Consider the following 68,635-nt stretch of genomic DNA (forward strand, 5'->3'; position numbering starts at 1 on the left):
GCCTTAGCTGCTTGAGCCACAGGCGCTGAGCCCCGGGCTGGATTTGAACCCGCCACCTGAGGTGTATGTGGCTGGCGCCTTAGCCACTTGAGCCACAGGCACCGAGCCTCTGCTTCCTTTTTTGGTAAAATTCCTCAAAGGCTTGTTTATGTATGTTGCCTCAATTCTTCTCCCATCTTTTGATTTCACTACAAATGGACTTTCATTCACCCTTACTAAAAGTGTTTTTGAAGGTCATCAGTGATCTGCATATTTTCCTCTTTTTTTTCCTGCAGTACCTAAAGCCCAACTTGCGTATTTTCAGAAGTGGACAGGCAATACTTGGTCATCACCTTGAACTGACAGCACCCTTTGACATAACTAAGGGATCCTTGTTGGGTGGACTACTCTCCTCCTTTGGTTCCTTGGACACCACTTTCTCTTCCTCCTCCTCTTCTGTCCTCTACTTATTAGCCAGCTAGTCCTTCTCCAGCTTCCTCATTTGATCTGAATTGTCCCAACCTCTACAAGTTGAAGTACCTAAGATTTAACCCTCCTCATCTTTTTTTTCAAACATATTCTCAGATTTCATCCAACTTCATGGTTTTCAGTTTCATCAAAAGGCTAACCAGATCTAATTTTCTATCTCCAGTTCTGACCTTTTCCCTGATTCTAGATTTTCTATTTGGATGTCAAATAGGCATTCCAAACAGAATGTCCAAAACTGAACTCTTGATTTCCCTCCTACTGAACACTTGCATCTATGGTAACCTTCCTCATCTTGGTAAATGGCCTCTCAGCAGTTTTACATCTTAGAATCATCTTTTCTTTTCTTTTTCTTTCTTTCTTTCTTTTTTTTTTTTTTTGAGAAAGAGTTTCATTATTTCACCCCCAGTAGAGTGCCATGGCATCATAGCTCACAGCAACCTCAAACTGTTGGGCTCAAGTGATCCTCCTGCCTCATCCTTCTGAGTAGCTGGGACTACAGGTGCCTGCTATAACACCTGGTTATTTTTAGAGATGGGGTCTCACTCTTGCTTAGGCTGGTCTCGAACACCTGAGCTCAAGCAATCCACCCACCTTGATCTCCCAGAGTGCTAGGATTGCAGGTATAAGCCATGGTGCCCGGCCCCTTAGGATCATCTTTGACTCCTCTCTTTTTATCCAATCCATTAGCAAATTTTTCTACTCTGCATTCAAACATATTTGGTTTTTTACTATATCCACAGCTCTTTCACTGCTACCACTTTGGTCTAAGCCACCATCATCTTTTGCCTGAATTGTTTCAACCCCCAACATGGTCTTTTAAGAACCTAACTCCTGGCTCGGCGCCTATAGCTCAACTGGCTAAGGCGCCAGCCACGTACACCTAAGGTGGCGGGTTCGAATCCCCAGCCCGGACCCGCCAAACAACAATGACGGCTGCAACCAAAAAATGGCCGGGCGTTGTGGCGGGCGCCTGTGGTCCCAGCTACTTGGGAGGCGGAGGCAGGAGACTCGCTTGAGCCCAGGAGTTGGAGGTTGCTGTGAGCTGTAATGCCACGGCACTCTGCCCAGGGGGACAGCTTGAGGCTCTGTCTCAAAAAAAAAAAGAACCTAACTCCTCCTCCAGCATAAAAAGAAAGAAAGAAAGAAAGAAAGAAAAAACAGCCTAATCCTGATTATCTAACTTCTCTGTTCAAAACCTTGCAATAACTTCTCACCTCTCACCTCCTCCAGAATATAACCCAAGTCTCTATCAGGGCTACAAAGCACCATGTCACCTGCCCACCACTGTCCCTCTGCACTCATCTACCACACTCACTCTTAGTCAGCTGTGGTATCCCTAGCCTTCTTGCTCCTCTTCAAGGACACCAAGCACACTTCTGCTTCAGGATCTGTATACTTAATGTTCCTTCACCTGGACTGTTTCTCCTCGATATAGCCGCAGGCTCGCTCTCATCCTTCGGGCTTCTTTTCCTATTCCACCTATCACACAACATCTCTAAGTATTTTATATAAGTAAGCAACCTTTTCCCCATTATTCTCTAACATTTGCCTTGAGTTGCTTTTCTTCACAGGACCTATAACCACCTAGAAAAGTATATACTTGTTAATGTTTTTGACCATCGTCATCTTTAATATAAGCTTTTTTTTTTTTAACTGCACTTAACCAAGTGAATTATAAGCTTCTGTGGAGAATGTTATTTATGTTCTTTATTGCTATATTCCCAGGACCTAGAACCGTGGTTTGCATTTAATTTTCATTGAATGGATGAATAACTAATTGTCTCCTTTTTGACAGCAGCTCCTGTGGCCATGGACAAGGTGTTTCCACATTGCTACCCACTTCCTTCCTTCCTATGTCCTAGCTCACTTCTGCTGGGAGCCTAGATTCTTCCTATTTGTCCCTTGTTCTGTTGATATTTGATCACAACTTTAGTACCCGGGCTTCTAGGAAACTTTAAATTACAACTGCATTTCTCAACTGGTAGGAGCCAAGGGGCTATCCCCCCACAATTTAGCAGCCTACTTTGCCAAGTATTCTCTGCTTTGTGGGCCTCTTTTCCCCAACAATATCATAAATGTCATGATGGCAGAGATCGTATCATACTCCCAAATCCTCAAAAACATGTAGGATACAAGGTCACACACATCATCATCAATAAACTATTCGGCTCATACAGAATAGTACCTCTACTTGCTTACAAGACTTTGTAAGGTTTAAGCACTTATACATATTCCTTTGCCATTCTCCTCTCTATCCTGATCACCAGAAAGTGCCTAGTTTTTCAAGCCCAATGTCTAGGATTCATCTTTTTAATTAAACGTAAATTTTGAGATAGTATAGTCACATGGAGTTGTATGAAATAATACAGGAAGATCCCTTATGCTCTCTAGCCAGTTTCTTCCAGTGGTAACATCTTGCAAAACTATAGTACTATCTGGCACTTCCCAAGTAATGAAACGTAGAGTTGCCATCTAACCCCACAACTCCGCTCCTACATACACGTGTATACTCGAGAAAACTGAAATAATATGTCCACACAAAAACTTGCACACCAAAGTGTTTATAGGAGCATTATTCATAATAGCCAACAGGTGGAATCTACACAAATGTCCATTCACAGATGAATGCATAACGATGTGGTGTATTGATACAATGGAATGTTATTTGGCCATAAATGATAATGAAGTAGTGATAAACACTACAATTTGGATGACCTCCAAAATCATTATGGCAAGTGAAAATAAACACAAAAAACCAATATTATATAATTCTATGCTAATGAACATCCTGAATGGGGAACTCTGACAGCTAGTGGTTACTTGGCATTGGAGTGAGGAGAATGGCAAGATAGGGGAGTGAAAACTCAAGGGTACAAAATTTCTTTTTGAAATAATGAAAATATTCTAAAATTGTGGTGATGGTTCACATATCTGTGAATATACTTAAAAAGAAAACCCACTGAACTATGCCCTTTAAATGAGTGGATTGTACGGTATGTGAACAAAGCTGTTGAAAACAAAACATGAAACTGTAGTATAACAGGACAGCCAGGATAATGACATAGTCAACTGGAACATTCCATTACCACAAGGATCCCTACTGGGCCTTTTATAGTCACTCTCCCATCCCCACACCTCCTTAGCCCTTGGCAACCAGTAATCCATTCTCTGTTTCTATAATTTTGTCATTTTAAGAGTGATATATGTGTGTGTGTGTATATATATATATAGCATATATATAATCATTTAGTACATAACCTTTGGGAATTAACTTTTTTTCACTGGGCATAATTCCCAAGAAATTCATCTAGGTTGTGTATATAGCCAGTTTCTACTTTTTTATTGCTGAGTAGTATTTCTAGGAATTATTTTGATGTCCTCCTCCCCCAAACAGGGGAAAGCATGAAAGCAGTCCCCCACTACCACAAATTATACAGTCGAGTTTCCCACAATTTGGGGAAATTGCAGGAATCAGCACATCCAGGCAATGGATAAGCCTCACCCTGGGAAAACCACCTTCATGATGATGGTATCTCCCCTGCCAGGTATGTATGAAATTATTTTGATGTTTATTCTTTCTTTCCCTTTTCCATTCCGTCCTGGTTGGTCTTTTGTTTGTTTTTTGAGACAGTCTCATTGTGTCACCCTGGGTAGAATGCCGTAGTATCATAACTCTCAGCAACCTCGCACTCTTGGACTCAAGCAATCCTCTAGCCTTGACTTCCCAAGTAGCTACGACTACAGGCACTTGCCACAACACCTGGCTATTTTTGCTATTTTTAGTAGAGACAGAGGTCTCAATATTGCTTAGGCTGGTCTCAAACTCCTGAGTTCAAACAATCTGCTCACCTCGGCCCACCCTAATTTTTATTCTTCTTTTCCATCATTTCCAATCCAAGCACAAGTCTTGTCAGATCTACCACCAGAGTGTATCCTGAGTCTTTTCTCTCCATATTAATATGCTTGTCCAAACTACCACAGGCCCCACCCAATCCGCAGGACCATCAAACTGATCCAGCTGCTTTCGCTTCTGCTACTTCACAATCCATTACCACACAATAGCCAAAACAAGCTAAATTACTAGAAAGTCTTTGTTTCATATCATGCTGCAAAGTAAAAGCCTACCTTCCTTCTTTCATTCATATACTTATTCAAAAATATTAATTCAGTGCCAACTATATGCTAGACGTTGTTTATTTCAGACTCTAGGGAAGCAATTATAACCAAATAGGCAAAACGCCTTGAACAATATAATAGTCAGAGGAGACTTACAACAAACAAGTAAATAAAACATTGTGAACAAATAAAGCAGGAAAGGGAGATGAGAAATCTTAGCCAGGTGAGTTACATTTTTAAATAGACTGGTCAGGCAGGGAAGGTCCCATTTTGCAGATGACATTTGAGGAAGGAGGGAGGGAAAGAGCCATGCAGATAACTGGGTTAAGAACATTCTGGGTAGAAGCAACAGCAAATAAAAGAGAGCAAGATAGGAGCAGAGTGGGGAATCTGAGGAACAGAAAGGAAATCTGTGTGGCTGGGTTCAAGTGAGCAAGAGGGGGAGACTTAGATGAGGCTCGAGGGGTAAATGCATCCAGATGATCTAGGGCTTTTTTGGTATTATAATACCTGTGTCTTTTACTCTGAATGAGACAGCAAGGCTTGGGGGCAGGGATGTCCAACCTGCAGTCTGCAGGCCATGCAGATTATTCACGGACTGTTTTGCTTATCTGTGATGTTGGGTATCTGGAAAGTATACAGGGACCTTATTTTTTCTTTTTTGTTCATCAGCTTTTGTGTTTGTGCATTTGACGTGTGACCCAAGACAACTCTTATTCTTCCAATGTGCAGCTTTCTGCAGGTTAGGCATCCCTGGGAATTTTAAGCATAATTTGACTTTTAAAAGTCACTCTGGATGGGGCATGTTAGCTCACACTTGTAATCCTAACAGTTAGGAGGCCAAAGTGGAGGACTACCTCAGGCTAGGAGCAAATAATGAGGCCCCATCTACAAAAAAAGTTGAAAAATAAACCAGGTGTGGTTGTGCATGCCTGTAGTCCAGCTACTAGAGAGGCAGAGACAGAAGGATCCTTTGAGCTCAGGCTGCTGTGAGCTGATTAGCCACAGTGCTCTGGCTGACAGTGAGACCTAGACTTAGGAAAATCAAAGTCACTTTGGCTGTATGAAGAAAAAAAAAACCACACAGGAGGAAAGGAGGGGAAGCAGGTCATTAGTAAAGAGGCCACTCCCAAAAGCTAAACAAGAGCTAATGGTGGTTTAGACCAGGGATGTAACTTTGGAGGTGGTGTGAACTGATTGGATCTGAATGCATCTTAAAGGTTAGAAACAAAGAGTTTTGTTGGTGGATCTGACAGAGTGTGAAAGAAAAAAAGTCAAGCACAATTCTAAGGTTTGGGGTCTGGAGTTGCCATTCACTGAGGTGAAGAATGTGGATGGAACAGGTTCTGGTAAGCTACATCAGTGTGCGTTTAGCTTGGGACAAGCTTATGCTTAATGTTGTGTGCACGAGTCTGGGACTGACAGTATTGAGGCTGTAATTCGAGAGCTGTCAATATGCACACTGCAGGCTTCATGCAGTTAGACATTAGGATCATTTAGGGCACCTGTCTAGATGGAAAAGAGGAGGAAGACCCCTGGGAAACGCCAAAATGAAAAGGCCAAAAGAGAAGTTAACTAACAGAGAAGCCTTCAAAGAACTTAGAAAAAAATCCACATTTCTTACTAGAATCGTGACTTGGCCCTTTAAAACCTCTTTAATCTCATTTGCCAGTCACACAGGACTTTAAGTTTTTAAAGCACACCAAGCATTTTCCTTCCTCATGGCCCTTGGCTTTCTGTGCCTATCAACAGGTTATGTTTTTTATCCTGGCTCCGATTTTAGTCACCTCATTTTCTTACTACAACCCTCCGCTGAATTGTTACCCTATCACAGTTTTCTCTAACCACTTTAATTCCCATCTGAACTTTTTATAATCACCCTAATTCCCATCTGAGTTTTCGCTAGCCACCCTAATTAAATAAGGCCAACACAATAGCCTACTCCCACCAAATTACGGCTGTTACCAGTATTTGAAATTTTTACACTTGTTTTCTAGTCTAGAAACCCATCCTCATCTTAACTGAAACGCTTAAGAAACCATTACTGTATGCCAGTATGCCAAAGGAAAGCTAAGCTATTCCTCCCCGCCAGCCCGTACATGACTTCCGGGAGAGCAGGGCCTCATCGCCCTGTCCTTCGGTGCATCGCAATGCAGTGACACTGGGTCAGCAATCAATTCTCAGCTTTCAATACTTATTCACGGAATGGGTTGCAGGCCACTACTGATGGTAGATTGTGCGCCAGCAGTAGAAAAAGGACACCGACAACCTACAAACGGAAGAAACTGCGGTCGTAACTCCCGCCCCAAAACAGACTCGCCCAGAACGCCGCGCCACCCGCGCGCATGCGCATTGTTTTCAGCGCGCTCCGGGCTGAACCCCGCCCCTTTCCCTAGGGCTGGGAAACCTACAGTGTTGCACATGCGCAGTTCGGATCTGTCCGTTTGCCGGCGTTATCAATAAAGTTTTAGTGCGCACAGACTTTCTTTTTCTTTGGCAAGATGGCGGAGTACGACTTGACTACTCGCATCGCACATTTTTTGGATCGGCATCTGGTCTTTCCGCTCCTCGAGTTTCTCTCTGTAAAGGAGGTGAGAAGGGTCTTTGAGTGCGAGGAAGGCGTGGGCGCGGGGGAGGTACTGGGCAAGACCGAAAAGGCCGCGGTTGTAGCGCTAGGCGTGGTACACGTGCGAGGGGTTCGGAGTATGGTTCTTGACCGGACAGTAGTTTAGCTAAGTCGCAGTTTCTAACCTCGCAGAATTCAGCAGTGGAGGTAGGAGTAGTGGGAAATGACAATATGAAATCTGCGGAGAAAGAGCGGCCTGTTTCACGTATTGAGATGCCATTACCTTAGGGGCTTTTGCGTCAGTTCCTTTCGGAAGTTGATTCCCTGGCTGCTCTGGAGCAGGTAGAACTTCACTTCAGGCCGGTTTCTTAAAAAGCAGCTTTGAGTGTTGTCGGAGTTTTTGATTTGTCTTTGGAGAACTGCGAGAAGGGTGGGCTTGTTTTGGGGCTTTTTGCATGCTCTGGTTCGTTGGGACTGATTTTCTTACAATTAAAAGAAACATATACCACTTTACCTTCCTTGCTGATGTGAGTTCTTTGCGTTGCGTTTTCTTGGCTTTCCTAAGTAGCCACTTCCTAAAATAGGAGCATTAGTAAGTCAGACCGGTAGGAGACCCTCCAAAATCCCCTAGTCTTTAACTTAGATCTTGTTTTCTAATGTTAGATGTACAGATTTGTAATTTGAATTGGTCTTAATGTTTGTTTATTGAAGATAACCGTGAATAAGTCTGTAGTTCTGGAACTTCATTTAAAGATACCTCAACTCTAAAAGTTTATTGGTCTTAAATGAAAGATTGGGCTGAAAGAACTATTCACTTGAGCTTACTTAAACCTTGAGTATTTTGGAACTTGATGTATTTTAATAATTACATAAAATTAATATTGCTGTGATGAAGGAAGTAGAATTTTGGCCAAAAAATGAATGAGTTCTGTTTCTGGTCGTACACTAAAAATCTACTTAGAGAGTTCTAGTTTGGGGGAGTTGATTTTACATGTCTCAACAGCAATAAAACAAAGTCCTACAAATACACATTAAATTGTTTTGGTATTGTTCAAAGCTGTGAGATAGTTTTGATTCATTATAGATATAATGTTCATAAACTTTTTCTAAAGAAATGTAGACGACTCTAAACTTGTTGATGTTAGGGAACAGCAGATTTCATTTTCACTAAATGTCCAAGAATGTCTTGCCATATAAACTTTTATTTTCAAAAGATATTTTTGCCTTGATTTTTTTTAACACTGTGTTTTAGAACTTGAATAAAACTGTTTCAGTCTACCTTGTATCCCTTTCTAAGTGTAGATAATTCACCAAAGACCAAGGAAAAAGAAAAATGCTGTATCTTGAAATCCTTTATTAACTCCTTGTAGCAGTGCTTCTGAAGTTAATATTTTTGCATTCTGTACATTTTGATTTTTCATAGCAGATAGAAGAAAGGGAAAATACTTTTTCATAGGGCAAGACTAAAACTATGAACTGCCATTTAGAATCAGTCAAATATGACGGCCTAATACCTGTCTCTTTGGAGGGAATATTGGTAAGATGACTGTCATACACCAAGAGAAAGACAGGTGCTGGAGTATTTATTTAGCAATTACTCAGTACAGTTTGACCCTCAATAAAGGAACCATCCCCCCACAGTCAAAAATCCGGGTATAACTTTTGACTCCCTCTAAATTTTACTAATTGTCTGCTGTTGACTGGAAGCCTTACCAGTGACAGAGAGTTAACATATATTTTGTATGTTTTATGTATTATATATACCGTATTCTTAAAGTAAGCACGGGAAAAGAAAGTTATTAAGAGAATTGTTAAGGAAGAAAAATATACTTACTATTCAATAAGTGCAAGTAAATTATAATAAAGGTCTTTATCCCGGTCATCTTCACATCTTTACATTGAATAGGCTAAGAAGGAGGAAGAGAAGGGTTGATCTGCTGTCTCCAGGTTAACAGAGGTGGAAAGGGAAGCAGGCACACTCAGTATAACTTTTACTAAGAATCTGTGTATTAGTGGACATGAGCAGTTCCAACTCACGTTGTTCGAGGGTCACCTTAAGGGCCATGGTGAGAAATCCAAAATAAAACTCACACATCCCAAATCTTACCTATTATTTAGAGTTGAATGTTTATAGTAATGGGCAAAAAGGAATAAATTGCAGAGAGATAATGAGTATTATCAAAATTGAGATTATTCTTAGCCAGGTGTTGTGGTGGGCATCTGTAGTTCCAGCTACTTGGGAGGCTGAGGCAAGAGAATTGCTTAAGCCCAAGCATTTGAGGTTGCTGTGAGGTAGTGAGACTGTCTCAAAAAAAAAATTATGATTCTTCTATCTTCACTGAGTAAAAAGGAGTTTGAGAAGGAAAGGACTGAAAGGTAAGGCTAGAGTCAGTGATTATGATACATAAGGATGTAGCAGTCCCTTCTCACTCAGGTTTTGATTTCTGAAGTTTAGTTATCTATGGTCAGTTGAGGCTCAAAAACACTAACTGGAAAATTCTAGAAATAAGCAATTCATAAATTTTAAATTGTGCACTGTTGTCAGTAGTAGATGAAATCTCTTGCCTTCCCGCTCCGTCAATCTTGAATCATCCCTTTGTCCAGAGTTTCTGCTCTGTGTTTGCTTCCCGTTGTGGATACTCTCTGCCCTCAGTAGATAGACTATACAGTCTCTTAGTGTCTAGGTTAGCAGATCTACTGTCTTGTTCCAAAGTTTTTTGTTTCACTTAATTTTTCTATTTTTGTTGTTAACTTCTTACTGTGCCAGTTTATAAGTTAAAATTTATATAGTTATGTACGTATAGGAAAAAATAGTATATGTAGAGTTTAGCCCTATCTGGGGTTTTAGTTTGTTTGTTTGTTTGTTTGTTTGTTTTTGAGACAGAGCCTCAAGCTCTTCCCCTGGGTAGAGTGCTGTGGCATCATAGCTCACAGCAACCTCCAACTCCTGGGCTCAAGCTAGGACCACAGGCTCCTGCCACAAAGCCTGGCTGTTTTTTTGGTTGCAGCCATTGTTGTTTGGCGGGCCAGGGCTGGATTCGAACCTGCCACCTTAGGTGTATGTGGCTGGTGCCTTAGCCACTTGAGCCACAGGCACCAAGCCTGGGGTTTTAATTATCACCTGGGATCTTGGACTGTTTTGCCTATTGATGGAGGGGAAGTAGTGTACTGCATTAAAAGAATAACAATTTTATATATTTGTATTTGTATTAGAGAACATAAACTCCATGAGAATTTGTTTTGTTCTCTTCTGTGTTCTCAGCACATAAAATAAAATCTGGCGTAAATGCTTTTTATGATTGTTTAATAAATGATAGAATGAATACATACTTGTGTATCACTGTTGTTTATTCTCATGTAAAGTTGAAAGCCAGATAATACAGCATTCAGGACCCTGGGCCCTGAACTTGAACCTGGGCTTCTGGCTCTGTCGTCTGATACCTCTGTAAACTTGAGAACAGATTCCTTTAACCTCTTAACTAAAACGTTTCTAATGAATAAATGTTGACACTGCCACCAGTCTCATGGGGTTGTTAGAAAAATTTCATGAAATAATGCATATAAAGCACTTAGTTCTTCTGGGACAGAGTGTGTACTTATGCTTTCTGTAGGACACTAGGCCATCCTGTATTGGGAGGAAGAGTCAGGGGTTTGGGGAGTGAGGTAAAAACTGGAAGTGGTGACCAAGAAAACTGATCAAAGACAAGTACAAGGTTCAGTAAAAGTGGAGGGCCCAAATGAGATTGGAAATCATATGTATATCATAGAACTAACAATGGTTGTTATCCTCAGAGTGAGGGGAGCAATAAAAGGTAGTAGTATAGAGTAGTATAGAAATGTTCCGGGGGTGGGCTCGTAGATAAAATGCCATTTAGAGATTAATGAAAAGGACTGGTGATCAGAGAAAAGCAGAAATGTGATCAAATAACATTGCCTAGTTTTGAGACATCTTCTAGTTTTCATCCAGAACCTAGAAAATAGATTTTTCTCCAGAGGTAGAGACTGACATTGAATTGGAGAAAATAGACCAAAGGAATCAATGACAGAGCAAAAGAGAAAATCTTCAACATAGCTAATATCCAAACTAAGGTAGAAAGTGACATCAGAAAGGTTTTAAAAATTGGAAAGGGCAGAAGATCGCTGTGAGTAACAAAGCATTTTTAATGGTAATAATGGTGGAAGGGGTGATACATTTAAGTTGAAATTCTTAGAGTTAAGATACTAGATGAAAGCTATTATAATTTGTGCAATAAAGGAATTTTAAGGCATGAGCTTTTAAAGAATCACCAATACAGTATATTTGTGAAGGACAACAGCAGAGGAAGAGATGGCAAGACAAGATTCTTAATCTGTTAAAAAAGACTTGGGGGGCGGGGAGGATCAGAACCAAAACAGGCTATTTTGTGAGCTCTAAAAGTAGTTTTTAACAGATGAACATTTGCAATTATAGAACATAATTTCACTACAATTAAGTGAAATAGTTCTTCCAAAACCAGAATTGTATTGTCATTAGTAGACCTGTATTATAAAAAATTTTACTGTTATTTTATTTCAACATTTTAAAAAATCGTAGAAATTGATTTTTGTCTTGTCATGTAAGTACTTAGATGGAATCCTCAATTTTTGCTTCGCAAAGTCTAAATTATTTGTTTTCTACCCTTTTTGCCTATGAGGCAGAATTGAGAGATTGACTTGAGAGGCAGGTGTAGATTTAAGAACAGGCCCGTGAGGTCTGATGGCAGAGGAGCAATGCTCTGGGATCTGCTCTGGGTACAGACATGCATGTAAGAAGCTATTAGTGGGGCAGAGAGGGTGGCATGCTAGAAAAAAGGTTTTCATTTAGGGTTGGGTTTCTTTAGGACAAACTGATAGGAAATTAAGATTTTTCAAGTATAGGATTTTATTAGATGCATAATTCATGAAAGTACATCAATGTACTTGTCAGTGACCTTTTTTCCAAAGTGAACAGTGAACACATACTTTGTAACCACAGAAGGCAGTGAGGGGGTTTGGGAAATGAGGTAAAGACTGGATCAATAAGTAAAACATTACTACATCCTAAATCTTCCTTTCTGATCCGTCTCAGTCATTCATTGCTCACACCTCCCAAAGGTAAGCTCTCTAGTTTCGAGGATTCATTTTTCCTGTTTTTGGTTTTCATGGAAATGGAATGAAGCATTCATCACCATGTACTGCTTTGTATGACTTCTTTCCCTTAGCACTGTTTTGATAGTCATGTAAGTTTTTAGCAGTTTTTAGTAATGTATGTCAATACGTGGTATGGGTATACTGCAGTGTTTGCTCCTTCTAACATTGATAGACTGTCAATCACAAATAGTGTTGCTGTGGACATTTTTGGAAATGTACTTAGAATATATGCACTCATTTCTTATGGGTACCTAGTAGCAGAATTGATAAGTCAAAAGTGTTTGGCTTTAGGAGATAAAATCTGTTCCCTAGAGTGGTTGTACTCCTGCCAACAGAGTGTGAGTCTTCTTGGAAGTTACTCTACACCCAGACCAACACTGGTATGTCAGTCTTTTTAGTTTTTCTTGTGGTTTTAATAAGCATTGTCTGTATGATTAATGAAGTTGGGGACCATTTTATGTATTTATCAGCCATTCAATTATTTTCTTTTGTAATGGGCCTATTAAAAAATTTTTTAGCTGTGTCAACTGGATTGTGTGTCTGTCCTCACTGTTTTGTAGGAGTTTCGTATGTAGTTTGGAAGGTTTCATTTTATTCTTGTGGCTGTACCATTTGACCACTTAACATTCATTTTCTCATGATCAGTAAAATTTTGTGGCATCTTCCTAGGTTTGTCTTTCTTTGCAAAATTAAGTTTAGTATAGAAATTTTGTCTCTTGCTAAGCATCTCTGAATATTTCCGTGTAGAATTCTTTTTTTTTTTTTTTTTTTTTGAGACAGCGTCTCACTTTGTCGCCCTTGGTAGAGTGCTGTGGCATCTCAGCTCACAGCAACCTCAAACGCTTGGACTTAAACAATTCTCTTGCCTCAGCCTCCCAAGTAGCTGGGACTACAGGCACCTACCACAACACCTGACTAGTTTTTGTTGCCAGGGCTGGCCAGGGCTAAATAATAATGACAGGTGGTTTGAATCTGCCACTGGTGGTGTATGTGGCTGGCACCGCAACCACTGTGCTAATAGCGCCGATGCTTGCACTTGCCTGGATATGGAGATGAGACAGTTATATGAACTACTGTGATACAGCGTTTTCTAAGCACTGTTATAATAGATTGCTTTTTTTTGCAGTTTTTGGCTGGGGCTGGGTTCAAACCCACCACTTCCGGCATATGGGGCCAGCGCCCTACTCCCTTGAGCCACAGGCACCGCCCTAGAATAGATTTTTTTTTTTAAAAAAACCTTAACGTGTTGCTCAATATACTTCATGTTTATGTGAGTTTGGGTGTGTATCTATTTGGTCTCTGTACGGTAGGTTATGTTTCTTGAACTCTACGATGCCAAAACCTGTTATGACATGGTTGACTTTAAAAATGGGTACTGGTTTTGTTTCAAGGATGTGGATCAGGAAGCATTACAAAGGATTGCAACTATTTAATGAGAGAAAAACGTGGGGGGGTAAAGGAGAGGCCACATCAAGGAGAGGTGGGTAGGCATATGGACATGAGAAATAGTAAAAGGATGAATTCCGCTTTAGTCCCAATTACCTGGATGTGGAGAGGAGATAGAATAGAGATGGTTTGATATTTTGTTGTAGTTTATGCACAGGCTTGTCTAGAAAAGGTAAGAGATGGTTTGTAGAGACACATAAAAAATAAGATAATGTAAACCAGAAGTAGGTGGGAAAAGAGTATTCTTAAGTAGGTTTCCAGATAAACTAGTATTAGTTTCACTCAGTTTATTTGGAGAACTGAAACATCTCATTAGAAAGTATTTTGTCTTGCAGATTTATAATGAAAAAGAATTATTACAAGGGAAATTGGATCTTCTGAGTGATACCAACATGGTAGACTTTGCTATGGATGTATACAAAAACCTTTACTCTGATGATATTCCTCATGGTAAGTTTTGTCATTAGAACTGAAGTTTGCCTTCAGAACTGAGGATAGTGTATTAAAGTTTTGTGATTTTCTTAAAGAGTTTTAGCCAAAAAGCTTAATCGAGTGATTTTAAAGTTCTTTGAGTAAAAGGTAGTATAAAATTTTGAATGCATCTTTTGGGGAAATTCCAAATTTGGTCGGTTCTCAGCCTCTGAATATATTGGGGGTAAATAAATATACGTGTAGTTTAAATAAATTGAAAAATTTCTAGACATTCTTACAATGAGCAGCACAGTTTAACATTCCTTAACATTGTATACAACGTATTTCTACGTTTTGAATTAGCTTTGAGAGAAAAAAGAACCACAGTTGTTGCGCAACTGAAACAGCTTCAGGCAGAAACAGAACCAATTGTGAAGATGTTTGAAGATCCAGAAACTACCAGGCAAATGCAGTCAACCAGGTAACTTCTTAATCTTGAATTCTAAAAATTAGCTTTTCTGGATTAATAAAAATGTTAGTTCAAACTTTATCTAGTATGCCACAGTAGAAATTCATAGTTTAAACAATAGCTTTGTCTGTTTATTTTCATTTGACCTCACTTTGTAGGGGCCAATAATAATAAATGTGAATGCTCAGTTTTTTACAAAAACAGTTGTCTTTTCCTGATTTTGCTGTGGCATTTTTACTTTCATTCTTTGCCAGGGGAGGTTTGACAATGTCTGGAGACATTTTGGTTGTTAAAATTGGAGGGGTGCTGTTGGTACCTGGGGGGGGCAGCCAGGAATGCTCTTAAACTTCTCACAGTGCATGGACCGTACCCCTCCCCCAACCCAAAGGTCAGTGAAGAAACCCTGCCCTGAGCACAGGGGACTCTTACTGCAAGAGAAACCTGAGCTCACTTTATCAGTTGCTAATAAGCATGTAGATTATATTCTTCCTACCTCTGCTGCCAAGCCCAGGGGGATAGTGTGGAGCTGATAAGATTATTTCTAACTTCCCTTTAGCTAGAAATAGACTTACAGTTTGGTGTTCTTTTTTTAAGTCAAATACACATAGGTCATGAATACATTTATGCATATGTGGGGTATAAAATGTTGATTTTTTTTATAGAGTCTGACGTGGTTACATCAAACCAATCAACATAGCTTTCGCCTCACATACTTGATTGTTGTTTTAAGGCATTTATGTTCTACTCTTGACAGATTTGACTTGTACCCTTGCAATATGCTCCATAGGTGTGGTCCTGCCTTTTACCCTCCCTCTGTCCCTCCCGCCCTCCCTCCCTTCCCACTCCATTTCTCTCCTTCATCCAGTGCTATAGTTGTGTTCTATCTTTCATAACAAAGTGTGAGTAAATATAAGTAGTTTTCATAGAAGTAACTGAGTACATTGGATCCTTTTCCCTCCATTCTTGAGATACTTTACTCAGGAGAATATGTTCCAAAAGACCAAAAATCACTTTGTAAAAAAGATAATTTGCACCAGATTATTCATTGCAGCTCAGTTCATAATAGCCAAGTGATGGAAGAAGCCCAAGTGCCCATCAATCTATGAATGGATTAATAAATTGTTGTATACGTGTGCCATGGAATACTATGCAGCCTTAAAAAAGATGGAGCCTTTACTTTTATGTTTACAGTTTGGTTCTCAAAGAAAGCCTGTTACCTTCATCTGACTTAATATGTGTCACTAATTGAATCCCTTTAAGTTATTAAAAATGTTTAAGATCTGCTAAAATTGAATATTACCATTGTGATAAATCTTGGCTACCAATATATTTACTTGAGGAATTGCTGAGGATTTTGCCATTTCGCACCTTTAGTTTCTGTAAAGTGTGTTCAAATCAGATTTTTAGAGGTTAGCTCCTAGTTTTTCTTTGCGATTTGAGAAAGCGTTACCAAATGTTCTTAGACAAGCAACAGTACTATACAGTTACAATGCTGTGCCATAATATACCATCCTATACTATGCTGTATCATACTACATATATATGCAGGTGTACGCATATATATGTGGACCCTCCTTATCCATGGGTTCTTTGTCTATGGATTCAACCGACCACAAATTGGTAAGACTTGGTGGAATAAAAACAGTATGCCCCCCCAAAAAATAAATAATAAAAAAGAACATTATATAACAAACTTTTATATAGTTAGGTATGAGTTATCTAGAGATGATTTAAAATACATAGGAGGGTGTGTGCAGGTTATGTGAAAATATTGTACCATTTTGTATAAGGGACTGTAAGAAGTCTGTGGATTTTGTTATCCATATCTGTGTGGGATCCTGAAGCCAATCTTCTGTGGATACAAAGGGATGACTGTATATACACATACTTCATATTCATACAGAGCTATATACCTATTAGTATATAACAAATACAGCTATATAGCTCTAAGTGTGTCTGTGTTATACTCAAGTACTTGGATGCTTTTAGAATATGAGAAGTAATTAATTATAGACCTTCAGAGTTAGATATAAGTGGTCACAAAAGGACAGTTGAAATAATCCAGACATAAGAGTACAACAAGAAATTAAGGATGCTTAAATTTAGTCAAACACTGGAAAGAAATAGGATTAGGCTATGAATAAGATAAAGGTAGATACGTTCAATAAATGATAGAAAGAGGATTCCTTGTATCTTGATTAGTGCCAAATTAGAGTTAAATCACTTGTAATCTAATCTACAAACCACCTATTTTCAAAGTAATAACCTTTCCCTGACAATCTCCCTTTTTAAATTTCATTGAATGTGTAGTATTGTACTTGAACAGAAAAATTCAATCAGCTAGTGAATATAATGATTGTATAACTGAGTGGTGTGAGGAGTGTAGCACAGAGTTACTCATCATGATACACAGCACGTGTTAAGTTCTTTTAAAAATTCCTTTATGTTAAAATTTCAAGCATGTTTCATATTCAATATTGTACCCAAATTAATTTTAATGGAGGCATATTCCCTCCCCATTAATCTTTTTAAGTAAAATTATGTTCCTAAAAACATGCTGCAGCCTATTCCTTTTTGTGAAAAGGATAAAAAAATGTTTTGATTTTAAAAAATGGTCATAAGGTGGGCACTCTGCCCGTCTGTCCCTTATCCCGTGGTGTCTTTGTCAGAAGTTTGTCTTTACCAGTCCACCAACATCTCAAGTTAAGGTAAAGGTAATTCAAGAAAAACTAAATGGAGTTATTTGGCAGTTGATATAGACACTAATTATATACGGCATACAGCATAGATACGGTAAGTTAGACATGGTTTATTAATCTTGCACATTTGCCAAATCATTGTCTGTGTGAGAAATATTAACAGATTGGGGAAGGGAACAAAATTTATATGTAGGATTAGTTTCTACTAGTTTGTACAGTACAATTTTATGAGTCTCTTCTTCTATACTAAGAATATATTATGTATTGGAAATATAATCTCATAGAACGAATACTATTCTCAGGGGAGTAACACCTAACTGTTGACCTTACTGTAAAAATAGTTATAATGCTTTGGTTTTTATTACCTGAAAAACTTCTCAAGGCCTTACTTAGAGAGTGGTAAAACACCACACAATTTTCAGTTTGAGCCCAAGAAATCAAATGAATTTTATTTCCCCTATTTACTATTACTTACATTCAAAACATGTTTTCTTCCAGAAGTCTTATATTTAAGTATTAAGATATTTAAACTGCCTTTGTGTAGGTAATAACTTAGAAGTTGGATATGCTTATTTTGTTTTCTGAGGCCTATAAAATGTAATAATTTTTGTTTTTTGTTATTAAGGGATGGTAGGATGCTGTTTGACTACCTGGCAGACAAGCATGGTGTAAGTGTTATTTTTTAAAATGTTTTACAGCTGTCCTGTTTTAATAAGGCTGATTAAAGACTAGACTGTACAGACAGATTTATGGCTTGGCCTAAGAATATAGTTTCCACATTAGTTTATTAAATGTAATATCTGATATGTTTTTCAAAACTTTGGTTTAGAAATGGTACTAATAAGAGAATACATGTTTATACTTGCCCTTAGGTCATAGAAATTCTCAAAGCTTTTATTTATTTCAGAATTACAATAGTTTGCATTTTACATTAGTCTCAACAGCAAACTAGTTATAGAATATAGGTTATCTTGTGGTATAACAAGTAGTAAATAAAGATAAAACTAATTTGAATTAGAAATGCTTTGCAAAGTAGAATTAAGTGATATTAGTACTTTACCTGCTTTTAGAATACAAAGCAGCCTTTGAAATTATCAAGGTCTTCATAAACCCCTAAATTCACAAATACAAAAATGTTTTAAGCTTTCGTAGCTATCTCCCAATCTGATTTCCCTTGTGTTAACTCAAAGTGTGAGGCTTTGCACAGTTCTTTAACTTGCATTTGAGTTTTCTCTCTTTATTAATCAATCACTGTGACAGGAGACTTTGACCACTGTGCAGGTTACTCTTCCTGATGTTCACAGCATGTTTGGCGGGTTTGTTCATGTTCTAGTTTGGAGCCCTTCTTTTAGGGTTCTTTTATTTTTCACTGTGCTTACATCGTTAACACTAAAAGTTGGTGTTATTTGGGGGCCACAGAGCAGAAGTTTACTATACATGTTACTTGTACAGAACCACAGGAATATATACATTGGGTAATTAGCTAAAGTGTCACCAGGTAAGGGACTCATGCTAAACCTTTAGCTATAATTCAAATTTGTATCGTAACAAATTATTATTAAAATTCACAATTGACTAATTCTTAATGTATGTTATCTTTCACCATGGTATGGTATTTATTTTTGGCGGCAGCTTTTGAGAAACTTTGAAAGAACTGACTTCTGGGGTCATTTAAAGAAGTGGATTGTAATTTTAAAACTCAATAACAAATGCAACTTTTTTTTTTCCTCTTTAGTTTAGGCAGGAATATTTGGATACACTCTATAGATATGCAAAGTTCCAGTATGAATGTGGGAATTACTCAGGAGCAGCAGAATATCTTTATTTTTTTAGAGTGTTGGTAAGTAACGTTTTTAATTTTCTTCTCTCTTACTTAGTTTCCCTTGGTTTCTCATAACATGTCTATAGATTTGGGTCTGTATATTAAGAATAAAGAAACTGACCAGACACGGTGGCTCACGCCTGTAATTTTAGCACTCTGGGAGGCTGAGGTGGGTGGATTGCCTGAGCTCATCAGTTCAAGACCAGCCTGAGCCAGAGCGAGATCTCATCTCTAAAAATAAGCCAGGAGTTGTGGCAAGCGCCTATAGTCCGGCTGCTTGGGAGGCTGAGGCAAGAGAATCATTTGAGTTCAGGAGAGAAGTTGCTGTAAGCTGTGATGCCACGGCACTCTACCAAGGGCAACATAATGAAATTCTGTCTTAAAAAGAACAGGAATAAAGAACTTGTTTGCAAGAGAAAAATGGATAGAAACAGGAAACCTTGGGTCAGGATCTCAAATTTGAAGAAGATTTAACTTACTCTTGTTGTATGTATGATTTTTAGCATTAGCAGACTTCTAACACATGATGGATTTGTTATTAGAACATTACAGCACAGTGTAGGTTCTTAATCAGGTTTACTGAATAGGTATGTTATTCCTTCCTTTACTGTAGTCTTTTATGCTATATACATTCCTTGAACTTGTTCTAAACAACTGAAATCCTAATGGCATTTAAAATATTTTATGCTTCAATAGTAACTTTTTTCTGTTTACCTTTGCCCTTGACTTACCTTAAAAGTCAATGGCTTTTTGATTAGTGAGATGTAGATGAGTTCAAATGGCACTATTAAGTACCCTGTTACTGTCATTTGTGTGTTTGACAAGTTTGTAGATTCAGGGCTTTTGTTAGGAAAGGAGAGTCCTATGAAGCCAAATTAAAAGACTCCAAATTGACATACTTCTTTCTCATTCTGTCTTCTGCTTAGGTAACTAATAAGCGCCTTCTTAGTTATCAAGATATTCTTGTTTTAATTAGCTTCTCGTTTGAGAAATTAAAATTTGTTTTTTTAACTTGGATTAGGAAGCAAGTACCTAATGTAAGTCTCTGATTTTCTAGTTAATTCTCAAAAGAGCCCTTTTGTCTTCTAACCTTGGAAGAGTCCCTTTCTTTTGTCTTTAATTTCTGGTACTTCTTTTCTTAATTTTCAGCTCTACATGCTATAAAAAAGACAAATTTTGCTGTCTTTGATTGTTTTCTAGATAATTAAATTTTCCCATTGGTGGGAGGGAGAGTTCAGTGCTAGTTCTGGTAATTCCTATACTGAAATTGCATAGACAACTTCATTTTTAAAAACTACCCACCTTCCTTCAAAGAAATTAAGATTTTATGTTTATTTCCAACTTTGAGTTGAAAAATTATTTTTCTCTTGCTGCCATTTGTAAATTAATTCTTACAGATTAGCTGTGGTTAGCTTGCAAGTGCATTGAAGGTAATCAGTGATGCTAAACTTGCAGTGACTTATCAGAAAATTCCATCAGTTTTACTTTGAATATTATGAGAGATTTAGGAGAGCAAAAGTTGATTACTTTGGAAATGTAAACAGCTTAAACCAGAATTGTAAAATCAGAAGCCTGGTATATGATTACAGGTACTTGAAAAGAGTTGGTTATTCATATCATTTGTTAATGCTGAGAGTGAATTTTGAGAATGAAGATTTAGTGTCATGTTAGAGTTGCAGCACAGTAAATTTATTGTTGCTGGTCAGTGAGTGACTGTGCCATTTTGCTAAGACATGGAAACTGAAGGTAACTGCTGGAAATCCAGATATTGAAATGCTTCTAGCATATCCACCTGAAAGCAGGTTGGTATGAAGAGCCAACTGTTGTGACATGGAGTTTAGCCAGAGTGGTATACATGAACCTTTTGAGGATTAAGAAACTTGCTGCACCGTGACAAAAAGCTTTTATACTAACACGTACAACGCGTTCTAGTTTTAATAGCATCATTATGTTTATTATGGAGTATGGTCTCATAGTATGAAAAGTTCTGCAAGTGACAGATACTATACTTCAAGATTTGGGGAATTTTTATGTTTACTTTTTCAAAATATGAAGCTCTAAATCAGTTTCCTGTCTTACAAAAATTCTGAGTTAGTTTTAACCTCTTGAATTGCCCTCAGAATCTTGTGCTGGAACTTAAGTGACATTTAGATGGAGCGATTGAATACTATGATAATGAACACAAAGTTAATATGCTTTACATTAAGAGCAGTCAATATATAGTTACTGAAAGTTTTTTAAATGTTATTTGCAATTCATATTTAAATTTTTTGCTCCATCTTATATGCAGAACATTTGAGTTAGGTGAGGAGTTGGTTACTTTTAATTGGCATAACAGCAGGCTGACAAAGCTAATTAAAAGAGTAGATTATATATTGTTTTTTTCTTTTGGTTTAGATACTAACATAAAATGTATGTATTTGAATTTTATTAATAGCAAATCTAAAAATTTTGTTTTAGAGTTGCAGTGGAAAAAAGTCTGTGTTTTGCTTTAGGTACTTAATTTTATTTTTTGCACTGGCTTTTTTGACTTTTGAATTCTTTTCTGGTAGTTGGTTATTCTTTTAAATCTATGGTTAGGGAAACATAAGCTATGAAAGAGCCATTGTAACTATGATCGGAGATTAGAATTTGACTCTCCGAATGACCTATTGTAGGTCAGTGTTGTATAAATTAAAGCTGTGTGACCCTAGAATCTGCCTTTATTTTTAAAAGACTTGGTGCATTTTTAGAGAGGAATTTTAAGGAATGTGTAGGTATACTCTGCTTGTGAAACCTCTTTAATTTATACCCTGAGCAATGTGTTAATTGAAATGCAGGGGTGGAACAGGTTGGGTGGGAATTTTTTAAACACTAGTTTTAAAAGATACTAACACTGGCCAGGGACAGTGATTCACCTCTAGTCCCACCACTTTGAGAGGCCAGGGTAGGAAGATTGCTTGAGGCCAGGACTTTGAGACCAGCCTGGGTAACATAGTGAGATCCCTATTTATACAAAAAATACAATATTTAGCCAGGAGTGGTAGTTCTGCCTGTAGTCCTAGCTACTTAGGAGGTTGAGGCAGGAAGATTTTGAGCCCAGGAGTCTGAGGTTGCTGAGTTATGATGATGACACTGTATTCTAGCCCAGTTGACATAGACTCTGTCTCAAAAAAAAAGTTCACACTGTTAATTTTTTTTTTATCTTCCCTTGCTATGCCTTTGATGTAGCTCCAAAATATAACCCATTTCCCTATTCAGCAGCTATTTGAATATCATAGTTTTGTAGCGGTCACTTTTTCCTACTTTAGATATGAAATAGTATTTACTGTTTGCTACATACTATTTTTATTTAAAAGCACATTTCCTAGAGTTTCAAGACAGCTTGAGTAATGAGTTTTGGAAGCTTTAGGATCTTAACTGAAGTTTGGACTGTGACATACCTTGATGTAATGTCGTTGTAAGAGATGTCTAGTTAATATAGTTTTTTAGGCATGGTTTTTCATATTTTAACATATGAACATATCTTGACTAGGTTATTTTTGGGTTTGGAATAGACTAATCGTGTATCTTAAAACTGAAAGCATCTTAGATACGATACATTTTAATACGACGTCCTTTGTAAGGATTAAATATTTTATCCTTTATAATCAAAGCAGTGATTTTATGGATTTGTATAATTGGTATTTTTTAATGTCGGTGAATATTGACAAATGCATATACTTGTGTGGCTGCCACTGAATCAAGGTAAAGAATATTCTTGTCACCCCAGAAAGACCCTCTGTGTCCCATATGTAATCATACTCCACTTCTGGCACTGGGTATTCATTGATCTCCTTCTGTCCTTATAGAATAGTTTTACCTATTCTAGAATTTTGTACAGGTAGAATGATACAGTATATATGTCTGTAACTGGCTGATTTTTAACAGCAAGTTTTTGAGATTCATTCTTAATATTGTGTGTACCAGGAGTTTGATTTTTTTATTACTCAGTAGTAGTTTATTTTATGACTATGTCATAATCTGTATTCATCTGTTGATGAACATTTGGATTACTTTCAGTTTTTGTCTATTACAAATAAAGTTGTCATGAATATGTGTTTACAGTTACATTTTGGGTGTACTGTGTGACAATAATCGGGGTTTCATGGTTACTTTTCAAAATATAATTTACCAGTTACATTGTTATTTGCCTGTTTTTAGAGTTTATTAGATGTTATTTAGTGTATTAAAATTAGTCAACTGCCCTGGAAGGAAGAATCTCAGGCTGAGTCCCTATTATGGTCCCCAAAGTTTAGGGTTATCTATTCATCCTTATTTTTATTTATTTATTTCTATCCATATTAGATAAATATATAGATGTATCTCTATATATCTATACCTGTCTCGGACATCATTTGTATTATGCATTATCTTAGATTTAGCAAGTTCTTACTGTAATCTCTACACATATTATGTCGTTTAAACAACACTACTGAAGTGGATTCTATTACTGTACCCAAACTACAGATGAGGAAGCTAAGGCACACACAAGGGGTAGAGCCAGAACACTGGTGATTAGATTTCTAATCCTGCACGCACAATTTTATTTAACTTGTAATTATGATTATATGCTTGACATTTAACTTAAGTGCTTCAGTGAAAGATTAAATCTGAAATTCCATTTGGGGGTGTTACCTGCACTGGCCTTAGTTGCTGCTGCTGCTTTATCATGTACAATCAGTTCGGAGTCATTTGGCCTCCATTCTCTTGCCCTGTTCTAGAGAGCCGTACTTTGTTTTTAGCCTGGTTTGTTTTTTGTTGTTAGCCTGGTCCTTAGAAGTATTTCTGGTTTGTGAACCTTGTTCACAAGTGGAGAAGTGGAGAGAAAAGTAGGGATGGCTTTCAGTCCTCCTTTCTGCCAGGCTAATACCGTGACATAAAATTTGTATATATATTTTGTGATTAGAAAGAAATGTAATTTTGGGCAGTGTACATTCTCTATGCATTACTTCCCTATTGAAAATGGGGCTTAAAAATAATCATCTACCTTATAAAGTTTTTCTTAAGATTATATGAGAAAATTTTTTTTTTTATTTGAGACGGAGCCTCAAGCTATCCCCCTGGGTAGAGTGCCATGGCATCACGCTCACAGCAACCTCCAACTCCTGGGCTCAAGCGAGTCTCCTGCCTCAGCCTCCCAAGTAGCTGGGACTACAGGCGCCCGCCACAACGCCCGGCCATTTCTTGGTTGCAGCCATCATTGTCTGGCAGGCCCGGGCTGGGAATTCGAACCCGCCACCTTAGGTGTATGTGGCTAGCGCCTTAACCACTTGAGCCACAGGCGCTGAGCCTATATGAGAAAATTAACTTTTACTCAGTACATAATCCTTTGATAAATATTATTAATAATTGTATCAGATGATGAGTCTGGTCCCCCCCCCAATTTCCACAACTCCTTCCATTTGTGTCATAATTTGGAATTTCTTTTTTGTTGTATGCATCATTTCTCCACAAGTCTCAGTGTTCTTTATTTTCATTCTAGTGATTTTAGTGAGAAATTTTCTGTGACTCTGACTTGGTTTCTCAAGTTTTATCTGCCTTAAATTTGATAAGTTGTGTATAAATTATCTGAAATGGCTTATGCTAAAATGGTGCTGATGTTTCCTAGTTTTAAAAGTTACTTTTTAGTTTCTGATGTAGACTGAATATTAAAGACCTGAGTTATTTTTAGTGTAAATTTTTTTTTTCTTTTTTTTTTGCAGTTTTTGGCCGGGGCTGGGTTTGAACCCCACCAACTCCGGCATATGGGGCTGGCGCCCTAATCCTTGGAGCCATAGGCGCCGCCCTTTAGTGTAAATTTTTTGAAACAGTTAAACCAGTGTGATCCAGTAAGGAGTGGCATTTGGGGAAGAAAGCTATAGGTCTTTTAGTAGGCTAGACAGATATATGAGGCATAAAATATACATTTTTTCCCTTACAGAACATTCAACAAGATAATTAATTATAATTGCTTAAACAGGTTCCAGCAACAGATAGAAATGCTTTAAGTTCACTCTGGGGAAAACTTGCATCTGAAATATTAATGCAAAATTGGGATGCTGCCATGGAAGACCTGACACGGTTAAAAGAGACCATAGATAATAATGTGAGTGACACTATTCTGAGTTATTCTCTGAAATTTCTATATATCCTTCATGTTTTCTGATGAAGAATATTTCTGTCTACTTTGAGGAGGCCTAAAATTTTCAGGTTAACTTTTATTTGTTGACCTTTTTGTTGACAAAAAAAATCATTGTCAGTAGGTTGAGTAGTTTTTCTGAAATTCGAAGAAAACAATCAAATTTCTTTTGGCTCTTAAGAGAACGTAAGTCTTTCTGTTATAGCTATTATGCCCCTTTTTTTAATGCCAGTGAAAATGACACTGTCCTATTAGTCCCACTTATTTTTTAAAGTCCTATGCAGAAGACAGTTATCATCCATAGTTAATGTCTAATAAAACTACTTTATTGTGGATGTTTAGTTCAATTCCTGCCTGTAAATGCCTTTCTGAAATAATTATAATTTGAAACTGCCATAAAGTGTGGTGGGCATTATTGAATCTATATCTAAGAATAGTGTAATAATACGGAACGTTTAGGATCATGTAGAGAGAAGGTACTGGGGGTCAGACTTTGATCATAATGACGCCAGTGCATGCCTTAGGAGGGTCTAGTTTTTAATTACAGTTTTGAAGTCAGAGATGTTTATTCTCTTCCTCTTTCTTGTATGTTAATATTTCCTGTGTATCCATTTTTTTAAATCCTTTAGTCTGTGAGTTCTCCACTGCAGTCTCTTCAGCAGCGAACATGGCTCATTCATTGGTCTTTGTTTGTTTTCTTCAACCACCCCAAAGGTCGTGATAATATTATTGATCTCTTCCTTTACCAACCACAGTAAGTTATTTCATTGTGTAATTTTAACTTTACCTGTATGAAATTATATTGATTTTTTTTTTTTTTTTTTTTTTTGAGACAGATTCTCAAGCTGTCACCCTTGGTAGAGTGCTATGGCATCACAGCTCATAGCAACCTCCAACTCTTGGGCTTAAGCAATTTTCCTGCCTCAGCCTCCCAAGTAGCTGGGACTACAGGCACTCACCACACCTGGCTATTTTTTGGTTGTAGTTGTTTGTCGTTGTTTGGCGGGCCTGGGCTAGATTCAAACCTATGTCTAATTTTTTACACTTAAGATGTACTTATTTCTAACATCTGAATTTATTGTCATTCATTTTTTTCCCTTCATGTGGTAGATTTGCTTATTAATTGAAAAGCTTAACTGTAACTCTTAAGTAATTATTGGATAAAGTGTATTCTATGCCCTTTAAAGTACTATTTAAAGCATGTTCCCTGGGTGGCATAGGCGTCATATAGAATCATAGTAGAAGAACTGAATCAGAACATGCATTTTAATAAGATTTGGGAAACTCAATATATACAACAAAGCAGTAGAAATAAGATACTAGGCCGTATTAATTAAAAAATATATATTTTGTGGAAGAATCCTTTTTATATCACCTTTTCTCTGCCATAGAGCTTTTCTTAATTGTTTTGATGATAACAGATCCACTGGTTTAGGAGCTAGACCATCTGTTAGCTAATCTCTTGTTTTTTTTTTCATTTGTTTGTTTTGGAGACAGAGTCTTACGCTTGCTCCAGGCTAGACTGCCATGGTGTTATACTAGCTCACAGCAACATCAAACTTCTGAGCTCAAGCAATCCTCCTTTCTCAGCCTCCTGAGTAGCTGGGACTACAGGTGCCCACCACAATGCCTGCCTAATTTTTTTGTTTTTATTAAAGACACGGTTGCTCAGGCTGGTCTTAAACACCTGAGCTCAAGTTCTTCTGCCTGTGCTAGGATTATAGATGTGAACCACTGTGCTTGGCCTAGCCATCATTTTTAAAATTTTATTTTTCCAGTTGAGTTCAAGTACCTCAGAAACTTCTGATTATTATTTCTTGTTTGGTTGGAACCACAAGAAACAAGACTGCTTTGTGAAAATACTTCAGATTATTTGAAGATGATTTTTACTTTTCTTTGCTTAAAAGGCTATCTCTAGTTTTGTTAAGTAATAGAGTTTCTCAGACCCTTTAATGTTTTAGTTGCCTTCCTTGAATAATTTCCACTTCATTTTTAAAGTCTGGATCTTGAAAATTTAAACTTTATTCTAGTATTATTATATACGCTTTATAGATTACAGTGAGAATATCAACTCCTTTTATTTATACATATATTAACGTAGCCCAACATTGTAATAACATGTTAGCAATTCATGGTATAGCTTATATTGACCATTGCTTATTTTTATTTATTTATTTTTTTAAAAGACCGTCTTGGTCTGCCACCCAGGCTGGAGTGCAGTGGACTAGTCATAGCTCACGGTAACCTTGAACTCCTGGGCTCAAGCAGTCTGCCATCTCCCTAGTAGGAGATACTGCAAGCATGCCCAACTGTGCTTGGCTAATATTTTTTTCTTTTTTTTTTTTTTTTTTTTGGAGAGTTAGGAGTCTTGCTGTATTGCTCAGGCTGGTCTTGAACTCTTGGTCTTACGTGATCCTCCTGGCCTCTTACAAAGTGCAGGTGTGAACCACTGTGCCTGGCCCTTGATTGCATTGTTCATTAGTCAAATATCACCTAAACTCTCTTGAGCTACATCTTATTTGTTAGCCTAAATAAAGATTTTATAGGGTATTTTTGCTATATTTTATGTCGATCTCTGCTCATTGTTGTGTGTCAAATTATCATTTTAACATTTTTCTAAAATGTATATTTTAATGTAGAAGAGTATAGTCTAGAAATAGCATTGGTAGGGCACAGTGGCTTATGCCTATAATCACAGCATTTTGGGAGGCCAAGGTGAGAATATCACTAAAATATGCCAGGAATTCAATCCCAGTCTGGGTATCATAGTAAGACCCCATTAAAAAATATGTTTTTAATTAGCTAGGCACTGAGGCAGGAGGATCTCTCGAGCCTAGGAGTTTGAGGCTGCTGTGAGCTATGATCATGCCATTGTCCTCCATCGTGGGTGACAGAGTGAAGCTTTGTTCCTTTAAAAAAAAAAGGAAATAAAGGATATAATACCTTTCTAATATAAAACACCAATTAATACAATTTGTTTTTAAATTATTTCTACAATTTTCTAAGTCTTGAAAATAGGTAATACTATAGTAATATTTTTGGATATGTTGATTTTATAGTCTAAACTGAGTCATGTTGAGAAAGCATGCTCTTTAAGTGTGTTTTAGGAAAATTTTTAAGACTCTAAAACATTTTATCTCTTCAGTTAAATTGTTCACCTAATTACTTGGATCATGTGCTCTAAAACCTGAAATGCCCTAAGTGACATTATCAGATCAGTTAACTGAGAGAGGAATTGTGAGGAGTTTTGTTTTGTTTTTTAAGTGATTCCATTAAAAGGACTATAGGTCCTGATAAATGTATTGGTAATTTTGTAGTTTAGAAAAGTATTGCAAATTGAGTATTGCAAATATATGCTGAAAAGTGATTGGATATTTGGAAGAAAAAAGGAATGGGATCAGAACTATCTTTGGGAATGTTTTTATAAAACAGTGGTTCTTAAACAGTTTGGTCTTAGAACCCATTCACACTATTATGAATTGTTGAGTGTAAGTTGTTTTTTTTGCATTGATTATATCTATTTGGTATATATGGTAAGTCCTCAATGTTTATAGGTTCTTAAAAATGTAGCTTTAAGCAAAATGACAAATAATGAATAAAACCAATCTTTTTCTCATGTATGTTATAAAGAAACAGTGTTATTTGAGGACTAGCTGTAAGTCATTTCCTTTAAAGTCATAGTTTCTAAGAACTCAGGGACAACGTTAAGTCTTCCTGTGTTAGACATGAAGGCACATTAAAAGTTTTCATTAATAAATGGTAAATTGATTAGATTTGACATAAATAATGGGTTTTCATGAAAAATCATTTTTTAAAACAAAAGAATTTAGGGACGCGCCTGTGGCTCAAAGGAGTAGGGTGCGGGGCCCCATATACCGGAGGTGGCGGGTTCAAACCCGCCCTGGCCAAAAACGACAAAAGAAAAAAAAAAGAATATTTGGAGTGTATGGAGAAAACCTAGCCTCACTACATGTAGTTGGAAAAGAAAGGTGTGTTTTAATAGCCTTTTTAGATAATTGTGAATACTTTGTAATAAAAATACAGTAAAATGCAATATAACTTAACCAGAATAATAGTAATTTATTTGTAATGTGGAATCTCAAACCTTATTGTTGAGCTGCATGTATATTAAACTGTACTGTATTCTGTATTATATTGTTATGTCTAGTACTTGGAATGGATCTTTTACCCACGTGTGATTTTATATCATCATCAGTTTTTTAGGAAATACCTGTGCAGTGAGTTATGCAAATATTCTAGTGTTTTGACATTATACAACACCAGAAGAACCATATTTGTTAACATTACTAACAAACCCACTGGAAAATGCTTTCAGTATTGGAAAGCTATCAAGCTCCCCGTGGCACATAAAAAAATTCCAACATTCTAGATTTTCTTGAAAGCTCTAATTTTATCATTTGTTTTCCTTGAAGAACTGGCTCACGTCATTTTGTAGAAAATGTCTGCCAGTCCCCAAGTATGAATAGCTTTGGTTTGTCTGTCATCCTTGCAAGTAAAAATAGTATTCTGTGAGAAAACCAACGAGTTCATCTTGTGACGCAGTCTTCACTCAAGTATTTTTCCTTAAGACAGCCGTGACACTGAAGTAGTGTATAGCAGACACACTTTATACATACTTACCCTTTAGTCATACAGAAGATTAAAAAGATTACCACATGGCTAAGTCTTTTTAGAAATCAATAATTTGTACTCCCTGATTGAGCAGATTCCCCATGGTTGGAACTAGCTTTTTATGAAACTATAAAGATGTAGTGGTGAAAAATACTACTAGCATGGTTTTCTTTTTTTGATCTTTTGTTGTTTTTTTTATTTTGTTTTGTTTGGAAACAAAATTATTTCACTCTTTTTCCCAGGCTAGAGTGCCATAGCCTCAAGCCTGCTGACAGCAACTTCACTGGGTTCAGGTGATCCTCTAGCCTCAGCCTCCCAGGTAGCTGGGCCTACAGGCATCTGCCATGGTGCCCACCTAAGTTTTCTACGTTTAGTAGGAGGGGTCTCACTCTTGCTCAGTCTGGTCTAGAACTGATAAGTTCAAGGGACCCTCTCACCTTGGCCTCCCAGAGTGCAAGAATTACAGGCCAGATGTGAGCCACTGCACCCAGCTTATGATACAGTTTGACTTGTATTGAGGTAAAGAAGAGTTTGCTTATTTTTATAGTAAAATAATTTTTTGTAATGTAGTAATGTAACCATTACAATCAATGGCCCAGTAAGAAAACCTTCACACCTGTGGAACTTTTCTTAAACAGAAATAGCCTGTTAGCAAAATGTAGAAAAGAAACTACTAGTAGCCTCCTAGTGGCTTGAAAAATACTGTGCTTAACTGTTTTCACTTGCCATAGGGTTAGGCTACCATTACATTTTCTTTCTTAGTAGTAATCTCTTCCTGACATATTTCGATTTCTTTTTTTCTAAGATAGGGTCTCTGTCACACTGAGTAGAATGTCATAGCGTTGTAGCTCACAGCAACTTCAAACTCTTGGATTCAAGCGATCTTCCTGCCTTAGCCTCCCAAGTAGGTGGGATTACAGTAGGGTGACCAGATTCTAACATCAGTAAGGCGGGACAACATGGGGGGTGCAGAGCGGGGGCACGGGGCAGGAGACTGCGCAGGGCAGGGCCTGGCAACAGGGCAAACTTTGATCAGCAGTTCTCGATAATCACTTCTCTGCAATTATTTATTACAGTTTAACATTATAAAATTAACAAAAATAATATAAAACTCATATTTTGGCAAAATAGCCATATGGCGGCCAAAAACCGTATATTCCCTTCTTGTTCTCCAGCCCGTTAGTGCATTCTTTCCAAAAATCGGGACTTTTTTAAAACGCCTCAGGACAAATTGATGAAAAGCGGGACTGTCCCACCAAAATTGGGACGTCTGGTTACCCTAGATTACAGGCTCCCACCACCATGCTCAGCTAGTTTTTCTATTTTTTAGTAGAGACAGGATCTCACTCTTGCTGGTCTTGAAATCTTGAGCTCAAGCTATCCACCTGCTCCTCCCAAGGTGCTAGTTGATTTTTTTTTTATTCTAACTCTGTTCATATGAAAACTTTGAGATGGCTTAACAGAACATTGTTTCAGCCGTTTCCTGGGCTATATATTCTTTACTTGAAAGTGCTATTTACTGTCCATTTTAGCATATAATTTGTATGTCTGCAATCAGGATGTGTTTGTCGGTTGTCAGTACAGATTTATGAAGGAAGTATCATGTTCTTATTTTTACTTTCTTAAATAGCACATTACAGCTTAATATGGCTGGGTGAGTGCACGTTAAATTGATACTTCACATAGATAGTGAATTGTAGGCTTTTCCCCCCTAATATAAAGCACTTTGGAGAGAATGTATACATTTGTCCTTAGGTGAAAGTTTAGATGCTAGTGCAGGTTTAAGTCTCTGAGGTCATGTGTACTACCATTTCTGTCATAATTTATTCTGAGTCTAAAATAGAGATTATTTACACATTTGGAAAATGTTGAACCTTTAAATGTAATATAATATATAGGGTATCAGGTGTAAGGTAGAAAGTGTTCATAGGCTATTTAGAGATGAGACTCTGCCGCTAAATGTAGATGCCATTAGGGAAAAGAATGCATCTGTAATGCAATGCCATATTACTCCTCACTTACAAAGATGCAAAGTTTTGGTAAAAGACTAATTTGTGTCTTAGTAAAAGTAACATGAATTTTCAGAGAAATTTCAAGTTTTGCCATTAATAGGTCAGTTAGATGTTGTCCAGAATTATTTGTCCTGATGGCCCTTTCTTGCATTTATTTTCTTTATATTTTCTAATTTTATCCTGGCAAGAAAACTGTGTGTGTGTGTGAGTGTGTATGCACACAGGCAGGCATGCGGACGTTTTCACTTTCCCTTAGCTCAGGATTATCTCTGAGGTCCCTGTCCCCTTGAAGGTCTCCTTAGTGTCCTGTCCTTTTTAAAAAAAAAAAAAAAAATCCTGCTCTTCCTGAACCGCCCTTCTCTTTTTTTTCTTCTTACTAAAACCTACCTGTTTGGCTCAGATCTGGCTCAGGTTTGCTACCTTTATAAAGTTATTGGTGTATATTTGTCTACCTTCTACCTAATATTTAGTTACTTAGTGCCTTTAAAAGACAGAAAAACAATAATCTTCTGACTGCAGTCTTAAACTTCTGGACTCGAGCAGTTCTCCCACTTCAGCCTTGCAAGTATCTAGAACTAGAAGGGTATACCATCACATCTGGCTAAAGTTTTTTGTTTTAAGAGATGGAGTCTGTCAGTGTTGCCCGGGCTGGTCTTGTACTCCTGACCTCAAGTTATCCACTCACTTTAGCCTCCCAGAGTGCTCTGGGATTACAGGTATGAACCATCAGGCCTGGTGGCTTTTCATTTTAAATAGCTAAAAAAAAAAAAAGGAAAGAAAATAATTTATGATGTGAAAGTTATGTGAAATTCCAATTTTAATGTGCATAATTTTTTTTTTTTTGGAAAACGGCCAGTTTCATTGATGTGTGTCTCTCTCTAATCTGGCTGCGTTTGAACTGTGACCATAGAGTTTAGTAGAGATAGAAATCTAATATTGCACTTTCGTGCATACTACCTATTTGGTACACTGCAAATCCCAGTGCTTCCAGTTATGCCTAGATAGTATTTCTCATTCCGCATGTATTGCCATATTGCAGCATTTTATTTATAGATATAATTTTTTTTTTTTTTTTTAGACAGAGTCTCACTTTCTCACCCTCAGTAGAGCCCCATGGTATCATAGTTCACAGCAGCCTCAAACTCTTGGGGTTAAGCAATCCTCTTGCCACAGCCTCTCAAGTAGCTGGGACTACAGACCTGCACCATGATGCCTGGCTAGTTTTTCTTTTTAGTAGAGATGGGATCTCGCTCTTGCTCAGGCTGGTCTGGAACTCCTGAGCTCAATTAATCCACCTGCATGAGCCACTGTGCCCAGCCTGTTCATATATTTTTTATTGCCAGGGCATAGTTGTCATTTCAAAACTGGGAGAAGCAGGCTTCAGATGTGCGTTAAGGCCTAGTGGAGTGGGGATTTTTGGCATTGAATTAGAAATCAGTGCATTAAACTGACACTTGAAGTCTGCAGAAAGAACACAGTGTGTGTCCACACGAGTGGACTATGAGCACCCATTGCCGTGTTCTCAACTGACAGGAAAGCAAGTGTCAGAAAAATTAGAACATTTAAAATGGAGTCTCACATCCTAGCAGAATTTTTTCACAAAAATTAATGAAGGTGAATCTTCAACCCAGTTCATTTCTGAGTGGTTCTTTCATTAGCTAAGTAAGGAAAGTCATTTTACTAGTAGAGATTCAGTTAAATAATGTTTGAGTGCAGCAGTGAAGAAGTATGTTCAGGGAAGATAAAGCTATTACATTTCACTGAGGACTCAGTTGAGGATATTGAGAGTATGTCCCTCCTGTGGTCAGAACTGCCCTTAAACCCCATCACCAAACACTGAATTGCCCTGGAATATTAATTTTTGTTGCAGACTTGATAATGTTTCTTCGTATGTTCACCTTATAAAGCAGGACAAAGCATATATGTGAAATTTACACTGCATTAGAGTCATTTCGCTGACAATTAACATGGCATGTAAACCACAGGTTACATCTAGTTGCTTTACACATACTTTGTTTTTGTCAGAAGAAGCAAGATGTTCATTTTCATACAATTTGCAGCATATATATTTTTAAGCTCAAATATAGTTTTAGAAAGTTTTAGATCTCATTGTGAGCACAAAGGAAATTTCTGTATTTCTAATTTATTTAATTGCATTTGAATTGGAAGTGATTAATCTGCAATATAAAGACATGCTAAAAGATAGTATCAAGAAATTTTAATATACTTATTCAGATGCCTTCCAAATAATAAATGTGCTAAATTAAAATATGCTTGTCAACTTAGGGCAGTGTTGGTAGTATCCGTGTAAAAAACATTTTCAAAGACTGAATATGTAGGCCCAGCACCCGTAGCGGAGTGGTTAGGGCACCGGCTACATGCACTGGGGCTGGTGGGTTCAGATCCGGCCCAGTCCTGCTAAACAACAATGACAAGTACAACAACAACAGCAACAACCACAAATAGCCAGGCGTTGTGGCTCTTAAGCCCAAGAACTTGAGGTTGCTGTGAGCTGTGACGCTATGGAACTCTACCCAGAGTGACATAGTTGGACTATGTCTTAAAAAAAAAAAAAAAAAAACAGAGAAGACACTATGTAAAGTTTCCTTGCAGATCAACATGAACAGATAAACATTTGCAATAAATTTTAATGATAGAGATCTTATACTTGAATTTAGTTAAGCAAAGTTATCCTCAATAAAGAAATTCCATTGTTCCCATTAGTGGACTTATATTTTTTAAATTATACTCAAATAGTATATTTTAAGTTTTGTCAGTAAACATTTTTGAATTTTTTCCAAAATTCAATTTTGAAAATTTCCAAAATATTTTGGAATTTTTTTTTCTTTAAAAGTATTCTGAATTTTACTTGTTGACTACAAAGCCAAAAATATTTACTATCACAGTTTTATGGCTGAATAGTGTTCCATGGTATACCTATCACAGTTTTAATCCATTCACGGGTTGGTGGGCACTTGGGTAGTTTCCACATCTTTGCAATTGTGAATGGAGCTGCTATTCGAGTTTATATCCTTGTGATGATTTTTTTTTTCTTCTGGGTAGATACCTAGTAATTGGGTTGTAGAATCAGATGGAAGGAGACCTTTTAGCTCTTCGAGCATTCTCGAACACCTTTTTCTCAAAAAGATTGTATTAGTTCTCAATTCCACCAACAACATGTAAATGTTCCCTTCCCTCTGCACCCAGGCTAGCATCTGCAGCTTTGGGACTTTGTGATGTGGGACATTTCACTGGGGTTAGGTGGTATTTTGAGGTGGTTTTACTTTGCATTTCTCTGATGATTAGGAATGGTGAGCATTTTTTGGTGGGTTTGTTGGCTACTTGTTTTGGGAGAGGTTCTGTTCTTGTCTCTTGCTCAGTGATTGATTGGGTTATTTGCTCTTGTTGATTTGCTTGAGTTCTTTGTAGATTCTGGTTCTTAGGCCCTTGTCAGATTCATAATATGAGAATATCTTCTCCCATTTTGAAAGTTGTCCATTTGCTTTATTTATTGTATCCTTAGCTGTACTATGTGTTTATTAATCATAGTCTGGAAGAATTTGGAAAACAAAGTATCTAAGCTCGACCCTGAAGGATGACTAAGATTTAGGCTTTGAGGGTGTGTGTTGGGGGGAGCAATCCATGTGGCATGAGCATTAGGAAGAAAACCAGGAAGTAATCAACAATGGTCTGATGTGAGATGGAGGTGGGCGGGTAGTTTGAGGCTTGAATGTCCACCTAAGAGAAATAGACTTTGTTAACAAATAATTTTGAGCTTGGGATAGTGTCTGGCACTCAGAAGTACTCAATGATTATTTATTGGATAAATAATAGGGAACCATTTAAAAGAATTGAGGAGAAATACAGGATAAACACCTAAAGACAGAGGGTTGATGTCTATCCTCACAATAGCAAGATTTGCTAAGCATTAGCTAAAGTCCCTACTGACATTTACCTTTCTAATTACCACTGCTGCCTATTTAACCAAGGACTTGTAATAGTTTCCTTCTCCCTATTTCCAGTCTTTGATCCTCTGATTTAAGTGCCTCATTTTCTGATGACAAATACTTTGCACATAGAAGGTTTTCACACATTTATTCGCTCTCGTAGATGAATGAAAGTCACAGCTTGGTTAGTCTTTAGGAACAGACTGACAGCATATGGAAAAGCCTTCCAAAATCTTGTTACTCAAAAATCATAATAGGATTTTTAAAGAGTCTTCTATCTCACTATAAATTGGGGGATATTGGCTGGCATTCTCCTCACTTGGATTCCTGAAGGAATTCCTTAGATAAGGAGATGCCCTTATAATATTTATTCTTAAATGTTTGCAGTCTTAGGCTCATGAAACAATGCAATATAATGGGCTGCTCAAGTGTTTAGCTCACAGAGTTTATATTTTTTTGCCTTAGGTATCTTAATGCAATTCAGACAATGTGTCCACATATTCTTCGCTATTTGACTACAGCAGTCATAACAAACAAGGATGTTCGAAAACGCCGGCAGGTGCTAAAAGATCTTGTCAAAGTTATTCAACAGGTAAAAACTGTACTTTTTTTTTTTTTTTAAGCACCTAAACTTTAGGTGTAACCTCTTTTTCTAAAGTAGGACTCTTAGTTCTTAAGGTAAAAATATTTTTAAAAATGGGGAGTATACATGAAGTTTAGAAGTCAGAAGAGCCTCAAATGGACATTCACCATCTTTAACTCCAAGACACATATTATGTGAGATGTGTGTGAATGATTATTGATGTATGCTAGGTGGATACTTAATATGCTTTTTATATTTGTGTTGCTCTTATTGCAGAGAGTAAAGAAGATCTGAAACCTGTAGCTGCTTGTGAGGGAGATCATTACCTGTATGATTCCAGAGGGGAGACCATTTCATAAATACAGGATTAATAGTTCCCAAGTTGGGTCAAAGCTGCAGCCTTGCCAGTTGATACATAGTGAGCTTTTCAGCAAAAACTGTAAATTAAAGAAAGAACAATATTTATTTGATCTAAGAATGAGTAAAATACAAAGAAATACTTGTCATTCAGTAGGGATGTCATTCTTAGGGGAAGTACATCACTGCTTATTGACTAAGGGAGACTTTTGGTAGCAGGGGAATTTGAAAGCTGTTGGAATGATTAAAGGATGAAAATTTAGAGAACTTGGTTTGAAAGATATGATAAGCTCAAGATGCAGTATGAAATCAGGATAAAAACAGTTGCTTTGAAAAGATAATTTGGTAATTTTAGTAATTTGGCTAGAAATTAATGGCAAAAAAAGATAAGATAGGAAGGTTGGGTTATTTTAGGAGCAATCTGCTAAACAGTTTGAGCCAGATCTAACATGACCTTTGACTTAATTTTACAGGAGTCTTACACATACAAAGACCCAATTACAGAATTTGTTGAATGCTTATATGTTAACTTTGACTTTGATGGGGCACAGAAAAAACTGAGGGAATGTGAATCAGTAAGTATGAATTTTTACTTACTTGTTAACATTTTGGCTGTTGTACAGTTAATCTTGTGAAGGCTTAAAAGGAACGAAGTAGTTGAATCAGAAATGTTTGCATAAATTGGGAATGGGCTAGGCTGAAGATGTTTTTTAATGTTGCCGTGTGTATCCTTTTTGTTACAGCAATTAATTAAAATGTTAGTGATAATTTGAATTCAGAGATACATCAGTAATTTCATGTCTTACAATGAATAAGTAAATACATAAAATATTTCAACATACAGGCCTGGGTACCAAATTGCACATCATAGCCGTGATTCTCAAGTTTAGTTTCATAGATGGCCTTATCACTAGAACAGTGGTTCTCAACCTTCCTAATGCCACAGCCCTTTAATACAGTTCCTGTGGGTCGCGACCCACAAGTTGAGAACCACTGCTCTAGAATTTTTCATGTGATTATATTTAACTTATGCAGTAAGTAGGCAATTCACTGTAGTTTGAATTTTATAATTGTAATGCTTTCTGTTGTTTAGTAGAAACTAAAGTACTTTCACAGTCAATGAATTATTAGATTGTGGTTGTTTTGAACAGTTAATTTGCAAGTTTTAAATAACTAAGGATTTATCTGCTGAAAGTAGCCCATTTATCAGATTCACAAGTCATTAGTTATCAGTTTAATCTTCTGAACAAAAAATTTGGCACAAAATAGGTAAATTGTTGACAGACTTTTCTAAGAGAAAAATGATCAAGCAAATACACATTCAGAGTTGATTTTCAAACATTAGGCAAAATAGACAATTAGCATCCAGTGGAGTAGTAAATGTACTCATGTGATATTATTAAAGTAAATATTGGTATATATTCATTGCATTCAGTAATATTATTAAAGTAAATATTGGTATATATTCATTACATTCAGTATATAGGCCTTGCTGTGAATCCAGAAGAGTCAGAGGGGACTTGATTGCTATTCTTAAAGTTAAATAACTCTCTTTCAGATGTGACATCTATGGAATAGGACTCACCTCTTGCATTCTTTTCCTTTGTAATTTTTTAAGTCTATTTACTGTCACAGAAATACGTCTCTAGTCCATTTACAACTACTTATTTTAAATAGCTAGAAAAGATAACGTTGTCAACAGAGCACTTACACATAGGATAATGGGCAGGTTGGAACAGGGAAATGTTGTAGTTTTTTAGGTCATTTTTGGTAGCCCTCTTACTGCTTTTGTAAATTGTTTAAAGGCTTGAACGTAGCGTTCTAGAAAGTTCTGTGGTATAGAACTCTCATTAGATGGCAGAATTATACTGAACGGAACATTAAAGCAGGCAAATATTTGAGTCAGGTTTCTGGAAACTATTTGTCAGTGTCATAAATTTTTTCTTTTTTCTGTCTTACACGTAGGTACTTGTAAACGACTTCTTCTTGGTGGCTTGTCTTGAGGATTTCATTGAAAATGCCCGTCTCTTCATATTTGAGACTTTTTGTCGTATCCACCAGTGTATCAGCATTAAGTAAGAACACTAAAATTTGATTTGTATTTTTGTGCTCTTAAATTCCTGGAAATTTCCATTTACTGTAAAGTTACACTTAATAGAATTCTAGTTAACTAGATTTTCATTTTGCTTTTTGAAGTGAGAAGAAACAATTTGATAGTGATTTATTTTAAAAAAACAAAATTTTTCTTTGAATTTTGAAATGCTACACATGCAAATATTTTTGACTTCTGTCTGTGACACAGCATGGGTTTTCAAAATCCTACTTTTGAGGGTAGTATATGATTGTCAGTTACTTTTTTAAAGAGTAACTATTGTACCATTACACAGAAAATTGAAGTAATCATTTTTTAAATGGTTTTTAATAGGAATTCAAATAAGGATATAGCCAATAAATCAGAAATTCTGTTGAAAGACTGCTACATTTGGTAATCATTTCCATTGAGTTTGTTTTATTTAATTACATATTTGAATTCTATAGTAAACTCCTATGAAATCCTAAAATGTTGAAACATGGAACAATTATGAATGTCAGTTGAAATTTTCTCTCTTCTGTGAGAAAATTATTGGGAAAACATTGTGAAATGTGCATAACCTATTAGAAACTAATTGTACATATTAAAATTTGAAAAATAACTAGCATCCTTTGGTCACAGATGAAGTCCAGTGTTTAAAAACTTACAACTTTAATGTTTGCCTCTGAGGAGTTGTGTGTAGAACAAATTCTTTTTCTTTAATGTCATTTGTTTTTGCTAATTCATACTTGCTTGCCTAATTTTGGTGGGTTGTCATGGAAGTGATTGTCTAGAGTCAGAAGTGTAGTGTCATCATGGGACTTTTCCTAGGAGAACTGAATCCTTGGCTTCTGTTTTATTAGTAATTTACTATAGCTTGCAGGCAGAATTTTAAAGACCTGATTCTCTTTATGAATCTATGCAAATTCTTAATATATGTTGGTTTTGAAATAAAGAGGTAGGTACATCATATTCGGTGCTCTGGTGGACAGTAGATGCCAGAATTCTTGCATTGTTCTGTTTTTAAGATTTGTAATTAGGATTTATGAAAGAGAAAGATTAGTATTTTGGTTTCCCATTTGGAATTTTCCCCATTTCTCATTAGAGGCCTGTCACTTAGGTGTTCCTGGTTCCGAACTTACTGAACTGCCCCTGTTATGCCTTTTGAAAGCTGACTCTCCTTTTTGTATCTTTAGTGCCCAGTATACTAACTTTAGTACTGACATGCTTTATACAGTATAGTATGAAGATAGTATAAATATTTGTCATGTAAATACAATTCTTTTCTCCTTAGTATTAGTGAAGTTGCATTTTTATTTATGATAATACTTCTTTACTTTGATGTTTGATTCTGAGTTCATCAATAAGATTTGTTCTAATTCTGGCTCTTTCCCTTTATTAACTCTGGGACCGTGGATTCATTATTTTGTTTCTTAGGATTCAGTTTATCTTTACCAGTAAAATAGATTAAGTATTTGTCATGCCTACTCAAGAGATGTGAGAAAGGTCATAGAGTGGGAATACTTCCTAAACTTTTATATGACATTATTACTACCTGTCTTGGTTTAAGCTGTTATTTTTTCTTTGATCCCTCTAATTTTCTGCTGGATAAAGTCAACAAAGCATTTTCAGACTAAAGTTCTAATGTTTTTCCAAAGTCTGAGAAATCTTTTTTTCTTTCAGTGGTGGCATTTCATATCACTTCGATGGTTTAAATGTTTTTTGGCTACCTGTGGAATGTTTTACTTAGATGGTTTAGAATACATAGATTAGTAATGTAATATATTTTCTTTAATTATTAGGGTAGAATTTTCAATCTGTAAGAAATCTTAGGGTCCTTCTATACTGTTCAGTACAATATACTTGAAAGATGGTTCACATTTCAAGATCTAGAACCGTAGCTTTCAAATCTGTGTGGGTGCACATGTATATAGTAGCACTTAACTTCCAAATGTAATTCTCTCTCTATATATATAAATATTAATATATATATGAGTGTGTGTATTTAAACAGAGCCCTGTCACCTGCTTATCCTGTAGCTCTGTTCAGCTATTCTCATGAATACTAAGACACCTCTTTGGAACCCTCAGACTTCTGGAAACAGCTCTGCACACCATTGACCCAGAGCAGCTCTAGTATTTTGTAACTGGGAAACTTGAGTCTTGGGGTTGTTAAGCTACTTATGTCATACTTAATGACCAAACCTGGACAAATAGGTGTCCAATATTCATTGTGCTGTGTCCTACTGTGAATTCCTTCCTTTTCATTGTGAACAATTTATGTTCTCATAAATACTAGGTTTTGACTAATTTGTTATTTAGTGTATCAGTTGAGCCAATTCTGTGTCTCAGAATCTCTGTAGAGTTTTTTGTTGTTACTGTGTTTAGTGTGTATGTTTTTACAAATACAGATTCCTGTAGCTATCTGAGATTTCCAAACCAGGTTTACTGAGTAAATCCTATCCTGTGGTGTGGAGCAGGGTTACTGCACTGTTTGGATCTTGAGAGTGGTTATTCCAAAGCACAGCTAGAATCAGAAGCCACTCTGTTAGGTTGCCTCAGGCATCCTCAAACTATGGCTCGCAGGCCATATGGAGAATGCCTAGGACATTAATCTGGCCCACCGGGTATTTTTGCTGCAGCTGCCTGTCCTGCTTAGCAGCTGACTCGTTCCGGGCCCGCAGTCCGGCCCTCCAACGCTCTGAGGGACAGTGAACTGGCCCCTGTTTAAAAAGTTTGAGGACCCCTGTTCTAGAGTGATGACATGAAATCAGTGATTAAATACCTGTAGAATATAATAAATTAAGAAGGTGTAAACTTCTTCATGTTTTAAAGCTGCTTTAATGAGTTAGTATGATAGTGGCTGAAAAAAATGTTAAATATTTATGGTGGGATTTTATAAATACTGCAAACCTAATTCAGACTCCAGGAGCTTGGAATCCATGATAATGACCAGTAGAGTTAACAATTACCTTTAAACAATATGTAGAAGAAAAATAATTGTTCTCCAATCCAGAGGTTTTAAATCTAGCTGTGTACATCAGAACCATCTGGAAAAGTTAAACAACAATTTGAACTTAAAAAGAATAGATTTCCTGGTTTTACCCCAGACCTTCTGAATCAAAATCTCTGGGATCAAGACTTGAGAATCTGGTTTTAAAACTTCCCAGGTGATTCTTTTGCAGTTAGCCTTGGGGAATCATTCCTCCAAATTAGTCATTTGTAGTCCTGGCAGCTCATTAAAATCCAGTGGGAAGCTTTAAAATGTACTAAACAAAAATACTGGATAACTGAGTGTGTAATCCCTAAGAAGCAAAAACATTCTCTCAAGGGAGACCCCAGCAACTGTATTTTTTTTTTAAATCCTGATACTGATGGAGAGCCATTTTTTTTTTAATTAAACTTTTGGGGTAACGTCTTGCAAAACCATAGTAAAATACGGCAATCAGGATATTGATGTCAATACATTCAAGATACAGAACATTTTCATCACAAGAATCCCTCAGGTTGGTTTTTTATAGGGGTACCCACTTCCCTTCCACACCCTCCTGAATCCCTAGCAACCAATCACATGATCCATTCTTCATTTCTGCATTTTTGTCAGTTCAGGAATGTACAAAACATTCTCTAAAAGGCAATTTCCAAAAAGGGCAGAATGCTATGTGTCATAATTAAGATGCAATTAATTAATAGCAACATAATTAGTACAGCTGTCTAAAGAAGAAAACATGAATGCAACTGTGCGCCTCTCCTAGCTGAACATTAGTTAGAAAGTAATCAGAACACCCTCAAAGAGCTAAATTCTAGAGGAAGAAAACATTTCGAATAAGTGCGTAGATAAATGTAAAATTACAAATTGTGATGGTTTTGAAATACAATGCAGAATGATAGGAGAGAATGACATGGGCATATTTGTATATAGAAAACCAGAGAAGTAATTTAGGTAGATAATACAGTGAACCCCAACAACTCACTAAATGGAATGACTATAAGCTCCAGACTGTTTTTTTCCAGAATATTATAATAATTATGAAAAGTTATCCTATTCATTAGTTTATGCTGGCCTATCCCTGTGTCTAGTTAGTCTAAAATTAAGTAATATTCTATCTTTGTGGAGAAGGAAGAGGAAGGATACATCTCTGACTTTGTTTTACCCCAAAGGATACATTAAATAAGTCTTTTCATTTGTGATTTGGAGCATTCTCTGTTAATAGATTTCTAACTAAATGGCTGTAAGCACATGTGATAGCCACATCTTTATAAAAATGCACGTTGAGGATGTTTTTTAACAGTTTATATACAACTCTATAGATTTGTAGGATAAATTCCAAATCTGTTTACCATAAAGTGTGCAACATCTGTCAAAAAAGATTACTGTGGTGGGGCTTAATTTAATATAACTGGATAGTTTATCAGATATAGTATGTGTCTGAAATTTAAAAGCTGTTCTAAAATAATCCTTGGACCAGTTTTCAATTGCAGATAAAAACAAAGTATGGAAGTAATATTTTGAATGTGTATGATAAACATGTTGAAGCTTACATTAATATAATTTCCCTTTAGGGAGTTAGTTTGGCTTTTTATAGAAGAAGGTATTTGCCAACTACTTTTGCATTTCTTTAAGTCATGAAGTTATTCTACTTTGATTGTTTTATTAAGTAACAAAAATCTTAATATTTGTCTTAAGGTTCTTATTACCACATAACAATTTATGTTTAGAATTATGTTTATACTATACTATATTACACTGTAATAGTAGAGAGAAATATAAAGGTGTGTTTCCAAATGGCAATAAAGAGTTTCAGAGGCCACCATCATCTTGCATTTCTGCGTTAACATAAGGATATGTTAACTATAAGGTTATAAAGAGATGTTGGAAAATATACTGAGAATTGTCAGTTGTCACACACAGCATTTGGTTTTCCTGTTTGATCCTGTTTTCTTCTTCCTCTTTCTTCATACTCTGTCAGTTAAACATAACTTAGTCTTAGAAAAGACTTGGAGTACTTTTTTTGGATATGCCTAATAGTTGGCTTATTGTCTTCAGCGAAAACCAGACCAAAGGAGATTGTCATATATTTTAATGAGTATTTGAAATAAATTATTCTTATCAAATAAATTTTGGATAACTAAGTTATTTAAAGAGGTAATAATAAGACATGTGAAATGTGGACCCTCAAATCCTTACTTTCCCAAACCTTTATTTATTTAGGTGGTAGAGAGCGGAGAGGATGGCAGGTGGCTATGGGAGGGTTCAGAGAAGGAACAACATCTTAAACATGATTGAAAAACGTGACAGAAAATCAAGTTGGCTGGGCACAGATTACACCTGTAATCCCAGCACTGTGGTTTAGCAGACGTTACCAATAGGAGGGACCTAGTAAAGAACACGGGAGTCTGTCTTGAAGCCGGGAGTTTTGAGATCAGCCTGGGCAACATAGTAAGACTTCATCTCTTAAAATAATAAAAAGTAAAAGTGTAAAAAACAGAGAACCAGCCTAGAGCCAGTGAAACCCTCCTATGTCCTTAATTGGTACCACTGGTACTATTTACTGGCCAGAAACAAAAAACAAGTATACGATTTTGTGCTGGAAACATGAACTTGTTTAGAGAAATTGAACTGAAGATGAAATGCTTAATTTTGCTATGTTTTTGGCAACAGTATGTGATTCTGTGCGTGTCTTGTTTAACATACTCAATATCATGTTTTTGTGTCAATTGAACAGAACTAATGAGCTTAAAGATGTGTGTAAGGGATTTACAGAAAATATTTAAATGCTTTAAGCTGTCTATAAGAATTTTAATACAATCTATACTAAAATTATTAGAAATTTTTTATGTTTAAAATCTGGATCGAATTAGAAATTTTTCTCAGAAATTTTGTGATTTGATGCATGAGTTTATTGATAAATGAATTTTTTCAGTAACATGAGGTAAGCATATTCTAGAATAGCTTAAACCAACTAGTCTTTTAAGTTTTGGTAGGACATTTTTATTTTGAAATTTATACTATTTTGCATAAAATTGCCCAACTAGGAAAGAATTATAGACTTTGAAGATATCTTTCTGTTAATCTGTTAGGTTTTTTAGGTTTGTATTTTTATGTTACTTTAAGGAAACTGAACTATTACCACATTCTTTAATTAACTTTCAGAGTGATTGTTAGCTTAGATAGCCTGAGGTGCCATCTAGTAATTTACTAATACTTCTTGGACCTTATTTCAAGTTGTTTTTTTTTTTTTTTTTAACTTGAGTAAGTAAAAAATCTGCAAGCACATAGCCATTTTTGAGTCTTGATGTGTATTGCCAAATTGCTCTACTCATGCCAGAATGTGAGACTTAGAACATAGATGTAAAAAAAGAGGGCTAGAATATTCTATTTATTGTATTTGTATAAGATGGAATTTTGTTTTTTCTTAACAATCAGAGCAGAAATATTGTTTCCTTATGAAGCTGTCCCCAACCTCCCAGACTAGAGCTGATAAACCTTTTTGTAATTCCCATAATTCTTTCTACTTTTTCTTCATCACACACACAGTAATTTATGTATTTGGACATTAGGTGATTGTCTGCAACCCCTATCCCCTGAGTTAAACTCTTTAAAGGCTGACAACAGACAATATTTTGCCAATAGCATCTAACACAGTTTGTATTTTGTTGAGTGAATGACAATAAAGGAAAGGATTGCTTTAGTTTGGCTAGTACATGGCATTTATGAGAATGGCAAGAGCTTGGAATTGAAGCTAAATTGTAGAGTCATGAATGGTAATTTTTTTTTTTTTACTCTTTGGAAGTTTTGAAAGGAATTTGGGAATGAATTGGTTACAGTATTACCCTCTAAGGTGATGCAGTCTGTCACTCCCTATGCCTGAAACCAAGGGTAGTACCAAACCCTACATACATCACGGCTTTCTTATACTGTGATAAAGTTTAACTTGTAAATCAGGCTAAGTAAGAGATTGGCAGCAAATAGTAAAATAGAAGATTTATAACAGTACACCAGCATCACTACTCTTTCACTTTGGGACCATTATTAACTAAAATTAACATTACTTGAACACAGGCACTGTAATCGGGGGACTATCTATATGACAACTGAGGGGGCTACTAAATAATTGACAGGCAGGGAGTGAATACAGCATGTGCAAGATTTCATCGTGCTACTCAGAACAGTATACAGTTTAAAATTTAGGGATTATTTCTGGAGTTTTTCATTTAATATTTTCAGACTATGGTTGACGATGAATAACTGAAACACAGGAATTGGAACTGCAGACAAGAGGGGTGACTACTATAGCTGGGTTTTAAAACTGACCTGGGAACCATATAAAATGTTAAGGAGAGACTTAAGAGGTAAATTAGTTAGAAAACTAGGAAATAGTAATGGAGCCTCAACTAGAATAGGAATTAATCGGACAGTAAATGTTAATTATCTCCTCTGTGCCAGGCATTGTGCTGCTTATCACTGGATGTGTGGCAGTGAACCAGGAAGACAGTGCATGCTCTTTGGTTACATCCTTGTATGCAGTGTACCATGGAAGCTGACATTCAGTAATACAACTTCAGCTGTTATTAACACTATGAGAAAACAGGGTTGAAGAGCCTTGCAGACAGGGCACAGCATATGGAAAGGCCTGAGTGGTTAAGAACGTGGTGTGTTTGATGAACAGTGGGGTTTAGTATGGCTGGTAGAGAAGAGTCTCTCAAGACGAGAGTAGATTGGTAAGAAAGTTTAAAGCAATGATTAAAGAAATAATTGGCCAGCTATAATCTCAGTGCTTTGGGAAGCTGAGATGGTAGAATCACTTAAGGTTAGGAATTCAAAACTAGCCTAAGCAACATAGCATGACCCAGTCTTTACCAAACGTAAAAAAAGCCAGGTGCTGTGGTACAGTCCAGTAGTCCCCAGCTACTCAGGAGACTGAGGAGGAGGATCCTTTGAGACTGCAGTGAGCTTTAGAGACCTTGAAGATAGGGATTTTAATATATATATTTTTTAACAGATTGTTTTATTTATGCTAATCAGAGTAAAATCGTGAGTATGTGTTGGAAAATCTGTTCTTTCAATTAGCAGCTTCAGGTAAAAGTGTCAGACACATATACTTCCTTTGTTAGTGCTGATGAGAATGAAATGTACTTGTTCCTAAAATAAGTCGGACATCAGCAAGAAACACTAGAAGTTTATCAGGAAGCCATAGGAAACACCAGTTGTAGGAATTAAAAAAAACAAAAGACTAATTGTTTAAGTAAAATGTATGCTTCTCTGTTTTTAGCGGCTTTTAAAAACTGGGATTAGATAACCCTGATAAAGAGATAATAAAGTTTGTCTATACAAAGTGATAGTCTTAGATTAATTGTTCTTTATGCTTGCTCTGAATGTGTGCTTATAACAAAATTGGTTATTAAAACAAAGAACACTGATTTAGGAGGAAAAAAACATAATTTGACATGAAATATTATGGCTTATTCCATATTTATCTTGTTTTCCATTTCAGATTTCCTGTAACTTAAAATAATTATCTTCATAGATTTAGTTTTACTCTTATTTTATTGATAGTTTAACTTATTTTTACATTTTGAACAAAACTCTATTAATTAAACCATTGTCAATAAATATATAAAATAGGGATAGCACTGCAATTATATTATTTGCATAAAGATATTTTTATTAATAACTACATTGCTTACATTAGGATCAGAAGCTCTGGAATTATATAATTAATTATACAGTTATTAGTGGCTGTATTAAAGTTGAAAATTCTGACAGATCAGAAATTTTAGTTCATAATATTCCAAAGAGGGATTTTGTTGATGACATTCTAGTTGTTTTCATCAAATTAGTGAGCACTAAAAAGCTGGACGGCATATGACATCTTTAGTGGAAGTAAAGAACAGTTGAAATATGCATGCATATGTACTATATATTTTTAAATATAATATGCTCTTAAATTATTATATGTGCATGCATAGGTGCTCTTCCATTAGCTGACTGACTGACCTACTCTACCTACAAAGGCTGGTGCTTGCTTTTTAGTCCTATAAATTGAGCACTGCAACAACTCCCTTTACCCCGATCATAATCATGATACTTACAATAATATATTACTTATAATGTAAGTAGTTATATTATATTACTTATAATAATAATGGAAATGGTATGTAAATAGTTGTTACGTTCTCTTGGTGCTTTATTTTTTTATCATTGTATTTTTTTTTGAGGGGGTTATCATTGTGTTATTTTTTTATCAAATTACCCCCCCCTAATATTTTCTATCTGCAGTAAGTTAAATCCATGAATGCAGAACCTGTGGATATAGCAGGCTGAGGGTGCATTGTTAAAACTTTTTTCTCCTTTAGATCATTATTTAATGTTGAGCACCTGCTTAAGTGTAAAGTGTGTTCTAGAAACTAGAAAGAATTTCATTAATGTAGAATATGTAGCCTTCCTTTCAATGATCTTAGAGTCTGGTTGGTAAAATGGGATATGGGTCATACACAATACAAGACAATAGGTCCAAATATATGAGCTAGTGAGAGTCTGAGGGTGACCCAGACGTACCTAAAATTCTCTTTGTAGAGTGTGTATCAAACACATACATAAAAGCTAGGTTTTCAAGCCCAGTTAATTAACATTACTATTTTCATTAGCATGTTGGCAGATAAACTGAACATGACTCCAGAAGAAGCTGAAAGGTGGATTGTGAATTTGATCAGAAATGCAAGACTTGATGCCAAGATTGATTCTAAATTAGTAAGTACAATTGCTGATTATTTTGAACTTTAGGAATTTTTAAATAGGACAATTATAGTTTTCATTAAGACTTTATCTTGTATAATAGTTCTTTGAAGGCAACAGCACCCTTTTTCTTGCTAGATAAGTAATGTCATCTATATACAGCATAGAAAAATACATGGAGTAGTGCGCAGCATGTCACATCATGCTCATCGCATACCTGGGAAGCTTAGTCATTAACATTAGAGTATCAATTTCCCTCTGTTTCATTTCAGGGTCATGTGGTTATGGGTAACAATGCAGTCTCACCCTATCAGCAAGTGATTGAAAAGACCAAAAGCCTTTCTTTTAGAAGCCAGATGTTGGCCATGAATATTGAGAAGAAGCTTAATCAGAATAGTAGGTCAGAGGTAAGAACCATACATTTCTTCTGTCTGGGATTTAGAAACAATGAAACATTCTTACATGAACTTTTTGAGAACATATCAATATTGGTTATATCTGATTTTTATTGCTCTTTAAAGGTATGAACATTTTGTTTAAGAAATTACTAAACTGAAATCGACTTTTTCTTAAATGAATTAATATGCATTAGTCAAGGAAACTGAAAAAAAAATTGTGTTCCTAGTTTATTGTAACTTTTTTTCTCCTTTTTCTCTTCCTGTGTGACTTCATTAACTCATTTCCTCGGGGTTTTCAACACATCATTTTGATACTGGCAGATGATAACTTACATGTGTAGCCCTCTTTCAAGTACATGCAGTGTGTGTTCTTTCTGAATCTAAAGAAATAGTTCTGTAAAAATGTTGATCTTATTATATCTATTAGTGCTGATCTTACACAAATTTCATTTCTTTCATCTGATGTTCATATGGAAAATAATCCCCCCTTTTGCTAGAGATCCTGCATATTAGCTGCTGAAGAACTTGGATGACCTTATAATTTTGGAATCCTAAATTGTCTTTAATATACTATTTAGACATTATGATTATGTGTAACTAAAGAGAAGAAAGTTATTAGAAAGCAGTTGTGGAACTTTTAAAGACACTTCTTGATTGAAATTTTAGGGACAGATTGGTGTCCTTAGAATAGTCTTTTAGTTTCAAAAAAGAACAATGCATTGGAATAGGAATGGCATATTCCATCCAAGTCTAGAATAGTTAACCCAGAAAATAACGTTTATATGTTGTTGTTTTTTTTTATCTCTTTATGCCTTAGGATCAGTTTGTATTGATTATTTCAGTGTTGGTGATACTAATTGTTAAAATTTGTAACTGGTTTAAAAGTATATATTTTGATGTGCTTCATTTGTTATTTAAGTGGAATATCTGACATTTAGTAATTGGAGAATTTAAGATCTTAAACTGGTTTGACCAGAGTAGTGCTGAAGTAAATGCAGTGTCACTTTCTTCTGATAGCTGTTTTAGAAGGTATTTTCTTTTCACCCTGTCGATTTCTCTCTGCCTATTTTAGGCTCCTAACTGGGCAACTCAAGACTCTGGCTTCTACTGAAGAACTATAAAGAAAAGATGAAAAAATTCTGTAAAAGAAAATGAAATAAAAAAAGCATTAATAAGGGGTGACATACATTTTTGAAACAAATATTGAATACAAATTTGGAGAATTTGAATAAAATTGTCTATGATTCATTTTATTTTGCTATGAATTTTCTTATATGTGCAAGTGTGGTGTTTCTTTTTAACTTTTTATTTAGGCCAAACCCAGTTTACCCAGTTTTTCATCTTCCATTACTGTAGTACAATATGAAAATCAGGATATTGACATCCACTCAATGTGTGTAGCAGTTCTGTGCCATTTTATTACATGTAGATTTGTATGACCAACACTTCGATCAAGATAGAGCTGTCATCATCACAAAGATCCCCGGCATGCTACTCTTTTGTGGCCACACCCTCCTCCACCCCTGCCTACTGTCTCCTGACAATCACTAATCTGTTCTTCATCTCTATAATTTTGTCATTATGAGAATATTCTTTTTTTTTTAACAGTTTATTAGTTGGAATAAGGATTTTTTTTTTATTTTTTATTTTTTATTGAATGGTAACTATGTACAGAATGCACTTCTGGGGTACAGTGTAGGGTTTTCACATGCAATCTGAAATACTTCCATCAAACTGCTCAACACAGCCTTCATGTCATTTTCTCAGTTATTGCTTTAAAACGTTCACATTCTACTCTTAGAAAGATTCACCTGTACCCCTATAAGATAAACCTCAGAAGTGATCCCTCCAAACCCCCTCCCTCCACCCATTCCCTCCTCCCTTCTCCCTTCTCCCTCCCCCCTCCCCATATTCTTAGGCTATTTGGTTATAGCTTTCATATAAAAGGTATAAATTAGTTTCATAATAGGGGTGTGTACATTGGATACTTTTTCCTCCAGAGAATATTCTAAAAATGGAATTATACAACATTAACCTTTTGAGATTAGCTCTTTTTATTCATCATGATGCCCTTGTGATCTCAGTTGGCATGTACATCAGTAGTTTGTTCATTTTTATTGCTGAATATTCCCTGGTATTGATGTACCACATTGTTTAACCCTGTACCTGTTGAAGGCTATTTTAGTTGTTTCCAGTAGATTCTATTACAAATAAAGCTGTTGTTCCTTATTTTCTTTAAGTGGCTTCTTAGTCACCTACTGTACAGTTACAGAGACTAAATAGGAATATAAGTTCAATTTAACAATTTCCTCTTTAAATGTTACATCCACACTTTGCTAGTTACCCACAGAATTTAAGAAGTATACAGTCTTCATACATACATTCTGTCTTACATAGAAGTGGTTAGATTTTTCACTTTGGTGGTTGAACTACAACCCAGTCAGATAATAGAAATTTCTGTTCCTGCTTTCAAGAAGTAGTACAAAGATAAAAGATACATGCCTATTATTCTTTTATTTAACATCTGATCAGGCCACCCTCAATGTTCAGTTAAGTTTAGAGTCTACTGTAGTTAAATTGTATCTGTCATTAAAAGAGCATAGAGACCTCCCAATACTAAACTTAGAGCAGGGGTCCACAAACTTTTTCTGTAGAAGGCCAGATATTAAATATCTTAGGCTTTGTGGGCCATATGTTCTCTGTTACAGCTATTCGATTCTGTCATGTAGCACAAAAGCAGCCTTTGTATGTAAATGAATGCTGGTGGCTGTGTTCCAATAAAACTATTTACAAAAACAGGCTAAGGGCCAGATTTGTCTCACCTGCTGTGGTTTCCAAGCCTGACTTGGGGTGTTGGTACTTCTAAGCTGTAGTCCAAAAGTACTGAAACTAAAGGAAAAATGATTGGGCATGGTAAGCCAAATGATAATTACTTATTCTTCTGTGGCCAGTGTCGTAAAAATGCCAAGCATAGGGCAGAGAAAAATGCATAGAAACATAAAGAGGCGTATTGGTAGTATAAAATGGCCAGGGTTTATGGAGAAAGTATCAGAGTGACATGAGTAACAAGGTAGGCCCTTGTTATGTGTAGGAGCTAATTCCATGCATCAGTAGTCCCCATTTATAACAAATAGAACTATAGTCATATAGAAAACTATAGAATTTCATGCTTTACCAAGGTGATACAGAAATGAGAAGGATGTTAACAGTCTTCATCTTTCCCTCTTCCCCAGTAACCCAAGGTCCAAAAGTTCTTCGATAGAGGTGTGATTAATATTCACTATTTATTTTAAAAGACTGTAGCTCAACCAAGCCACATTAATACCAAACAAAGATTTCTAGATGATTACTAGCCCAGTATTTTTAAAGGGTTATTAATTATGTCCTGATGGACTAGGAAAATCCCAGGTAGGAAATACAGGACGGTAATAATAAACATGTCCCATTAATATAGACGTCAAAAGTGCACTGTAACAATGAACTGAACGGCCATTAGTTGTTTCTCGGGCATTTTCATGCCCTCTGTTTCTCTAAGTGACCATAAGGAGAGAGTGTTTGAGTGTTTTATTTAAGCCTGGAAGTACTGAAAGTTGAAACTATTTCTATGATATTGATGAGAAAGCATACTCAGATCGTTGCCCAAGGTCGTACCTGCTAAGCTTTAAAACAAGGAATAGAAAACAAGACTTCCTTTTTGTCACACTGCCCTCACATCATTGTTGCGTTGATTGTAATCCTTTCAGATTAAATTTGCAAAGGGTTAGGGGGCACATGTTGGTAAGTTGTGAAAGAACATGTTTATCTACCAAACTCATCTGGTTGGTCTCGGTGCCAGCAAAGGATACTCCATTTGTTCTACTGATGATAATCATTGGCTAACAGTGACCCCACAAAAATACTTATTAGAATACACAAAACTCTGAAGAACATCTCTTACTATTTGCTGTTATATCCTGCTCCTTCAAGGTCATCCATCGTGTTAGTAAGTAATGTTCACTTTTTCTGCCACTTTGTTTTTCACATACTGCTGCCCTTTGAACTTGAAAGGTGAGGCCACTGTGGATTACTAGTTATCAGTTGGAAAAACTACACATACAACTAATGGCCATTCAGTTCATTGTTAAAGTGCACTTTTGAAGTCTATATTAAAAATTAATTGGTTCTGGGTTTAACATTAAGTTTTGATGACAGGTAAAATGTTCCAATAAGGTGTGGAGCACAAAATAAGTACTTCATAATTTTCTTGTGCTTTTTTTCCCTTCAGTAAATACTGAGACTCTTCTATGTGACAGCAGCTTTTACAGGCACATCAAAGAACAAGCATTCGTGAAGCTTATTTAAAAAGTTGCTATGACTGGACATGGGGCTCACCTGTAATCCCAACAGTTTGGGAGGCTATGCAGGAGGATTCCTTGAGCCCAGGAGTTCAAGACCACCCTGGACAATAGAATGAGACTGTATCTTTAAAAATAATTTAAAAATTAGCCAGGTATTGCAGCACGTACCAATAATCCAGCTGTTTGAAAGCCATGGCAGGAGGATGACTAGAGCCTGAGTTTGAGAATGCAGTGACTGGTGATCACACCACTACACTCCAGCCTGGGTGACAGAGCAAGACCTTGTCTCAAAAACAAGTTGTGGTCTTTATTTTTAAATGCATTCATAAACGTGTTTATGCTTTTTCTTGATACACAGATACATGTATGTATAATATATACACACACACACACAGTTGACCCTTGAACAATGCAGGGGTTACGGATGCTGACCTACGCTGCCAAATCCATATATAACTTTTGACTCCCCCCAAATTTTATTAATAGCCTGTTATTCACTGGAAGCATTACCAGTAACATAAACAGTTAACATATTTTGTATGTCACAAGTTTTATGTACTGTATTCTAAGAATAAGCTAGAGAAAATAAAATGTTATTAAGAAAATCATAAATAAGGGAAAATGTCTACTGTTGAAGTGGGTCATCCTGAGGGTCTTTATCTTGTCATCTAGATGTTGAGTAGGCTGAGGAGAAAAAAACAGGAGAGGTGAGTCTTGCTGTCCTTGGGAGCGAGGTGGCAGAAGAGGTAAGAGAAGGCAGGCACGTTTTGTGTAACTTTAAAGAAATACATTGTAATTTTTGACTTGTTTGTTTATTTTAAAATATTTTTATTAGTAAATGGTACCAGCCCTTCCTCATGTGCTGCAGTTTCAGTGTCCATGTGGAAGGGTCGACATCATAAAAGAAGTCAAAAGATTCTCGAATAATCAGAACCCTTCTGCCATGTGGTGTCCAGCCTCAGAGCCGGAGCCCATGGGCCACAAGCAGGTTATGTGAGGCCTGTTTTGCTTATCGGTGGTGTCAGATATTGTGAAAGTTGAGCGTGCACCTTTTTTTGCTCATCAGCTTCCATTAATGTTTATGTCTTTAACGTGTGGCCCAAGACAACTCTTCTTTCCCAGTGCAGTAGAAGAAAAAAAGGTTGGAGACCCCTAGCACGTCACTCTTCCTCATCTGGTACTTGGTTGGAAGCACTCATCTCCATCAAAGTTGTCTTCTTTTCATTCCTCTACTGTGGCTTGTTAGCTCTTGAATTTCTCCACAATCCGTAACTTGGAGACCTCCCTTCACCCCAGCACCTGCCTTTTTTGCGATATCCACAATCTCTTCCAGGATTTGCCTCATTGGCTCTGCTGTAAATCCTGTGGAGTTGTGCACAACATCTGGACACAGTTTTCCCTAACAGGAATTTACTGCTTCAGGCTTGACAACTTTTTGCAGCTTCTTGATGTTTTTCACGGATTTTGCTGTAACAATAATGACGTCTTTAATGGTGTAATTCTTCCAAGTTTTCATGATGTTCTCTCTGCTTAACAATACTTTGCATAAAGTCTATGTGTAATAAACCTTAAAGGTCCTTCTCACCCCCCTGATTGAGAGGTAGAATTAGAGCCATTGTGTTGGAGGGTAAGTCGACCACTTCGAGACCTTTGGTATTTAACTCAAAGACTTCTGGGAGGCCTTTGGCATTGTCTAATATATCAAAAGAACTCTAAAAGGCAGTACCTTACCAGCAGGGTACTTCTTGACTTCAAGGACAAAATACCAGTTCAGAAAAAGCATGCAAGTTGTCTAGGCCTTCTTGTGCAGCCAAAAGGCTGGCAGCTGGAATTTATCTTTTATCTTCAGGACTCAGGACGAGTGGCTTTATGGATGACAGTCCTGATCATAAACCAGGCTGTATTTGCACCAAACAGTAGAGTTAGCCTCGCCCTTCCTGTCTTAAATCATGGTGCTCACTTTTCTTCCTCACTAACAAATGTCCTTTGTGGCTTTTTCACCCCAGAATAAGGCACTTTTTGTTAAAAACCTGTTCATTAAAAATCTGTTCAGGCAGATACCCTCTTTCCTCAATGATTTTCTTAATGACATCTGGGAACTCGGCTGCTGCTTCTTGGTTGACAGAAGCTACTTCTATAAACTGGACATCTTTTTAAGCCAAACCTCTTTCTGAAATCATCCTTTGCTGGCATTAAATTCTCCAGCTTTTAGATCCTTCACCTTTTAACGTGTCATGTAATGATTTTGCTTTTTCTAGAATCTTAGTAGCGTCTATAAGGTATGCCTTTGTTATAGCAATCCTGCACCTACATAAAAGCTGTCTTTTCAATATAAAATAAAACATTATTTTACATAAAGTGCTAGGTTTTTGAAGCCTGCTGGTGTAGCTGTAATGATGGCTTTGTGAATTTTCTTTTTTCACAGTACTCTTTCCACTAGATTCACATATCTTGAAATGGTGGGCACCCATAGTTGGAACCTCTATGGAATATCTCAAGCAATTCCACTTTTTCTTGTGATATCATGAGTTTTCTCTGCTTAGGAGCACTTTGTATAGTGCCGCTCATGGTGTTATTTGAGGTATCCAGTATTGCACTAAACACAATGAAAAATACACGGGAACCACAGGAGATCACTTTTTACTGCAATATACAACTTAGTGGAACTGCTCACTAGATGATTAGCATCACGTGACTTTTTAAGTACATACAACCCTAGCATTAGGAGGTGGCTACAAAATTAGTAGTACAATATGTATTACAGTTAAATTTATTATTTAATCTTTGCATTTGTAAATGGCACAATGTATAGTTTCTATAAGTTTTGATGAATTTTAACTTTTAATAGAAATTTGTGTATATTTTACAGTAGTAAAAGGTAGACTAGTATCTACTTATATTTTATGCATTCACAACATAGCTTTTTCTTAATTCTTTCAATCTTCCTAGGCTTCGTGATTCATCTGAGTCTTTTCAAGTTATATTTAAAGATCAACTGTAGCTGGTTAGGGCCTGCTCTAGACTGTCATTTTCATTTGTTTGTGGATGGTGTCTGTCTTATTTAGTACTGAATCACTAATCTCAGGCCTTTCGGCTTATCTTAGACCCTCAGTAAATAATTGAGTGAATCAATGACTGAATCTTTGGGATGGTATCATGGAAAAAATGTGGACTTGAAGGTAAAAGATCGAAAAACAAATGTACGTGTCCGAAAACTTTAATTTTATTTCTGTTATTGTCAGGTAATCTTGACAAAATTATATATTTCTTATTCTGTGATTTCCTAATCTGTCTAATGACGATGTTTACTGTTTTGGTGCCTGGCTATTTGGGGTTAAGCGCCAGTAAAGAAAGAAAAACAAAAAGCCCCACACACCACTTCCCCTCTGAGTTCATGTCCCTCCCTGAGTTTAAAACTGTGACAGAGGCCGAGCACGACCGCTCACACCTGTAATCCTAGCACTCTGGGAAGCCAAGGCACGTGGATTGTTTGAGCTCACAAATTCAAGGCCAGCAGGAGGAAGACCCATCTCTACTAAAAATAGAAAAATTGAGGCAAGAGGATTGCTTGAGCCCTAGACTTGGAGGTTGCTGTGAGCTATGATGACGCCATGGCACTCTACCCAGGCTGGCAACTTGAGACTTTGTCTCATAAATAAATAAATAAATAAATAAACAAACCTGTGACAGATACACACATAAGACATTATGATAAGTATCACCGAATGTGAAAACACTTAGGAAGTGTTGTAAGGTACATTTTTACGGTTAAAATCAGTTGAGGACTTGCTAAAATCATCAAGATATGGCAATTTATGAAAAGTTTCATAAAAATTATCTCTCTCTTGGTCTTGACTTTGTCTTGGCAAGGTGAAGGTGAAAACGGAGAGAGGTGGAGATACTAATAATCCTGGATGTTTTCCCTCTACTCACCCACCCAGTTGTTAGGACAGCAGCTGGACCGCATGCTGAACTATTGGACTTACAAGTTCACAGTCCTCCCAGCTCCTGTTGTTTGCCGGCCTGTGGTTGATCCCCAAATATGACTGCTGTCTTGCTTTCCGGCGGGTGGATATGTGAACAAAGCACAATGGCACAGGTATCCTCAAATGCCCTTGAAGTACCTTGAAGAGGTCACTTGGGAAGTAAGCCGTTTTGGTTCTCGTGCCACTGCTAACAACAGGACTAATTGAAAGCCTAAATCGGGTTTGCCCAGCAGTAAGAAGAGTAGTCAAGGTCAGGGCCAAACTATCTGCAAGAGGGAAATGTTTAAAGCTTTAAATAGACCCTTCGAAAAACAGCCCACTGTTGAACTATTTCTTGTTTCCCTTGCATAATTTACTCCCATGCATTTTTAATTCCCTCAGTGATCAAGCCGTCCTCTGCAAGAGTGTTAACTTCTTGGAGGGGTAGCACAAACACTGTTATGTTTTGTTAATTTTTCATCTCATGTATTTAATAAACTGTTTGACTGTTAGAATCTGTAAGAAATAACATTAATCTAAGGCATCTCCTATTTTGGTTCTGAAACTGTGACTCTTTGTGCTGACTTCCATTTAGTCTGATGAGATTGGAAGAATTGTGCCAGATTGATTCATTCTGTTTTTAAGTGTTGTGAAGACAATTGAGGAGTGAGGAGATGTTGTTTGAAGTTGACATTTTGAACTGGGAAATAGCTCGGATACTTAGGCGGTGTTCCAGGTAAATAAGCTAAGTATGCTTTATGTGTGTGTGTGGTGTCTCTAATTGCTCAAAAGTATACCTGTAAGACTCTACTCAGATTGGTGTTGGAAGACAGCAGTTTGAGGACCAGAGGCATGGCTTATGTACAGAAAGACATGGAAAAAATATAACTGGATCCCAGAAAGACAGTCTTGTTTAAACAGGATTTGAAATCTGGCAGCTCTCCTAGGAGAATAAAAAACTATTGGATTGCATTTGTTTGTGGATATTTTTTATCTTGCCTTTACATTGCCGGTTAGGCATAGTAACTATAATTTGTTCACCTTGTACTCCCTAAACAGAAGGCGTAGTAAGAGATACATAGTAGATGTTGACTTGTTCACTGTCTACTTGCTTGGGGAGGGAGGTGATGTTTGTGAAATATTAAAGCCCCGGTAAGATTGAAAGAACGTGGTAATAATGGGTCTCTCTACTGAGGCAGTATGCAGCTTTTCATTTCATTTTAAAAATAAATGGTCCGCATGAAAAGGAAGCACATTATTATTAATAGCTTTAAGGGTCTTTCTTCATTTGGCTATTGGTCCCTCTCTGCAGAAGCTAGTGAGTGTTTCTGCGCTCCACGCCACAGATTTGCACCTTGAACCTTTGCCAGCTGTTTCCTAAGTCCACACCCTTGGAGAGGGAGACCTCCAAAGAGTGCAGATAGATCCATTTAAAAGCAACACAACTTTTTAAAGCAACATAAAGCATAAGGCATGAACCCTTCATGGCAGATCCAAAGTATTCTGTTGGTGTATTTGAAGGTCAATGCGTTTGTACCACGTGTGCTGCTATATGATAGGAACAAAAGTGAAGAAACTGTGACAAGCTTGGACCCAAGCAGTGTGCCTCGCGTGTTAATAGATGACGTGATTAGACGACATCCTTCCCTGTCTGGCTCCCTCCCCCTGGGATTTGCCCTGGAACTGTGCCTAGTTCTTTGAGGATTTGAAGGGCTCAAATGAGATTTCACTAACAATCAATAATGCTTATTTGCTTTATAATTTCCCTTTTACTTAACATTCACCTGTCAGGATTTACATTATTTCAAGTGAGTTTCAGAACGACCTTATAACATATATTGGGCTGAAGGTTTACCTAGCTGGCCATACGGCAACATTTTCTTGTCCAACCATTAGTGACTTAAGGAAATCTGAGGACAGTTGACTAATACAACATTATGTCTCTTATAAGATGCTACATTCTTTATTAGAAAACAGAGTGAAAGTTTGGGTGGGATATCAACCGTCAGAATTTTAAAAAATAATTGAAACAGTTTGTTCTCTTCTGGAGCATCTAATGAAAGAAAGTAAAAGAACTCCCTTTGGCATCTCTGAATATTTGAATAGACAACAAGGAAGAACTGTAGCTTTTATTTTTTGTTTTAGCTAAATTATCTTAAGAACACTCTGCTCCAACATAGGAATGCCAGTGGAACAAAAGATGGTAACACAAGATGCACCAGGAGACTCGAGGTTTTGTGTGTTTGAAACTTATATTCTACTATAATGACTAAATTGTAGAGAAGAAAAACTAATGTGTGTGTGTTTTTTTTTTAAATTCACCCAATGTTTTTTCTGGTTCTGTCTTCTAGGAGTGAACAAACTCCTTTTGTTTTTTGTTTGCTTGTTTGTTTGAAACAGCTCAGTTAACATTTTATAAAGCAAGATAAGATGAGACAAAATGAAAAAGTTAGATTAGAACTTTAAACGTTTGTCATGATTTGATTTGCTCAAAATAGAAATACCAAAGGCGTATTAAGGTAAAAAGTGGTATGCAGGGTTTCTTTCTGTGTAATTCATTTAAATTGGTAGGATTTTAAAAAATCATTCAAGTTTTAGTTTTATTAGAAGAGTGAGGTAAATACAGTGTTATCAGCTGAATAGCAGTTGAGGTCTCAATGTTTAAAAGAACGTAGATTTCTTCTTACAAACTTGATTTTGATTTTAATTCAAGAATAATTATGCTGGATTGTTATGTATGACTGGACAAAAAAACATGCGGTTGTATGCTTTGGCATATGTTTTTCCAGATTTTTCAGTGATACTCGTGATAACCAACAAGAGAAATTTAGGTTGGAAGGTCTTTTTCTGTACCAGATTCTAATCACACCCTAAGAAAAATTCCAACACCTACTGGTTCCTTTTGGTTGAAGACTTTATGTGTATACATGACTTTTAATGGTGCAGAATAGGGACATGAAGTTCAGAAGAATACAATTTTAGAACATCATCAAAGAATACCTGCAGAATACCATGTTCCTTTCTAGCACTACTGCTGTTATTAGAAAGGGATTTGGGGGCTCGGTGCCTGTAGCTCAGTGGCTAGGGCGCCAGGCACATACATCAGAGTTGCCAGGTTCAAATCCAGCCTCGGCCCGCCAAACAACAATGACAACTATAACCAAAAAATAGCCAGGAGTTGTGGCGGGCACCTATAATCCCAGCTACTTGGGACGCTGAGGCAAGAGAATCGCTTAAGCCCAAGAGTTTGAGGTTGCTGTGAGCTGTGATGCCACAATACTGTACCAAGGGCGACGTAGTGAGACTCTGTCTCAAAAAAAAAAAAAGAAAGAAAGAAAAAAAAGGAAAGAAAGGGATTTGGGTAAGTAATAATAAATTGATTAAAAATATTTTTATAACAGATTTTTTCTATCATTCGTGTGTATAGCTATCTCCTGAGAGCAGAATTAAAATTATAAACCATAGCTTTAACATGTATGATTACCGTAAAGGAAAAGAAGGGGCATGTGTGTGCATGCATGCACTTACACTCCCTCTTATAGAAACTCTGGATTTTAGTATCAAACTGAGATGTGAGTGTTGTGCAATCAACAAACCACTGTTGTGCAATAATTAAGGAATTTTTAAACGGAAGATTAAATTGGAATGTTGTTATAAACATAAGGGAAATGGCCAACATTTTTCTTTGTATCAAAAGAAAACTAATTTCTAAAAATAAGCACCCTCTTTGTGATGACCCTTTAAAATAAATTTAAGTGATTCCATTCGGGACGAGCCTTTGGCCCTGCAGCCCTTTACTGTGTAAGTGGTTTGCTCTTTGATCCTGCAGCCTTTAATCAGGTGTGTAGCAGGAAGAGGGAAGCCTTGCGTAGCAATATCAGACTCGGAGGCCCTCTGCTACACTGGGTCCCAAAGGGTGTATCTGCGTGGATGAATTTAAGGAAATACTGGTTATAGTCAATTCTCATTTTTAAATTTCATTTTATCAAACTGAGCCAACTGTTAGCCTTTTAAAGTTACCAAATTTTAAAAACTTCCTCGGTGTTAAAGAAAGGAAAGTGTTCTTGTTACCTCCCACGTTTGATGTAACTTTCCCAGAAATCAGAGGTAAGTAACAGGAAGGACTGAGAATGTCACCAGTCCTGTAAGTGTTGTTATTGACCTTTAGCATTCAATTCTTCCGTGGTGAGAAACTGACTTGGTGTAGTCTAAGTTTCCCAATTTTCTTTACTCAGTGTTATAGATATTGTCTTAAGAAATACAAAAACCAAAGAATTCTCCTTCTCCTTTCCCCTCCCCACTCCAATCCTGGGGAATGGGAGCAAAAGGAGAAGGAGAATTCTTTGGTTTTTGTATTCACTGAACTCCTGGGTTCAAGCGATCCTCCTGCTTCAGCCTCCTGAGTAGCTGGAATTACAGGTGCCTACCGCAGACCAAGTTAATTTTTCTACTTTTTGTAGAGATGAGGTCTTGCTCTTACTCAAGCTGCTCTCAAACTCCTGAGCTCAAGCAATCCTTGCACCTTAGCTTCCCTCCTCTCCCAGGAGTTCAGTTATGTTGTCCAGACTGGTCTCAAACTCCTGATCTCAAGCAGTCCTCCCACTTCGACCTCTCAAAGACTGCAGGTGTGGGCCACCATGCCTAATTTATATAGCATTATATTATGCACAATATTTTAATATTTCAAATATGTAACTTTCTGATGGAGGTGACTCCATTTTATGAATATATCAGGATATATTTAACCAATTTCGTATTTGTAGATAATTGTTTATGCAATGGTTTGTCAGCATAGATTATACTGCTATGTATGTGTAAAGACAAGAACATCTTTACATATCATTAATTATCCAAATGCTAATTTATTTCTATGTTAGATTTCTAGACATGGAATTCGTAATTCTCTCCAAGGTTCTTTTGGTTTTTATTATTTTTTTGAAACAGAGTCTCACTCTGTTACCCAGGCTAGCATGTCGTGATGTCAGCCTCGCTTGTAGCAACCTCAAACTCCTGGGTCCAAGTGATCCTCCTGCTTCAGCCTCCTGAGTAGCTGGAATTACAGGTGCCTACCACAGACCAATTTTTCTACTTTTGGTAGAGATGAGGTCTTGCTCTTACTCAAGCTGCTCTCAAACTCCTGAGCTCAAGCAATCCTTGCACCTTAGCTTCCCAGAGTGCTAGGATTATAGGCATGAGCCACCACACCCAGTCTCTGAAGATCCTTAATACTCGTATATACGTCTGGCCAAGTTGACCAGTGAAACCACCTATCACTTTACTTTCTCATTATCAGTATGTGAAATTAGACCTTGGTTCTTAACAGTTTAGTAAATTATAGTTGTTAAATTATGTAGGCAATATTAAATGTAAATTTATATTTCTTTAAATAAAATTTGGATTCTATATTGATTTCATATGTCTAGTTGCTAATTACAATTTTTTTAACATACCAATTCACATTTTGCCCAGTTTTTCAGCCATTTTATTAGTTTTGAGGAATTTATTTACAGAAACACAGGAGTACTTTTTCCTAGTTGTATTAAGTTAATTTGGGAAGAAATGATACTTTTGCAAAATTAGTCCATCTCTTCAGGAGCATGGTATGTTTCTGCATTTAAATCAAATTTTATACTAAAAAAAGTGCTATTGGGCAGCGCCTGTGGCTCAAAGGAGTGAGGCACTGGCCCCATATGCCAGAGGTGGCGGGTTCAAACCCAGCCTGGCCAAAATGCAAAAAAAAAAAAAAAGTGCTATTGTTTTGTTTTATGAGCCCTACCTAATTTCCATTAGGATTATTTTATGGTTCTTGTTTCTGAAGTAGATGGAATCGTTCTTTCTAATTACTTTTTGAGCCCATGGAAATGAAAGCTATTACTTTCAGCACATTTATCTTAGGTTTTGCTACTTTGCTGAAAACCTATTAATTTTAGAACTTTGTACAGTTGATTTTCATTAGTTTTCTGGCAATTAATTCTTTCTACTTCTGTTTCCATTTTGCGCCTCATTGTTCTGCACTCCGAGTGATGCAATGCTAACCGCGGTGAGAACAGGGGGCATCCTTTTCATTTCCTTATTTTACCACATGTGTTGTTTTTAAACTTGAAAAACTACTTCTATTTTTTCTTGTGTGATTATTTCTGAAGTCAGAAATCTGATTTTAGATATGTGGAATGCCATTTGACATCTACTGATATATGTTGGTAGACTATGCTAATAAATTTCTCAAAAGTGAGCCATCCTTATTCCTGGAATAAATCCTGCCGTGTCCTCGTGAAAGATTTATTTTTTAATGCACTGCTGTAATGCATTGCTAGTGATTTGCTGACTTAAAAATCTTTATTCCTAAATGAAATTGGTCCACTTCTTTATCCAGTCTCAGTTTCAGAGTGAGGCTGATTTCATACAATTAATTCAATAACTTGACTTATAAACTCTGTAATGTATTGTGTAGTCTGTGAAATATCTACTTTGAAAATACGGAAGATTTTGCCAGTAAAATTGATGTTAATCATTTTTGTGGTGGTTCTTAAAAATTTACTTTTTATTTGAGATAAAACACACGTGGTCAAGTGCTTAAACAAATACACAGCACAGTGAAATTATACTCGTACATAGACACACATACACCTGCGTATCCACAACCCAAATCAAAATGTAGATCATTTACAACACCCTCTAAGGCAAACTTCTCCAAAGCTAATCAGTACTGATTGGTAATTTTTATTCTGTTTTTTCCTTTTGTGAGTAGGTGCGGTGGATGCTTTTTGGCCACTGTATTTGTTGGCTAGAGCTACCATAAAGTACCACAGCCTGGGTGGGTTAGACAACAAGGAAGTGTTTTCTCCCAGTTCAACAAGGTCAAGGTACTGGCAGGTTTGGTTCCTTCTGAGGCATCTCTCCTCAGCTTGCACATGGCCACCTTCTCCCTGTGTCCTAATCTGGTTTTTCTCCGCTCACACGCATCCCTGGTAACTCTTCGTGTGTGTGTTCAAATTTCTTCGTATAACAGCTAAGGACACCCTGGTGGGATGGATCACAGCCCGCCCTAACAGCCGTGTTTGCACTTAGTCACCTCTGTAAAGGCCCTGTCTTCAAATACAGTTACATGCTGAGGTCTTGAGCAAGTTAGGGCTTCAACATAAGAATTTTAGGTGGACACAATTCAGTCCACAACAGCCACCCAACAATGTCAAACACCCTCCCTGTATTTAAGGAGTTTCCTATTTCAGGGGTCCTCACCTTTTGAAGGTAGAATGCAGAAACTGGCCTTTCAGCATGCGCCAGGGCTTCTGCAAAGTTTTAAACAACTTCAGAAGATGGCATTCTCGTAAATTACAGTGAGTTTCCCTGTGCTCAACTTGTCCCGCGTGTGACTTAGGCCTGTTATTTTGAAACTACTGCTACAAAGAAGCAGGTGCTCCAGAAACCCAGTTCCGTGCTGGTGGGAGCAAGACTGTACAATCCAGAGACTCAAGTGACAATGTCCACTGTCCAGTGTGCCCAGCTGCAGTTACTTACTGTGGCGGCTTCAGTGGCATTTCCACAAGGACCATCTAGCAGAATAATTTGGGCATTATTTCTATCTGCATACCTTTAAGCTGGGATAGCTGGCTCTACTCAAAATACAGTCACCTCTTAATAACCTTTAAAAGATTAGTTTTGCTTGAGTTCATCAGAGTGGATTCTACTTTTTTCAACTAAAAGCCCTACATTAGTGTATTCAGAGGTTTTGCTTCTTTTTAAAAAAGGTAGGGAGGTCTCTTGGTGTGCATTTGTAACATGTAGCATATATCTAAACAAGAAAAAGGATAGGAAAAGGCTTGTGCAGTCAAAATAACAAGGCAGACCTGTGTACTCATGGCCAAGGCAGAGAAATAGGCCGACAGCTTAGCCCAGACAATTTCCGTGTTCCTGCCGTTTGTAACTGAACCCTTCTGACATGGGTCAGACTTAATGGTCTCACATAGTATTGAGACATGATATTTTGTTGGTTATATTTCTTTCTAATAATCTATTTTTTTACTTCCCCTATGGAGTCTATTGATAAACATAATGCCTTAATTTTAGCAGTCATCTTTATTAATCTGTTTCTGTGATTTGTGCTTTCTATGTTTTGTATAAGAAATCCTTTTTTACACGAGGTCATAAATGTATTTTACTATATTGTTTTCCAGAAGCTTTAAAGTTTGCCTTTTATATGTTGAAGCTGCCTGGAATTGAGTTTTGCATGTGGGGTGAGGTGTAGGTGCCCTGAGACTCTATCTCTGTCACACAGTGAATGACTATATAAAGCTATCTGTTTCTGAGGTCTTTATTTTAATTGTTATTCTAGTATTGATTTTTTTTGAGACAGTCTCACTTTGTGCCCCTCAGTAGAGTGCTGTGGCGTCATAGCTCATAGCAACCTCCAACTCTTGTGCTTAAGCGATTCTCTTGCTTCAGCCTCCAGAGTAGCTGGGACTGCAGGTGCCCGCCACAACGCCCGGCTATTTTTTTCGCAATTATCAGTGCTGTTTTAGCTGGTCCAGGGCGGATTTGAACCGGCCACCCTTAGTATATGGGGCCAGTGCCCTACTCACTGAGCCACAGGTGCCACCCCTTGAGTATCGATTTTTTATTTAATTGCATTGTAGTCAGAGAATAAGGTCTGTGCTTGCAATCTTTGTAAGTTGGTTGAGAATTGCTGTATATATGTGGTTACTTTTAGTAAGTGTTTTATATATGCCTTATTCAAAAGTGAACTTCACAGTTGTTGGGGGCATTCTCTAGACTAACATTAAGTTGTATTAATTATTTTTTCAAATTGTCCATATCTTCATTATTTTTTTTCCTGCCAAATGTGTCAATTAGGTGAGCGAGTTCTATTAAAATATTATGTAATAATGTTTTGGTCGTGAAATTTATTATGTCTGATATTAATATACTAGCTCCAGTTTTCTTTTTTTTTTATTCATGTTTTTATTTATTTTTTGAAACAGAGTCTCACTATGTTGCCCTTAGTAGAGTGCTGTAGTGTCACAGCTCACAGCAACCTCAAACTCTTGGGCTTAAGCAATTCTCTTGCCCCAGCCTCCCAAGTAGCTGGGACTACAGGTGCCCACCACAACGCCTGGCTATTTTTTTGTTGCAGTTCTTTAGCTGGCCCAGGCCAGGTTTGAACCTGCCACCCTCAGTGTACGTGGCTGGCACTGTAACCACTGTGCTACAGAAACCTAGCCTCCAGTTTTCTTTTAGTCAATATTTCCTGAGTTTTTTTTCAATATATGTTTAGATATAGTTTTTTTTTTCTTAAATATATTCTGATGATTTTTGCCTTTTAATGTGGGCATTTAGACACAATAAATTAAGATTTTAGTTTCTATATAATATATAGATATAATTACTATATATGTATATAAATATGTAAAAGATTAATGTCTCCTCATGTAGATACAAACTTTAATTCTACACACACACATTTGGCTATTTTTCTAACATTTATTTTGTGCTTTTTTGTTCCATTTTTCTGTTTCCTTTTCTTTTCTTTCTTGCCTTCTTTTCCCAGTGATTATTTTCTTCTACTATTTTGGATCAATCTTATTTATGGCTACTAGATCTACCACCTAATAAAACAGGTATTATTCCAGAGATTTTCAGAAATTTTAATGTTCATCGTAAGTAACTGAGGTCTAAGTTTAATTGAATTTTCTACTCTTCCCCCAAATAATACATGAACCTTAGCACAGTTGATTCTAGCCACCTGCTCCCCATTTTTATACTATAAATACATTGCTATTCTAACTTATTCTTGTTTTTATTTAAATCCACAATGACATTAGCATTGTTTTATACATCAATGGTTGCTTGAGCTTATCTGTGTAACTATTTTCTCCTTGTACTTTACATTTTCTATTAGAGATCACATTTCATGTGCCTGAAGCACATATTTTTGGAATTTCCTTTAGTGATATTTTGTTTGTAGCAAATTCACTAAGTTTTGGCTTCTTTTAAGACATTTTTATTTTGCCTTCATTTGTAATAACATTTTACGTATAGACTGAACTCTATTACTTTCTCTTAGCAAAATTAGATTTCTGATTTTGATAGCATTGTTGCTATAGAAAATTCTGCTGTAAGTCCTCTTTGGATTCCACGAAAACCATTTATCTTTTTCTCTTAGGCTTCCCTGAAGATCTTCTCTTTGTTTTTTTTTTTTTTTTTTTTGGCCAGGGCAGGGTTTGAACCCACCACCTCCAGTATATGGGGCAAGCGCCCTACTCCTTTGAGCCACCGGCGCTGCCCTGGAGATTTTTTCTTTATCTTTCTTGTTCTGTAGTTTCATCATGATTTTTTTTTTAATTAAATCATACCTGTGTACATTAATGCAATCATGGGGTACAATGTGCTGGTTTTACGTTCATTCTGATTTTTTTTTCTTTTATCCTTACTAAGAATTTATTGAGCTGTTTGATTCAATAGAAGATGATCTTCATCAGTTTGGGGGAAATTCTCTGCCACTGTTTTTTTCTTTTTACCTAATGTGATTCTGACATCCCTGCCACACTCCTATTTAAAGAGTGCATTAGTAACCTCAGGCTGCATAATAAATAAGCCTAACATTTTGTTGTGGCTTAAAACAACAATCTTCATCTTTTAGCTCTTACTATTTTCATAAGATCACATTCAAGATGAACTCAGCTGGTCAGATCATTTGGGGGCTACTCATGAGATCACAATCCTATGTAGGGGTTACAGTTATCTGGAGGCTCAAGAAGTACTAGGCGATCCATTGCCAAGGGGGCATGTTGTGTCTGTGTGTGTGTATAATTTGTGTGTATGTTTTGATGCCTTGACATCTTAAAAAACCTTTCTAGTGGGGAAGAGGCTATCATCTTTCCTGGGGCTAGCATCCAGATAGAAAGGGCTCAGCTAGGAGCACACTGTTGATAGCAAACCAACCAATCCAGAGTCGCATTTCCCTGTCTGTCCTGTAGACCCCTGGGAGGAGCACTCCTCTGCCTTATTTATCCCAGGACTGTGTACCAGACCAGGAAGGACCACCTCTAGACCTTACAATCCCCTGAAATTATTCAAACTTGCCAGCCCTAAGCTGTTTACTCTGCTCTGCCTCCCCCAGGGAAACCTAGTGGAGGTTCTGGCCTAAACTTCCCCTACTCCTGTCTTTTGTTTCCTCACCACCTTGGTTCTTTCCTCATGTGGCCCTACGTGGTGTGCCGTGCCTCTGTCTCTGGGACCTGTGGCCCTACGTGGCGTGCCGTGCCTTCTGTCTCTGGGACCTGTGGCCCTACGTGGCGTGCCCGTGCCTTCTGTCTCT

General features: G+C 36.8%; 1 protein-coding gene and 1 non-coding gene across 2 annotated transcripts; one reads left to right on the plus strand and one right to left on the minus strand.

Annotated features, from left to right (window-relative positions):
• Positions 1 to 3,859: 3,859 nt before the first annotated feature.
• On the minus strand, positions 3,860 to 4,021 carry LOC111728083. Its single transcript, XR_002775490.1, has one exon. It is a non-coding gene; the product is annotated as a U1 spliceosomal RNA (small nuclear RNA).
• Positions 4,022 to 7,001: 2,980 nt separating this feature from the next.
• EIF3E (eukaryotic translation initiation factor 3 subunit E) lies at positions 7,002 to 50,272 on the plus strand. Its single transcript, XM_003782410.2, has 13 exons — positions 7,002 to 7,175; positions 14,080 to 14,194; positions 14,519 to 14,636; positions 17,949 to 17,991; positions 19,059 to 19,163; positions 25,126 to 25,251; positions 25,914 to 26,038; positions 36,341 to 36,467; positions 37,289 to 37,390; positions 38,781 to 38,890; positions 48,534 to 48,636; positions 48,894 to 49,028; positions 50,092 to 50,272. The coding sequence occupies exons 1-13, from the start codon at positions 7,086 to 7,088 to the stop codon at positions 50,128 to 50,130; spliced, it is 1,338 nt and encodes a 445-aa protein (XP_003782458.1). The 5' UTR covers positions 7,002 to 7,085; the 3' UTR covers positions 50,131 to 50,272.
• Positions 50,273 to 68,635: the final 18,363 nt, after the last annotated feature.

The sequence above is a fragment of the Otolemur garnettii genome, unplaced genomic scaffold (genome assembly GCF_000181295.1).
Source record: "Otolemur garnettii isolate 467f Iridium unplaced genomic scaffold, OtoGar3 scaffold00004, whole genome shotgun sequence".
NCBI lineage: Eukaryota > Metazoa > Chordata > Mammalia > Primates > Galagidae > Otolemur > Otolemur garnettii.

What these genes read in the sequence shown, in the direction of transcription:
- EIF3E (XM_003782410.2), top strand. Translation starts at nt 7,086, where the DNA reads ATGGCGGAGTACGACTTGACTACTCGCATCGCACATTTTTTGGATCGG. An exon ending in ACCTGGCAGACAAGCATGGT is followed by an intron (nt 17,992 to 19,058) that starts GTAAGTGTTATT and finishes TTTCCTCTTTAG; the next exon opens with TTTAGGCAGGAATATTTGGA. An exon ending in TTTATTTTTTTAGAGTGTTG is followed by an intron (nt 19,164 to 25,125) that starts GTAAGTAACGTT and finishes TTGCTTAAACAG; the next exon opens with GTTCCAGCAACAGATAGAAA.